The 72089-nt window shown below is 41.1% G+C and overlaps 1 protein-coding gene across 5 annotated transcripts; it reads right to left on the bottom strand.

The window, feature by feature from the left end:
* Nucleotides 1-34294: 34294 nt before the first annotated feature.
* klf4 (Kruppel-like factor 4) lies at nucleotides 34295-50928 on the bottom strand. Of its 5 annotated transcripts, none has more exons than XM_024380985.2 (6): nucleotides 41504-41930; nucleotides 41247-41361; nucleotides 37640-38477; nucleotides 37337-37504; nucleotides 36321-36456; nucleotides 34295-36263 (listed from the first exon to the last, which is right to left on the bottom strand). In XM_024380985.2, the coding sequence occupies exons 1-6, from the start codon at nucleotides 41506-41508 to the stop codon at nucleotides 36224-36226; spliced, it is 1302 nt and encodes a 433-aa protein (XP_024236753.2). In that variant the 5' UTR covers nucleotides 41509-41930; the 3' UTR covers nucleotides 34295-36223. The 5 variants fall into 5 exon arrangements, with proteins under 5 accessions (XP_024236753.2, XP_024236751.1, XP_024236752.1 ...); XM_024380983.2 differs by having other exon boundaries at nucleotides 34295-36275; nucleotides 36333-36456; nucleotides 41504-41929; XM_024380984.2 differs by having other exon boundaries at nucleotides 34295-36206; nucleotides 36264-36456; nucleotides 41504-41923.
* Between the last annotated feature and the right edge of the window lie 21161 nt (nucleotides 50929-72089).

Below are 72089 nucleotides of genomic sequence, written 5' to 3'. Positions count from 1 at the left end.
CGTTACAATTTCTATATATTTTACTTTATAAATACTGAATGCTAAGTTAAAAGGCTAACAAACTTGCAAGGAAAGAACAGACCCGGCTGCAACATTAAGTTTGAAGTGATAGCCCCTGAGCCCAACAATTGCAGCAGGGTTCCTCCCCTACCCAAATGCAGAGGCCTCTTTGGTCCGCTGCTCCATGGCTTCCCACTGTGCAGAGGTCACTACAGTACAGTACCACGTGGATATTAAAAATGACAAGGCACGGGAAGAATACAAAGAGAAGCTCCCCACCGACAATCCAGAGACCTTTTTGCTGACTGCTACAAAAATGGGAACGTAATCAACCGAATCTTCCACATAGACAATCCCTGGGCATGGCAAGAGGGGTGGCCTCCCGAGTTGGGGCAGTGGTCACTGCATCGCCCTTAGAGATTCTGGGTTCGAGTCCAGGCTCTGTCGCAGCCGGCCGCGACTGGAAACCCATGGGGTGGCGCACAATTGGCCCAGCCCTGTCCAGTTTAGAGGATGATTTGGCCGGCAGGAATGTCCCTGTCCCATCTCGCTAGCGACCCCTGTGGCGGGCCGGTCGCAGTGCACGCTGACACGGTCGCCAGGTGTACGGTGTTTCCTCCGACACATTGGTGTGGCTGGCTTCCGGTTTAAGTGGGCACTGTGTCAAGAAGCAGTGCGGTTGTGTTTCGGAGGACGCACGGCTCTCGACCTTTGCCTCTCCCGAGTACATTCAGGAGTTGCAGCAATGAGACAAGACTGTAACTACCAAAAGGGGTAAAAAAAAATAAAGAGGGTATTGGGGGAGGGTGGGAAATCGGAATACTGGAAAATGAGGACACTGAGACACCCTCTGTCAACCTATGGAATGATGGTGCAGGGCCACTTCATACATATCCAAAAGGATTTCCACAGAATCAAAGCGAGACCATGGCAGGAGAAGCTTTTTTTCTTGGTGACGGCCACCCCACCCCGAGCGAGTCTGATCAAACCTCTTCAAACTGTCCTGCAGATGAGGATTGTCACCCCCGCAGGACCGAACACACCCATGCCCCACAACTGCACGGCTCCATCATTGAGAGGGAATTCACAGAGCTGGTGAGAGACATGGTAGAGCTCCGAGAGCTAGTCCACACACTCCAGACAGCACAGACATACCAAACAGACCAGCACAACACGAACCCAGAGGGCTGAAGGTAGAGATAGATGGCTGTCTGAGTGAGCTGGCTGCACTCCGGTCTGAGGTGAGAGAACTTAAGGAAAAGAGAGAGGAACACATGGTACAGCTAACAGAGGAACACACAGCCCAGCTAAGAGCACTGCAAGAGGAGGTGAGAAAGAGCTAGCCATCTCCCTAGAGAAGCCAACCGCCCACTTCAACAGGACAGAGAAGGTAGGATCCACCAACTCAACAGACTCCCCCTCAAGGCACCCCCCCTTTCAGCCCACCGGATAGCTCTGCTGACAGCACCCCCACACCCATTGAGGACACACAAAATCCCTAGATTGTGCTCCTCATTGACTCAAATGGGAAATACATTGATGTTGCAGGAATTTAATTCCTCTGTTTTAATTCCCAATTAAAATTAAACGCTCTGTCAATTCATAAGAATTTGTATGACCCTTATTTTATAGAAATGGACAGAGCCCGGTCTTAAAGTCAAATGGCAGCCTTTATTCACGAGAGTACTGAACACGATACAGTTTACCACAGGTTATAAACTGAAAATGACGTCATTAGTTCCAGTACCAACCCGTCTCTTCTCCCACCCTGGTACAAAGGCAGTATCTCAAAGCCTTCCCACATCGTCTCCCTACTAATTTATGAGCCAAGGTCTTCTTGTGTAGATAAGCATTTTAGCTGAAGATTTAGTTCATTCATTTCTACCAAGGAACAGACCGTCATTGTTCTAATCCTTGATTATATTTACACACATTATATTCAGTACTAGGATTAAGAAAGAAAATTCATACATATACAGTAACATAATAGTATTCTGATTAGTACATACAGTAACATAATAGTATTCTGATTAGTACATCCTGATTGAAATGTATACATAATTAGTCATTATAGATAAAAAAAATTCCCTTAACAATTGATGACATGAAACGTTTTCCAAAACACCAAGTAGCTAAACTCTGGGGTCCGAACACCTGGCTTGCAATGGAGCTGCTGTCAGAGGACCGACTAGAGTCCCACAGCCACATCATAATACACACAGGCACAAATGACCTGACAGCCCAGCAGGAAAGGGTAGCCACAGCACTCAAGGGAGTGATTGAAAAAGTCTCTTCCACTTTCTCCAACTCTCAAGTGGTTATCTCCACCCTGCTACCACAAAAATACTTTCACCCTGCCACCATACAGCGGGTAAATTCAAGCATTTCCCATGACTGCGCCTCAAAACCAAATGTTTACCTGGCCCACCACTCCACCTTGGACTTCAACAGCCTTTATGACCAGGTTCAGCTCTACAAGGCAGCAGGCCCCTCCTTTTCCAGGACCCTGACGAACGTCACCCTCAACCGCAGCCCCAGCACCTCACAAAGACACCCTCCCAGAACTGCGAGACTCCCCCGGAGGACCTGCACCAAGAGGATCCACAACAAGAGGACATATACCCAGACCACAGCACCACCAACCACATCCCCTCCCCAACCAGTCTACCCCTCCCCAAACAAACCCTTCAGCCCCCCCCATGCCCCCCACCCTTGCAGCAAGGACCTCAACATAACATTCACACTTATGACCACTCCGTGAGCAGAGCAATGGGCCCAACCTGTACTAATACACCCACCCAAGCCCCATCCTGCGACCTAAGAGGTATGTATCAGATGCTCAACATGCTCTGCTCACAACTACTGTAAAAGTCTGAGCCTAAACCACATAAAAACAACACTAGACACTATGGGACACAAAGCTTATACTATCTCATCCTGGAATATACAAGGTCTGAGGTCATCTGCCTTTGGCCTAAAGAAAATGTAATCCCTTTTAGACAACTTCAAGAACAAAATGTTTTACTTTAGTAGTGAAGGTGTACATTTGGCTGTAGCAAACCTAAACAGAGTATTTGAAAAACAGACAACCTTAAATTAACAGCAATGACAAATCAAATCAAATCAAATTTTATTTGTCACATACACATGGTTAGCAGATGTTAATGCGAGTGTAGCGAAATGCTTGTGCTTCTAGTTCTGACAATGCAGTAATAACGAACAAGTAATCTAACTAACAATTCCAAAAAAAAACTACTGTCTTATACACAGTGTAAGGGGATAAAGAATATGTACATAAGGATATATGAATGAGTGATGGTACAGAGCAGCATAGGCAAGATACAGTAGATGATATCGAGTACAGTATATACATATGAGATGAGTATGTAAACCAAGTGGCATAGTTAAAGTGGCTAGTGATACATGTATTACATAAGGATGCAGTCGATGATATAGAGTACAGTATCTACGTATGCATATGAGATGAATAATGTAGGGTAAGTAACATTATATAAGGTAGCATTGTTTAAAGTGGTTTAATGGAGAATGCAAAAAAAGTAATTGAGAAACCTATCCAACCAAAAACATAGAGACCCAGAAAATCTGAGCCTACAGAAATGCGCTACGGAAATAGAAGGAACAGCACGTCAGAAATCAGCTCAATGTAATTGAAGAATCCATAGAATCTAATCACTTCTGGGAAATTGGAACACACTAAACAAATAACAACACAAAGAGTTATCTATCCAAAATGGAGATGCATGGCCAAACCACTTCTCCAATATTTTTGGCTCTATAACAAAGAAACTTATACATGACCAAATCTTAGAATCAACTATTAAAGACTACCAGAACCCACTGGATTCTCCAATTACATTGAATGAACTACAGGACAAAATACAAACTCTCCAACCCAAAAAGGCCTGTGATGTTGATGGTATCCTAGATGAAATGATACAATATACAGACAACAAATTTCAATTGGCTATACTTAAACTATTTTACATTATCCTCAGCTCTGGCATCTTCCCCAATATTTGGAACCAAGAACTGATCATCCTACTCCACAAAAGTGGAGACAAATTTGACCCCAATAACTACCGTGGGATATGCCAGAAACCTTGGGAAAATCCTCTCCATTATCATCAACAACAGACTCGTACATTTCTTCAGTAAAAACAATGTACTGAGCAAATGTCAAATTGGCTTTTAATCAAATTACCGTACGACAGACCACCTATTCACCCTGCACACCCTAATTGACAAGCAAACAAGCCAAAACAAAGACAGTCTTCTCATGCTTTGTTGATATAAAAAAATCTTTTGACTCAATTTGGCATGATGGTCTACTATACAAATTGATGGAAAGCGGTGTTGGGGTGAAAACATACAACATTATAAAATGTATGTACACAAACAAGTGTGCGGATAAAATTAGCAAAAAAACCACTCACATTTCTTTCCACAGGGCCGTGGGGTAAGACAGGGATGCAGCTTGAGCCCCACTCTCTTCAACATATCTATCAACGAATTGGCAAGGGCACTAGAATAGTCTGCAGCACCCGGCCTCATCCTACTAGAATCTGAAGTCAAATGTCTACTGTTTGCTGATGATCTGGTGCTTCTGTCCCCAACCAAGGAGGGCCTACAGAAGCAGCTAGATCTTTTGCACAGATTCTGTCAGACCTGGGCCCTGACAGTAAATCTCAAGAAGAAAAAAATTATGGTGTTCCAAAAAAGGTCCAGATGTCAGGACCACAAATACAAATTCCATCTTGACACCTAGAGCACACAAAAAAACTATACATAAACTACCGTTCAAAAGTTTGGGGTCACTTAGAAATGTCCTTGTTTCTTAAAATGTCAGTCTGTTAAAATACCATCAAATTGATCAGAAATACAATGTAGATATTTTTAATGTTGCAAATGACTATTGTAGCTGGAAACAGCTGTTTTTTTAATGGAATATCTACATAATGGGCTTCTGTCCCCCTATCAGCAACCATCACTCCTGTGTTCCAATGGCACTGTCACAACTTCTTCCGAAGTTGGTTCCTCTCCTTGTTTGGGCGGTGTTCAGCGGTCGACGTCACCGGTCTTCTAGCCATCATCGATCTATTTTTCATGTTCCATTTGTTTTGTCTGGTTGTTCCACTCACCTGGTTTCAATTCCCTAATTACATGTTACATATGTTCCCCCTGTTTCCCCCATGTCCTTGACGGGAATTGTTTATTGTAAGTATGTGTGCTTTATGTGACTGGTGCGATACGGGTTTTTGTGCCCATGTGTTTTGTTACTTTTGTATGCCGGTAGTTATGTACATGAAATGGCTCCGGCTATTTTCCAAGTTCTGCTCTCCTGCGTTTGACTTCCATGCCACCAATTACACACCCCTTGACATGCACGTTGTGTTAGCTAATCCAAGTTTATCGTTTTAAAAGGTGAATTGATCATTAAAAAACCCTTTTTACAATGATGTTAGCACAGCTGAAAACTGTTGTTCTGATTAAAGAAGCAATAAAACTGGCCTTCTTTAGTTGAGTATCTGGAGCATCAGCATTTGTGGGTTCGATTACAGACTCAAAACGGCCAGAAACAAATAACTTTCTTCTGAAACTCGTCAGTCTATTCTTGTTCTGAGAAATGTAGGCTATTCCATGCGAGAAATTGCCAAGAAACTGAACACTGTACTACTCCCTTCACAGAACAGAGCAAACTGGCTCAAACCAGAATAGAAAGAGGAGTGGGATGCCCCAGTGCACAACTGAACAAGTAAGTACATTAGAGTGTCTAGTTTGAGAAACAGACACCTCACAAGTCCTCAACTGGCAGCTTCATTAAATAGTACCCGCAAAACACCAGTCTTAACATCAACAGTGAAGAGGCGACTCTGGGATGCTGGCCTTGGCCCTAAACAGAAAGTACACAATGGTAGACTACCTGACCCAAAATTAAGGAAATATTTGACTATGTACAGACTCAGGGAGCATAGCCATGCTATTGCGAGACCTGGCTCTAAAGAGAAGACAGGCTATGTGTACACTGCCCACAAAATTAGGTGAAACCTGAGCTGCATTTCCTAACCTCCTGCCAAATGTATGACCATAGAGATATACATTTTCCTCAGATTACACAAAAAATAAATACAGTTTTGATAAACTCCCATTGGGTGAAATACCACAGTGTTCCATTACACCAGCAACACGTGTGACCTGATGCCACAAGAAAAAGGGCAACCAGTGAAGAACAATCACCATTGTAAATACAACCCATATTTATTTCCCTTTGCACATCGTTGCAACTGTAACAAAGATGCAGGGAGTCAGTTGCGGTTGGTGAGTTTAATAAAAAAATATATTTTTAACATTTAACTAGGGAAGTCAGTTAAGAAAAAAATATTATTTACAATGACAGCGTACCGGGGAACAGTGGGTTAACTGCCTCGTTCAGAACAACACATTTTTAATCTGTCAGCTCAGGGATCCATCAACCTTTCGGTTACTGGCCCAACACTCTAACCGCTAGGCTACCTGCCGCCCACACATAGAGTGAATACACAAATAAGATTAGTGTCTGAACATGAACACAGAAATGATGCTGCCTGATAACAAGGGAGTGCTAGATAAAGGGGGAGTGATAACAAGGGAGTGCTAGATAAAGGGGGAGTAATCAGGGAAGTGATGAAGTCCAGGTTTGCCTAATGATGAGGCGCAGGTGTGCGTAATGAAGGTTGCCAGGTGTGAGAAATTATGGTTTGCCAGGACAGGTGGTTAGTAGACCGGTGGTTAGTAGACCGGCAATGCCAAGCACCGGAGAGGAGGAGTGGGAGCAGATGTGACAGCATCACTGTATATAGACATAATATATTGAAATGTCTCTACTCCTTTGGAACTTTTGTGAGTGTAGTGTTTACTGTTAATTTTTTATTGTTTATTTCACTTTTGTTTATTATCTATTTCACTTACTTTGGCAATGTAAACATATGTTTCCCATGCCAATAAAGCCAATGAAACTCACACCTAATTTCAGACATAATGTGCACTCCATCCCCTCGGGCATCATACACACAATCAAACAAATAAGACCAGAAAAGCACAGTGCCAGTCGATCTTCAGTCACTTGTATGACAGTTGTGTCATTGTTGGTGTTGTGGTTTTTGTTGTTTTCTGTCAAATTCTACCTGAAAGAGAGATAATGTGAGAGAGAGAGAGAGAGAGCGAGACAGAGAAAGAAAGAAAGAGTTCGAGAGAGAGAGAAATTGCCCTCCATCTCCTCTACTCTCTGTGGACAGACTCCTACACAATCTTCCCTCAGCTCTGTCAGATCTGAGACAGTCTGTCTGTACTGTTGCATTATTTATCCAGACACTCCTGTCTTTGGGCCTGGTCTCATACAAATTCAGCACCTTGAAATCCAATACTACTACATGTAAAAGCGAAAGTCACCCAGTAAAATGCTACTTGAGTAAAAGTCTAAAAGTATTTGGTTTTAAATCTACTTAAGTATCAAAAGTGAATGTAATTGCTAAAATATGTTTAACTATCAAAAGTAAAAGTATAAATCATTTTTAATTCCTTATGTTAAGCAAACCAGACAGCACCATTTGATTATGGATAGCCAGGGGCACACTCCAACACTCAGACATCATTTACAAACTAAGCACGTGTGTTTAGTGATCAGAGGCAGTACGAGGTGTTCTCTTGATAAGTGCATGAATTGGACCATTTTCCTGTACTGCTAAGCATTCAAAATGTAACGAGTACTTTTGGGTATCAGGGAAAATGTATGGAGTAAAAAGTACATTATTTTCTTTAGGGAATATAGTGACGCAAAAGTAAAAGTTGTCCAAAATATAAATAGTAAAGTAAAATACATATACCCTAAATAACTACTTAAGTAGTACTTTAAAGTATTTTTACTTAGGTACTTTACACCACTGCCTTTAACTGCAGTGTGTGTGTGTTTGTGCCTTTGAGTGTGTGTGTTTGTATGTGTTTGTGTATGATTTTGTCTTTCCCGGTCCGGGACATTGTGTGTGTACGCGCATTCTCGTGCGTGTGTGTTTGTGTGTGTGTGTGTGTGTGTGACTTTCATCTGTTGTTTTCCCCAAAAATGTTTTACGGCTAATTGGAGACCTTTCTCAGGCTCTGTGACGTGTTTTTCATCAAGGAATGTGTTTTGAAGTGGGCAGTGTGTGATGTCACCACGTATGAATTATTCTGAAGCAGACTCTGGACTTGGAGGTGTGCTGCAAGATTGTTAACGTTATTGACAATTTTATTGATTTATTTCACCTTTATTTAACCAGGTTAGGCTAGTTGAGAACAAGTTCTCATCTACAACTGCGACCAGGCCAAGATAAAGCGTAGCAATTCGACACATACAACAACACAGAGTTACACATGGAATAAACAAAACATAGTCAATAATACAGTAGAACAAAAGAAAACAAAAAGTATATATACAGTGAGTGCAAATGAGGTAAGTTAAGGAAATAAATAGGTCATGGTGGCGAAGTAATTACAATATAACAATTAAACACTGGAATGGTAGATCGGCAGAAGATGAATGTGCAGGTAGAGATACTGGGGTGCAAAGGAGCAAAATAAATAAATAAATAGATACCATTATGGGGGTGAGGTAGGTAGATAGATGGGCTATGTACAGGTGCAGTGATCTGTAAGCTGCTCTGACAGCTGGTGCTTAAAGCTAGTGAGGGAGATGTGAGTCTCCAGCTTCAGAGATTTTTGCAATTCGTTCCAGTCATGGGCAGCAGCGAACTGGAAGGAAAGACGACCAAAGGAGGAATTGGCTTTGGGGGTGACCAGTGAGATATACCTGCTGGAGCGCGTGCTACGAGTGGGTGCTGCTATGGTGATCAGTGAGCTGAGATAAGGCGTGGCTTTACCTAGCAGAGACTTGTAGATAACCTGTAGCCAGTGAGTTTGGCGACGAGTATGAAGCGAGGGACAACCAACGAGAGTGTACAGGTCGCAATGGTGGGTAGTGTATGGGGCTTTGGTGACAAAACGGATGGCACTGTGATAGACTTCATCCAGTTTGCTGAGTAGAGTGTTGGAGGCTATTTTATAGATGACATCACCAAAGTCGAGGATCGGTAGGATGGTCAGTTTTACGAGGGTATGTTTGGCAGCATGAGTGAAGGATGCTTTGTTGCGATATAGGAAGCCGTTTCTAGATTTAATTTTGGACTGGAGATGCTTAATGTGAGTCTGGAAGGAGAGTTTACAGTCTAACCAGACACCCAGGTATTTGTAGTTGTCCACGTATTCTAAGTCAGAGCCGTCCAGAGTAGTGATGCTGGACTGGCAAGCAGGTGCGGGCAGTGATCGATTGAATAGCACTTAGTTTTACTTGCGTTTAAGAGCAGTTGGAGGCCACGGAAGGAGAGTTGTATGGCATTGAAGGTCATCTGGAGGTTAGTTAACACAGTGTCCAAGGAGGGGCCAGAAGTATACAGAATGGTGTCGTCTGCATAGAGGTGGATCAGAGAATCACCAGCATCAACATCATTGATGTATACAGAAAAGAGAGTCGGCCCGAGAATTGAACCCTGTGGCACACCCATAGAGACTGTCAGAGGTCCGGACAACAGGCCATCCGATTTGACACACTGAACTCTATCAGAGAAGTAGTTGGTAAACCAGGCAAGGCAATCATTTGAGAAACCAAGGCTGTCGAGTCTGCCAATAAGAATGTTGTGATTGACAGAGCCGAAAGCCTTGGCCAGGTCGATGAATACGGCTGCACAGTAATGTCTCTTATCGATGGCGGTTATGATGTCGTTTAGAACCTTGAGTGTGGCTGAGGTGCACCCATGACCAGCTCTGAAACCAGATTGCATAGCGGAGAAGGTATGGTGGGATTCGAAGTGGTCAGTAATCTGTTTGTTAACTTGGCTTTCGAAGACCTTAGAAAGACAGGGTAGGATAGATATAGGTCTGTAGCAGTTTGGGTCTAGAGTGTCACCCCCTTTGAAGAGGGGGATGACCGCGGCAGCTTTCCAATCTTCGGGAATCTCAGATGATACGAAAGAGAGGTTGAACAGGCTATTAATAGGAGTTCCAACAATTTTGGTAGATAATTTTAGAAAGAGAGGGTCCAGATTGTCTAGCCCGGCTGATTTGTAGGGGTCCAGATTTTGCAGCTCTTTCAGAACATCAGCTATCTGGATTTGGGTAAAGGAGAAATGGTGGGGGCTTTGGCGGGTTTCTGTGGAGGGTGCCGGGCAGTTGACCGGGGTAGGGGTAGCCATGTGGAAAGCATGGCCAGCTGTAGAGAAATGCTTATTGAAATTCTCAATTATAGTGGATTTATCCATAGTGGCGACAATGTTTTCTAGCCTCAGAGCAGTGGGCAGCTGGGAGGAGGTGCTCTTATTCTCCATGGACTTTACAGTGTCCCAGAACATTTTTGAGTTAGTACTACAGGATGCAAATTTCTTTTTGAAAAGCTTGCCTTAGCTTTTCTAACTGCCTGTGTATATTTGTTCCTAACTTCCCTGAAAAGTTGCATGTCACAGGGGCTATTCGATGCTAATGCAGAATGCCACAGGATGTTTTTGTGCTGGTCAAGGGCAGACAGGTCTGGAGTGAGCCAAGGACTATATCTATTCCTAGTTCTACATTTTTTGAGAGGGGCATGCTTATTTAAGATGGTGAGGAAGGCACTTTTAAAGAATAGCCAGGCATCATCTACTGACGGGATGAGGTCAATGTCATTCCAGGATACCCCGGCCAGGTCGATTAGAAAGGCCTGCTCGCAGAAGTGTTTCAGGGAGCGTTTGACAGTGATGAGGGTGGTCGTTTGGTCGCAGACCCATTACGGATGCAGGCAATGAGGCAGTGATCGCTAAGATGATTGATTGAAAACAGCAGAGGTGTATTTGGAGGGCGAATTAGTTAGGATGACATCTATGAGGGTGCCCATGTTTATTGATTTGGGGTTGTACCTGGTAGGTTCATTGATAATTTGTGTGAGATTGAGGGCATCAAGCTTAGTTTGTAGGATGGCCGGGGTGTTAAGCATGTCCCAGTTTAGGTCACCTAGTAGCATGAGCTCAGAAGATAGATGGGGGGCAATCAATTCACATATGGTATCGATGGCACGGCTGGGGGCAGAGGGAGGTCTATAGCAAGCGGCAACAGTGAGAGACTTGTTTCTGGAAAGGTGAATTTTTAGAAGTAGAAGCTCATATTGTTTGGGTACAGACCTGGATAGTAGGACAGAACTCAGCAGGCTATCTTTGCAGTAGATTGCAACACCGCCCCATTTGGCAGTTCTATCTTGGCGGAAAACGTTATAGTTAGCAATGGAGATTTCAGGGTTTTTGGTGGTTTTCCTAAGCCAGGATTCAGACACGGCTAAGACATCTGGGTTGGCAGAGTGTATTAAAGCAGTGAGTAAAACAAACTTAGGGAGTAGGCTTCTAATGTTAACATGCATGAAACCAAGGCTTTTACGTTTACAGAAGTCAACAAATGAGAGCGCCTGTGGGGTGGGAGTGGAGCTAGGCACTGCAGGACCTGGATTAACCTCCACATCACCAGAGGAACAGAGGAGAAGTAGGATAAGGGTACGGCTAAAGACTATACGAACTGGCTGTCTAGCACGTTCACAACAGAGAGTGAAAGGAGCAGGTTTCTGGGCACGATAGCATAGATTCAAGGCATAGTGTACAGACAAAGGTAAGATAGGATGTGAGTACATTGGAGGTAAACCTAGGCATTGAGTAATGAAGAGAGAGATATAGTCTCTAGAGATGATTAAACCAGGTGATGTCATCACATATGTAGGAGGTGGAACAACATGGTTGGTTAAGGCATATTGAGCAGGGCTCTACAGTGAAATAAGACAGTAATCACTAACCAGGACAGTAATGGACAAGGCATATTGATATGTGAGTGGTTGGGCTAGCTGGGGACACGGCGATTCAGACAGTTAGCAGGCTAACAAGCTAACAGTTAGTAGGCCGGGGCTAAACAAGCTAGCAGCTAGTAGACCGGGGCAAGCTAGCAGTTAGCAGGCCGGGTTAGCAAGCAAGCAGTTAGCATGGGCTAGCAGTTACAGACCGGGCAGGTAAGCTAGCAGTTAGCAGGCCGGAGCCGGCAGCTAGCAGTTTGTAGACCAGGGCAAGCTAGCAGTTAGCAGGCTGGGTTAGCAAGCAGTTAGCAGACCGGGTTAGCAAGCAAGCAGATAGCAAGGGCTAGAAAGTTAGCCTTTGGGGGACGTCGCGATGGGGGTGAGTCTGTTTTTGCCTCTTCGTGCGGTGACGTCGATAGACCAGTCGTGGAATTAGTAGGGTTCCAAGTAGCTCTAGGTAGCTAGCAGGCCTAGCTGGTTAGCATAATGGGCCTTCAGTGGGCGTCGCGCCCGAGGGGCCTGTTTGAGTCCTCGGGCAGATTATGTCGGTATTCCAGTTTTAGGCCCCGTACCGGCTGTAGAAGGGGCCCGGATATTGTAGCCCAGGAGTATGCTTCGGTGGTAGCACAGGAGCCCTGGCCGGGCTAGCTTCTAGCTAATTGGTGCTTGCTCTGGGATGGAAACGCTAGCCAGGAGTAGTCATCTGGGATTGCGGTTAGCTAGTTGTGAAGATCCAGATGAAAATGTTCAGTTTGCGGTAGGAATCCGGGGATAAAAATAACAGGTCCCTGGTTAGAGTTACGTTGTTCGAACTGACGAGAGCTTTCCGAGCTGAAGGTTAGCTGATGACCGCTGGCAATGGTTTGCTGACTGATAGCTGGTAGTTAGCTGGCTAGCTTTAGTTGAGGGATTCCGGATCCGAAGTAAATATAAATACTTTAGGAAAAAAAGCAGATCCACGCTACATTGGGTGAGGCGGGTTGCAGGAGAGTATTTATTCAAAATATTTGAAAGGATATAAGGATATAGACGAAAAAGATGTAAAACGATATATACAAGGGACACCACAGGACAAAGACGTCTGACTGCTAAGCCATCTTGGATCACTAATGTGTTATAAGTAGTCTGTCTAAAGTGCAAGGAAGAAGTATCTGTTTATTCAACAATCGTTTTTAGCTTTGTCATTGTTGAGGAGAATTATGCCTATATCCCCAACCAATTTTAAAGCTTGAATCCTTGGTTGCTACATCCATTTGTGAACTTCTAAATTAATGACATAACCCCATTGTTTCTTGAAAAATATAACTTATAAATGCCTCATGAGCAACTATTACACCTCATCTGAACCAACTGGTCAGTCCTTGTATCCACAGCTCTGCCTATGAATTTGAGTGGTTACATTTCTCCAGGTCCATCCCTCAGCTTTTTTACCAAAACAGAGGTGGGTTGAGGCTTTGTTATTGTTTCAATCAAGGATTCTAACTTTAAAGGGACAGCCTGTAATTGTTTTATTTTTCAGGCAAAGGGCAACCCACCTCTTTTTTTGTTATAAAGCTGAGGGGTGGGACAAGAGGAATGTAACCACTCTCAAATTCATAGGAGTTATTGATGCAAGGACTACTGCCCAAACTTGGTATTGGACAATAAAGAACCAGAGAAAGTCTAATACTTGTTGTTCATATTACACCAGAGTGTCTATCAGTCTCAAAACAATTCAGACTTGCAAATGTACTTCCATAAAATATATAATTAGCAATATCATGAAAATAGGTCATAGGAAGAAATAAAACTTGAAAAAAGAACATTTAGAGAAAACTTGCAGTTAGTGAAGCACACAGAAGCATACGGAACAAGTCATTATAGATGGAGAGACATTAAACATGATATGACAGTGTGCTGTTGCAAACACACTCACATACACACACACACACACACACACACACACACACACACACACACACACACACACACGCACACACACACACACACACACACACACACACACACACACACACACACACACACACACACACACACACACACACACACACACAGGGTGTCTCTCTCTGTTGTCTTCAGAAGACAGACTCAGTAATTGGTATGTGAAGCGAGGGAAAATCAGGTAGGAGAGGGAAGATGAAAACCTTTCTTCAGTGAAACTCCACAGCCCTTCTCTTCTGTCTGGCTGGTTCTCCTAAAAAATAAGTGACTTCATATTGGAGGACAAAGCAGAGGGGGGTTAGATCTAACGTTAAGTTAACACTTACAGTTTTTGGGGGACAAAATGGCGCCGTAGAGAGAACACGGTGTTTCAGCGAGCTCTCGTGGCATTCGTAAATTTATATTCTTACATTAATCTCCTAGCTTGAAAAAGTGGTAGAATTGGCTAAATAAGTTACCATATAATGAGTCTTGACGACTATTTCGCAAAAATCTCCGACAACATGCCCAATAGAACTACTAAGAAGTCGACCAAAACCACCACCCCGTGGATGTGCATGAGGAGCTAGCTAACGTTAGCGAAGCTAACACCATTGCGGATCCAGGCACAATGGACCTGGTGATTCAAAAGATGACTGATAACATTACTAAAGTGATCGATGCTAAGATAAGAACGGTCTTGCAAGCAATAGCAGGCCATTCAGCTGAAATACAGAGCGTTGTGAAACGTGTTGTTGAGGCGGAAGGAAGAATTGCTGCAGTGGAAACTTCAACTACATCTATGGACGCTAAGATAAAAGCACTTGAGAAACAGGTGCGCGAAATGGCAGAGCACATTGACGACTTGGATAATCGAGGACGCAGATGCAATATTCGTGTTGTGGGACTCCCGGAAAATTCTGAAGGGAAACGTTCAGTAAAATTCTTTGAGGAATGGATCCCTGGCTACCTACAAATGGACACTAAGGCTGGTCGTGTGAAGCTGGACAGAGCCCATCGCTCTCAAGCACCGATACCCGGTCCCAATCAGCGCCCACGGCCGGTGGTTATAAAGTTCCACAACTTCACCGACAAGCAGCGCGTCATGGATGCGGCTAGAAACATCGGCTCTGATGGTAGTCAACATAAAGGTCCAAAGGTCTCATTCTTCAATGATTATTCCACAGCGGTCGTACGAAGACGCAAAGCGTTTGATGAGGCGAAGGCTCGACTCAGGAGAATGAAGATGGACTACGCACTGTTGTAGATTATGATTCAACGGATCACCTAAAAAGCTCTACACACCTGAAGAGGCTGCTGCGTTTATTGACTCTCTCAGGTAAATAACTTTAAGCTGCACCTCAACAGCATTGAATAACTTTGTTTATTTTTGGTTGAATCTGATCATGAAACAGTGGTGTGAGTCCTCACGTACTCCGGCTCAGTAATATTCGTATCTTTATTATTTTTCTTGCTAAAGTAATAGCCGCTATAGCTCAGGCTGAGATATGTGTGAATCCATATTGGTGCCCAGGCTTGGTTTTAGGTGGAAGAGCCTCAATCTTCTTCTATTGATTTTCTTTTCCATATATGTAAAGGATGAGGCTATTGAGCGGCAATGCGGACTTAAGAGTCTACATTGGAGAGTTGAAATCCCCTGCATGTTAGCTAGTGGGAAAACCCCTTTTGGATCTTTACATGTTTAATTTTTGGGTTTAGTATAGTTCGAGTTCAGGGTTCATATTTTTTGTTTATGCTCAGTGAGACAGAGGAGAGTTCAACACATGGAAAAAGGTACCACCCCACTTTTACAGTAGGTTCCAGTCTGGATATTGAATGGTCAAGATACAATGGCAGATAACAGACTGCGTGTATGTACGTGGAACATTAGAAGGAGCCATAACCCCATTAAAAGGAAGAAAGTACTGTCTTTTTTGAAAAAAGAAAATATTGATATTGCCCTGTTGCAAGAAACTCATTTGGATGATAAGGAGCACCTGAAATTACAACAAGGAGGGTTTGGTCAAGTGTTTTTCTCATCATTTACATCCAGAAGTAGAGCTGTAGCAATTCTGGTGAAAAAGAACTTACCACTTAAGGTCTTGAATTGTGTGAAAGATAAATTTGGTCGCTTTGTTATAATTAATGGTACTTTACAAGGGCAGAACATTTCCATAATGAATATTTACTTCCCCCCCTGTTCACCCTCCTGATTTCCTCACCAAGGCATTTCTAGACTTTTCAGAATTAAACTCAGACACTGCAGTGGTTGGAGGAGATTTTAACTGCTTGTTGAACCCCCTTATTGATAGGTTTCCCAGCGGTATAGCTTCACTCTCTCCTCAAGCTAAGTCACTTAAAGTTATTTGTGATGATATGGGGTATGCGGATGTCTGGAGAGCTTTTCATCCCTCCAACAGAGAGTTCACTTTTTTCTCTGCACCTCATGGATGTCAGACTAGAATAGATTATTTTTTTATGCCCAAGACGTCTTTGCAGTCTGTTTTATCCGCTAGGATAGGAAGCATAGTCATATCTGATCATGCTGAGGTGATCCTGGACATAAATTCAACGGGGCATTCAATCGGTCAAGACATTGGAGGTTGAACACAACCATTCTTAAGGACCATACATTCACATCATATTTTATAACAGAGTTTAAAGCATTTTTCTCTATTAACTCTCAATCAACAGATAACCCCTCGCTCCTTTGGGAGACCTGTAAAGCGTATGCCAGGGGTCTGATTATGTCGTACACAGCTACTAAGAGATGGAAAAAGCGGGAAAAGCAAAAAATGTTAGAGGGTGAATTAGGAACTAAAGAGAAGGACTACATTAAAACGCCCACTCCTGCCCTATTAAAGGAAATATCAGTCATTAGATCAACGTTAGACTCTCTCCTAACACAGGACGCTGAAAAGAAAATGAGATTTGTCAGGCAAAAGCTATATGAACATGGCGATAAGCCAGGAAAGTACTTGGCATACCTAGCTAAAAAGAGGGCTGACTCTCAGTCAATTGCTACTATTACTGATTCTGATGGTAATCATTTATATGAAAATAAATTGATAAGTGACTCATTTAAGAAATTTTATACAAACCTTTATGCCTCAGAACTGCCAAAGGATGCACCCAAATTAATGGAGAACTTCTTTTGTAAGATTGAGCTCCCTACTATCTCCGAAGAGCAGAGGTCCCTCCTTAATGCCCCTATTACCAAGGAAGAGATAATGTTCGCAATTAAGAATCTGCAAAATGGTAAGGCCCCAGGACCAGATGGGTTTTGTAGTGAGTTCTATAAAGAGTTCCATGGCCTGATCCTTGAGCCATTGCGTGATATGTTTAACCACTCATTTTCAAATGACCAACTCCCTCAAACGCTGAGAGAAGCCAACATTTCACTTATTCTCAAAAAGGGAAAATGTCCAGAGTCTTGTTCCTCGTACAGACCAATTTCCCTTCTGAATGTGGATAGAAAATTGCTTTCTAAAATTCTAGCCACAAGATTAGAGGACTCACTGCCACTAATTGTGAAAGGAGACCAAACTGGCTTCATTAGGGGCCGTAAGTCATGCAACAATGTCAGGCGGCTTCTTAATGTAATTCAAGCCTACCAACAAAGTGCTGTGGATGGTCTTGTGCTCTCCCTAGATGCTGAGAAAGCATTTGATCGTGTGGAGTGGTCTTACCTATTATTTGCTCTAAATAAATTTGGTCTGGGGGACAACTTTATAAAATGGGTGAAAGTTTTATATGATGATCCTCAGGCTGCTGTCCTTACTAATGGGCTACGGTCAAATAGCTTCTCTATACACAGAGGTACCAGACAGGGCTGTCCTTTATCCCCCCTCCTCTTTGCACTCGTTATGGAACCACTGGCCGAGGCCATCAGGGTAACGCCTGCTATACAGGGGCTGCTCATTTGGTGATGTTCACCATAAAATAAGCTTGTATGCTGATGATGTCCTGATATTCATCTCTAGTCCCGAGACTTCAATTACATCTCTTATTAATATTATTGAATTATTCAGCGAATTCTCAGGCTACAAGATTAACCTTACTAAGTCAGAGGCTATGCCACTTGGTAGCCTACACTCTGTACCTAATACTTCTCCCCCCTTCCCTTTTAAATGGTCTCCCTCAGGTTTCATGTATCTGGGTATATTTGTAACTCCTAAATTCCAGCTAATGTACAAAGCCAATTTTGTTCCCTTGTTTGATACAATAAGACAGGATCTGGAGCGCTGGAACTCTCTCCCGATTTCTCGGTTGGGTAGAATATCCCTCTTGAAAATGAACATTTTACCTAGACTACTTTACCCAATCCAAATGATCCCAGTATTACTCTCCAATAAGGTAATAAAGGATGTAAATGGATGGCTAAGTTCCTTTATATGGAGTAAACGCAAGCCAAGACTTAAGATGGCAATATTGCAGCTGCCAAGTTCTATGGGCGGCTTGGACCTGCCCAATATTAGGTTCTATCAATGGTGTGCCCACCTTTGTTATATTTCTGACTGGATCACAAATGATGACTCCTCTATTTGGTTAGACATTGAGACTTCTCTTTCAAAATACCCCTTACAGGATCTTTTATTTTTCAGAAGTTTCAAGTCTGTAGAAGATCACTGCAATAATCCCGTTACACTTAACACACTCAAAGTATGGAGGTCAGTTCAACGCTTCCTGGGAAGGTCCAAACTAACCTCTGCTCTTACCCCAATTCTTAACAACCCAGATTTCAGTCCAGGATTGCTGGATGCTGGCTTTAACTTATGGCTTAATAAGGGCATACGCAGGCTAAATGACTTATTTGCTGATAAGATTTTGTTGTCATTTGAGCAGATGGTCGAGAAATATCGACTCCCAAAGCAGGACTTTTTCCGCTTCCTACAAGTAAGACATTATATTCTGAAGAGCACCACCTTAATTGGTAACCCTAATGTGTCTGTCATTGAAAGAATGCTTTTTTTCCCACAAAGGAAAATGTCTGTAAGTCTGTTTTATGATACTTTAAGGTCCTTTTCTGCTGTCAACACACAGAGGGTGAAACAAGTGTGGGAGAAAGAATTGTCTGTTACTATTGACGAAGAGATGTGGGAGGACATTTGGAGATATGCAAAAACAATATCTATATGTAACCGTACTAGAGCAATCCAATTAAGAATAATACACAGATTGCATATATCCCCAAATCGCAGACATGCTTTTAGCCCCACTTCCTCTTCCCCTCAGTGTCTTAAATGCAAAACTGATACAGGCACCCTAACACATTGTTTATGGTCATGTACCAAAATACAAAGATACTGGTCTGGTGTTCTGCAAGAAATTGAAAAGATCCTAGGGGTTGATCTAGAATTGGACCCAGTTTCTTTACTGTTAGGTCTCCCTAGTAGGCATGTTACTTCTGTCGGTAAAAGGAGGCTTTACAACATCCTTACCTTCGCAGCGAGGAAAAACATCCTTTTACAGTGGATTAGTGATAAGGTTCCTTCTATTAAAGATTGGCATAAGATACTATTTGAATGGGTGCCTCTGGAATATCTGACATGTACATTGCATTCTAAAACAGACCAGTTCTACAAAGTATGGGAACCTTATCTAAATTACCTAGAACCTGAGGTATCAGCTGCAAGGATTCTCTTAGAATGGCGGGGATCTATGTATTTCAGAACTACACTGTACGGTCCATGTGTGGAACCTAACCTCTTGGTTTAAACTGAGCTTTTTTGCTTAATTTCTGTTTGTAAGTTTGTTTAAAATGTATGTATTGAGAGACGCAATGATGGTGATGGGGTGAGAGAAGCACCGAGCGGGAAGAGGAAAATGGTGTACGTATGTATGGGTGTGTATATGTGTGTGTGTGCGTGCGTGTATGTATGCGTATGTATATGCATGGGTATATGTATGTGTGTGTATGTATGTGTATATACTGTATATGCACGTAGATATGTGTAAGTGGGTGCTGTTTTTCTTGTTTTTGTTCTGTGTGCTTTGTCTCTGTTGTTGTATCTCTTAATATGGGTGAAAATTGTGAAATTCCAATAAAAATACTGTTACAAAAACACTTACAGTTTTTTACAATCACTTTGGAACAAATTTTTCAAAACTCTAACACTTTTTCCAATTGCTTGGACACAATACACATAAAGCTAGGATCATTTGTTCATTGAACTAAAATCACCTGTTCAAAATGACACAACTTAACATCAAAGTATTACCATTTAAAAATGCAATTCACACATTACATCTGAGATGAGTGTCTATTCATTTCATTACAATGATCTAACTATCAATTGATACAACTGCTCAAAATGATAAGTAACTGTTGTGTTACTCTTAATGCATACGGAAACTGATGAACAATATTCAATGTTTAGATCATGAAAGTTTCAAGATAACGAGATCCATTGATGCCAATTATCGTGGAATTTTTCTATGTGGGGTTCTAGTTTATTATTTCTATGTTGGTGATTTGTATGATTCCCAATAAGAGGCAGCTGGTAATCGTTGTTTCTAATTGGGGAACATATTTAAGTAGTTATTGTTCCCACCTGTGTTTGTGGGATATTATTTTGTGTTTTGTGCACCACGTAGTCACGTTTCGTTGTTAGTTTATTGATTTAAAAAATAAATAAATAAAGTTTCACTTTATAGTAAATATGTGGAACTCTACATCCGCTGCGCCTTGGTCTGTCTCTCCTCACGTGCGTGACAGGTATCTTGTGTGTGGGTGATCTAAATGAATGGTCCTATGGTATTTCATGATAAATTAGTTATTTGAACCAATGATTCTGCAAGCTCAATGGTTTCTTTTAATGATATGAATACACATTGCAATGTTTTGAACATTGGACAGCCTGTGTTACAAGTGATGACCGTTTTGTGTCTAGAGTTTTGAAAAACGGCCAAGGTTCTGAAATTAGTGCCAAAGTGATTGTTAAACTGTAAATGGTTTGGGAGGCCAAACACTACAAAGACTCCGTTACCTTTTTACCAGCACACAAGACCCCCTAGTGGTATGAAGAGGTAAAATTATTTTGTTGATTTTATTCTCCAGAGAAGATTTTTGCAGTTTATATCAGTGGCTGTGCATCTAACACTAATAGTGTACATTTAAAATGTACATAATAAATAAATAAATAAATACTGTGAAACGCATACGTTTGCTTTTATTTTGTATGTTAGGATGTTGAGGGATACACATTTTTGCCATGCACATTTACCTACTATCATTATGGCTATATTCTTAGTTGAGGAGCCCTGGTGATGTTCTTGTCTGGGAATGCAGTGCCACCTATTGTACTGTCATGTAGCTGCTCTGTTCTCTGGAGGAGAACCCAGAGGGTTCTCAAACGATAGAACCACAAGGCTCTCCTGAGTCATGTTCATTAGGGCCAACAAAAACACTATTTGAACTTGTCCAATAGGAAAAGCGTATCTCCCTGTTTCATACCCTTTTCTTCCATTTGGTGCCTCCTGAACACAACCCTGGTTGGAGTGATTTAGTCCACCTGCACAGTTTGTGATCTGACATAGACATGTTACGCAGGCTGTACAGAGTTCAGTCAAAGGTGTGGTTTGGAAAGGGAGTCCTATACTGTAATAATAGCATATTATAAGCCACATGCACATAACTGTTAGTCTGCTGTCACCAGCTCTCAAAATTATCCTGTGTAGTCACGTGGATCGTTCGTCAGCCAGGTAATAAAATAACTGTCTGCTATTCTTAGCAATGTTGTAGCCCACCAGCTCTTCTGAGTGACCAGAATCATACAGATTGACCTTTTTAAGTACATTTCCAAAACATTTTTTTTATGGATTACCATTCCGTGAGTCACTTCCTTATGATCAGCCATGCCTACCTCCACTGGCAACCTCTCCTCTGCTTGGTTACCATCCCATCCGGCTGGGCGACTTCCATATGAATCATCAGTTGGCTCTAAGGAGTGCGGGACAGTTAGTCATTGCTAGGGCGTTGGTTCGTGCACTTTAATAATCTACCAGCGGATGTGTGCAGCTGGACTGGAAACACTACTGAGAGATTTGAGATTTGTGTGAGGTGTAAGTGGGGGACAGGTAGGCTGTTCTGTCCAAAAATCATAATTCAAAAAGCAGCAAAGAACCGAAATGAAGAACCGTTTACAAGAGATGAAGAAAGAACCCACTGGGCTCACCATGTCATTTCAACGTGGAAATATGGGTCATTTTTGGTTGAGACTTGAGACGTTGATAAATGTGATTTCAACCTTTATTCAACCACTCAAAAAGACAACCAGAAGTTTGTTGAATTCCCAATGTGGTATCACTATGCTTTCAAGCATCTAAAAGCAGAACCAATGGAAAAACAATGTCAGCTTTTTGGTTTAGTGTTCATCTAAATGTTTTATCACTGCACTTTCAATCATTTTAAAAGCACAACAAAGTTCAAATGGGATACAATGTCATATTTTATATTTATACAACAACTTAATGTTTTATCACTATGCTTCATCTATCAGCACAAGTAAATGACCTGGATTGTGGTTGAGATTACATTAAAAGTAAGTAGCGCAAGTGATCAATGACGTTCAAGATTTGTATTTCTTTTTGTAACTCTCTTTTTATTGGTATTTTCTTTCAGTTACAGTAAACAATGGTTGAAATACAGTAATTTGCCCGTGTTTTTACACATTCGATATACCATGGGAACATGCTTTTTGAATGAGGTAGGAATGTATACGCCCATACGAAAATATGAAATACTTAAGTAATACTTTCATTATGAAACATACATTAGGAACAAAGTGCACAAAAAAACATGGCTAGTCTTCAAAAAGAAGAGAAACTATAATAAGACAGGCTAATATTAAACACTCTCAAAGGTGGATCAATTAAATACAAAGTTTAGGTAGGCAGTTTACTGTAGAGGGAAATTGCAGTGTCTCTGCATAGGTAAAGAAAGGTTGCCACATTCGGTAGAATTTGTCAGAACCCCGTAGGGTATATTTTATCTTCTCCAATTTACTAGTGTAAGACATCTTTAATCCACACACAATGAGAGGGATGAGTGTGCGTCTCCCACAGAAGTAAAATCAATCTTCTTGCCAACAAACCCAAAAAGGCTGCAAAGTCAGATGTGTATTTTGGTGATGTTATGGTACCAGAGATTACCTCAAATAATGATGTTATGGCAGTAGGAGCAAAAGGCACTTGTAATACTTTAGATATGGTATCAAAGATGGCAGACCAACAGTTACAGTATGTACAACAGGAGGACCTTAACATATGTATTTAATGAAGCAGAAGCTTGCCGACACCTGTCGCAAACAGAGTCGAAATCAGGATAGATCTTAGAAAGACTGAATCTTGTCCAGTGAGTGCGGTGTAGGATTTAGCATTGGATCAAACCATGTTTGGCATAAATAGAAGAGTGGGCACGGTGCAGAATATCTTCCCATGTGTCACCAGTAAACTCATCACCTAGGCCATTTAATAGCTGAGAATGAAGGATTGAGAGTAAATTTGATCATAGCTTTAAGAAATAATACCTTTTACTTTTGGGGATGCTGTGAAAAATGCATCAGAGGGCCCACAGGAAGAGTGGGGAAGTGTGATAGACACGGGAGAAAATTAATATTCCCTACTAGTTGGATTGAAAAAAAAACCGCCAGGGGTCTGTAACGGCAAACTCTTCAAGAAAAGTTTGGGTAGCCTTAGCAGACTTAGAAGGTGTGCTGATTTTGTTGGAGGAACAATCCAAAGTAGGATTAAGCAAGCAATTAAAATCTCCTCCCAAGATTAATAAGTGTTAGTCATATGGACGTGGACGTGAAGACAGAAAGACAAAACATTTTTTTTCTTCATCCCAATTTGACGCATAGACATTGGCAAGGACAATAATATTGGCAAGTGACAATAATATATCTGCCATTGGCATCTGAAATAATATTGGAAGAAACAAAAGGGCACTGATTTGTGTATCAGAATTGCTGCTCCCTTCGATTTATTCTTAAAAGTGGAGTGATAAAGTTGGCCTACCCAGCCTTTTCGCAATCTAAAGTGATCTGAAACTCTCAGATGGTTCTCTTGTAAACAACCAATCTACTGTACGTTCCCAGATGTTGAAGACGATGAAGTACTTTACTTACTATGTTTGACTGGCTGATTCAAACCTTTACAGTTCCAACTAGACAATTTAAGTATACTCCCAGTCGACTGCACTATTAAATTAGGTTGTTGAGTTATCCTTTGGAGAAAAATAAAATTAGTGTAGCCTTTTAAATGTAAGCGGAAGACCAGTGGTGTAAATTACTTAAGTAAAAATACTTGAAAGTATTTTACTTTACTTTTTTGACAACTTGTACTTTTACTTCACTACATTCCAAAAGAAAATAATATACTTTTTACTCCGTACATTTTCTCTGACACCCAAAGTGCTCGTTACATTTTGAATAGTAGGAAAATGGTCAAATTCATGCACTTATCAAGAGAACATCCCTGGTCATCCCTATTGATCTGGCAGACTCGCTAAACACAAACGCTTTGTTTGTAAATGATGTCTGAGCAGTGGCGGTTCTAGCTTGTATGCCTCCCTGGGCGAACCCCCCCACTAATTGCATTAGTACTGTACAAAGTTAGAGGTGCGCTATTTATTAGATTCCCCCGCTCCCCCTACCCCGGGCTTCCAGTGGAGAGACCTGAGGTCAACCTACCTCCGCCCCCCTTCCCATCTCGTACTTCTGAGTGGGAGACCTTCCCAGGCAGTATCCTGCCTAGCTCACAAACTAGAATCAGGGCGCCCTCTCCAACAAGGTTAATTGACCCACAGTCCCACACGGTGACATGAAATTGACGTGATGTGCAAATGAGCGATAGAAAACCGATCACGCAAATGTCACCATTCCGTTTGTTTGGTGCGGGTGCCCCGTGCCACCCCCCGGCATGATGCCGCCCATATTGCCTATACCTGAATCCGCCACTGTGTCTGTTTGGTGGAACTTGCCCCAGGCTATCCGTAAATTCTTAAAAAAAGAAAAAGAAAATGGTGCTGTCTGGTTTGCTTAATATAGGGAATTTTAAATGATTTATACTTTTACTATCAATACTTAAGTATATTTTAATAATCACATTTACGTTTGATACTTAAGTATATTTAAAACCAAATACTTTTAGACTTTTACTCAAGTAGTATTTTACTGGGTGACTTACACTTTTACTTGAGTCATTTTCTATTAAGGTGTCTTTACTTTTACTCAATCATGACAATTGGGTACTTTTTCCACCTTGGTGGAAGACTGAACCTGACATATGAGAAAAAAATTAAACAAAAAAAACTGTTGAACTTCCGCCCACCCGCTGAAGCATCTTCCCAAACAAGATGCGCGCATCCCTCCTAGTATACAAGCGCCTAAATACTCTCCAGGAAACATAGTGGTTCAAGCAACTAGGCTAAACGCTTACCAAGTGGAGCGCTGTGACAATTATATTACAAAAGATATATATATATATATATATATATATATATATAAGAAACAAAATGATTGAAAGTACAGTTTATCAATAGTGCCAAGTAAAGTGACAACAGGGTGTTAAATCAAATAACATAGACAGCTTATGGCCTCGACAAAATCAAAGGGAACCTGTTCCACAAGCCAACATAGAAAACAATGACGAAATAGCAAAAAATTATATATATACAGTGGGGCAAAAAAATATTTAGTCAGCCACCAATTGTGCAAGTTCTCCCACTTAAAAAGATGACAGAGGCCTGTACTTTTCATCATATGTACACTTCAACTATGACAGACAAAATTAGCATTTTTTTTCTCCAGAAAATCACATTGTAGGATTTTTTAATGAATTTATTGGCAGATTATGGTGGAAAATAAGTCTTTGGTCAATAACAAATGTTTCTCAATACTTTGTTTTCACCCTTTGTTGGCAATGACAGAGGTCAAACGTTTTCTGTAAGTCTTCACAAGGTTTTCACACACTGTTGCTGGTATTTTGGCCCATTCCTCCATGCAGATGGACAACACGGAATTTCATCTCCCTCAAAAGATTTTCTATGGGGTTGAGATCTGGAGACTGGCTAGGCCACTCCAGGACCTTGAAATGCTTCTTACGAAGCCACTCCTTCGTTGCCCGGGCGGTGTGTTTGGGATCATTGTCATGCTGAAAGACCCAGCCACGTTTCAGCTTCAATGCCATTGCTGATGGAAGGAGGTTTTCACACAAAATCTCACGATACATGGCCCCATTCATTCTTTCCTTTACACACATCTGTCGTCCTGGTCCCTTTGCAGAAAAACAGCCCCAAAGCATGATGTTTCCACCCCCATGCTTCACAGTAGGTATGGTGTTCTTTGGATGCAACTCAGCATTCTTTGTACTCCAAACACGACGAGTTGAGTTTTTACCAAAAAGTTATATTTTGGTGTCATCTGACCATATGACATTCTCCCAATCTTCTTCTGGATCATCCAAATGCTCTCTAGCAAACTTCAGATGGGCCTGGACATGTACTGGCTTAAGCAGGGGGACACGTCTGGCACTGCAGGATTTGAGTCCCTGGCGGCGTAGTGTGTTACTGATGGTAGGCTTTGTTACTTTGGTCCCAGATCTCTGCAGGTCATTCACTAGGTCTCCCCCGTGTGGTTCTGGGATTTTTGCTCACCGTTCTTGTGATCATTTTGACCCCACGGGGTGAGATCTTGCGTGGAGCCCCAGATCGAGGGAGATTATCAGTGGTCTTGTATGTCTCCAAGCTGCTTACCTATAGCAGATTCAGTCTTCCCAGGCTGGTGTAGGTCTACAATTTTGTTTCTGGTGTCCTTTGACAGCTCTTTGGTCTTGGCCATAGTGGAGTTTGGAGTGTGACTGTTTGAGGTTGAGGACAGGTGTCTTTTATACTGATAACAAGTTCAAACATGTGCCATTAATACAGGTAACGAGTGGAGGACAGAGAAGCCTCTTAAAGAAGATATTACAGGTCTGTGAGAGCCAGAAATCTTGCTTGTTTGTAGGTGACCAAATATTTATTTTCCACCATAATTTGCAAATAAATTCATTAAAAAACCTACAATGTGATTTTCTGGATTTTTTTTTCATTTTGTCTGTCATAGTGTACCTATGATGAAAATTACAGGCCTCTCTCATCTTTTTAAGTGGGAGAACTTGCACAATTGGTGGCTGACTAAATACTTTTTTGCCCCACTGTATATTATAAGAATAAACGCTTACTATTTCAACCAACAATGAGGAAAATGTACATATAATGATAAAATAAAAAAACAGGAGGCACTGCAGATAGGCTACATGTGTCGGGCCTTACCTATCAAACACTGCACTGCAGATAGGCTACATGTGTCAGGCCTTACCTATCAAACACTGCACTGGACGTGGTAGTAAGGCACTCTAATGATGAAGGGCCATGGGGGGTCACGCTCTCTGGGTCTATCTCGCAGTGACCTATAGGCACGGTCTGAGTGGTTTTTCTTCAAGGTTAAGCATGTCCTGCAATAGTTGGGAAACAAAGTCTGTTGGGCCAGACCTTCAGCGATGCCCGCTAGGCGTATGTTGTGGTGGCATTGACGTCCTTCTAGGTCCTCGCATTTTTACTAAGAGCGAATTCACTGTGGCCTGGAGGGTGGTTAGGTCATCCCTGTAAGACACAGCAGAGCGCTTTAGTTAACGTATGGTAGTCACTGTTACCTGTAGAGCAGCTACAAATGATTTCAGTTCATTAATTAAGGACGAGGGAGAGTTGTGGAGGGGATGTCGATGTAATATACATGTAATATACAGTGCCAGTCAAAAGTTCAGACAACTACTCATTCAAGGGTTTTTCTTTTATGTTCACTATTTTCTACATTGTAGAATAATAGTGAAGACATCCAAACTATAAAATAACACATGGAATCATGTAGTAATCAAAAAAGTGTTAAACAAATCAAAATATATTTTAAATTATTCAAATTAGCCATCCTTTATCTTGACAGCTTTGCACACTCTTGGCATTCTCTCAACTGGATTCATGAGGTAGTCACCTGGAATGCATTTCAATTAACAGGTGTGCCTTGTTAAAAGTTCATTTGTGGAATTTCTTTCCTTCTTAATGTGTTTGAGCTAATCAGTTGTGTTGTGACAAGGTAGGGATGGTATACAGATGATAGCCCTATTTGATAAAATACCAAGTCCATATTATGTCAAGAACAGCTCAAATAAGCACAGAGAAATATCAGTCCATCATTACTTTATGGCATGAAGGCCAGTCAATCCGGAAAATTTCAAGAACTTTTAATTTTTATTCTAGTGCAATCACAAAAACCATCAAGCACTACAATGAAACTGGCTCTCATGAGGACCACCACAGGAAAGGAAGACCCAGAGTTATGTCTGTGACATAGTGTTACCAGACTCAGAAATTGCAACCAAAAAAATGCTTCACAGACACAATTCAACATCCACTGTTCAGAGGAGACTGTGTGAATCAGGCCTTCATGGTCGAATTTCTGCAAAGAAACCACTACTAAAGGACACCAATAAGAAGACACTTGCTTGGGCCAGGAAACACGAGCAATGGATATTAGACTGGTGGAAATCTGTCCTTTGGACTGACAAGTCCAAATTTGAGCTTTCTGGTTCTAACCGCTGTGTCTTTGTGAGATGCAGAGTAGGGGAATGGATGTGTGGTTCCCACCGTGAAGCATGGAGGAGGAGGTGTGATGGTGTGTGGGTGCTTTGCTGGTGACACTGTCAGTGATTTATTTAGAATTCAAGGCATACTTAACCAGCATGGCTACCAAAACATTATGCAGCGATACGCCATCCCATCTGGTTTGCGCTTAGTGGGACTATCATTTGTTTTTCAACAGGCCTATGACTCAACACACCTCCAGGCTATTTGACCAAAAAGGAGAGTGATGGAGTGCTGCATCAGATGACCTGGCCTCCACAATCACCTGACCTCAACCCAATTGAGATGGTTTGGGATTAATTGGACCGCAGAGTGAAGGAAAAGCAGCCAACAAGTGCTCAGCATATGTGGGAACTTCTTCAAGATTGTTGGAAAAGCATTCCATGTGAAGCTGGCTGAGAGAATGCCAGGAGTGTGCAAAACTGTAAACAAGGCAAAGGGTGGCTACTTTGAAGAATTTAAAATATAAATATATAAATATGTCTTTGATGTCTTCACTATTATTCTACAATGTGGAAAATTGTTTAAAATAAAGAAAAACCCTTGAAGGTGTAGGTGTGTCCAAACTTTTGACTGGTACTGTATGTCTCTTTTGATCCGATCCACAGCTTCTGTGAACTTCCTAAAACTAAGGGCACGTCCATCGCTGTCCTCCTCCCACCCTGGCGAGTTGCTTGGTGGGGATGCTCGCCTAGGCAAGCCTGGGGCTTTAATGGGACTTCCTTTGGGAGGGTCTCTTTTAGACTGAGTGTCTCTTTTATCGGCCATTTTTGGGATTTGTGGAACAGCGGAGAGTAAGATTATGTTTTGGAAATGAACCTCAGCAATAGAAGTCAAGTTCTAGACTAGACTGTTTTAAATAACAGAAATATGACCGTTTGCTCAATTTGTGGATGTGCTAGCTTGCTGACAAGTTCGGTAACTGAATGCGGGCTTCTTATGTCAGTCACGTTTACATCGTGACTGACATAACTGTTATGAAGAGAAAATAAACTGTGTCAGGAGCAGACAAATAGCCCTCCTCTGCTGCGGCCTACTTCAGAGATCCTCCATTCAGCAATTCACTGACATTATTGCCGTTCGGAAGAGCTCTGAGACGTGGAACTATATCAACAATACTTAGTAAACCGAAATTAATAAAACAATAAATAAAACTGTGCTCTAAATTAACAAAACTTTGTCACAACTTGGCGGAGCTCCGTGAAATGTGTGTTACATCATTCATGCCCCCGGAAATCCGCTGTTCAAGATTCTGATATTTATATTGTGAAAATATATTGTGAACATGCTAACTTTCTATGATTACATAATAAGAGTTTTATAGTTACAGTAACCTCAAAATGTGGCCATGGACGAGTTGCTAATTTTAACGTTGAATAAAAATTGCTATGTTGGTTTGTAAGATAGCCTTAACTTTAGGCTATTTACTGTATCACAAAAGTCATGTAGAATTGTGTCAGGTCGACAACGCAACCACACAAAGGAGTGGAAGGCGTGAATGTATATTTTGTGCCACTGACTTAGTCTGACGTTAATTCCAGATTGTCTACAAATTAATCATGTTGGATTCACGTTAAAGAATAGGACTAAATCAAATAAATAATTAAATATACTTGAATTAAAGTTGAATTTGATTTGATAATAAATATGTTGGATTCATGTCTCAATTTCAACCAAAAATCTAAATGAAAGAATAAGACTTTATTCATAGTGCTTTATAGGCCTAAATAGTGTAATTGATTGACTGTGGTCAAATTGAATTAGCTTTGTTAAAACTTCCCTTTGGAATGACTTCAATAGCAACAGTGAATCAATTTAGTCAGTTATTAAGAGATCTCTCAATAATCATTCTCAAGTTAACACATTGCTATGCAGGGCTTGGTTAAAACCCTGGATGGGAGACCACGTGGATAAATGTAGATAGATCAACTCTCCAGTTGATATAGCATTGAAGAAATGACGTTGTTTCAAAGGTACAAATTCAAAATGTTTTATACAAGGTTTATGTTGAAAATTGGTTACCATAATGACAACTCTCAACTCTCATTTCACCCTCAAGACAACAGTTGATTATTTTTTTGCAAATCCAATGCATTTTCCACGTAGATCTCACGTCACAATACGTTGACAAATTACATCGAAACAACATTAGTTCATCCAGTTTGTGCCCAGTGGGAAGGCAGGATACATCTGGAATTGTGTTAAGAAAGCTGCCCCGAAAAGGGTTAATTGTTGAGGCCCTTTGCTCCACTAGGAGCCATAAGTAATGTGGTTAATTATTTGTTATTTTATTAGCTGTTGCAAAAGCAACAGCTACTGTTACTGGGTTCCACACAAAACATAAAATATTACATAATACGGTACATTAATAGATGAGAACAGTTCAAGTAAATCAAGACATTACAGTCCGTTATCACTATCTAGTCCATACATACCCTACAGTTTAACTGACAAGCTAGGGTACACACTAATGTAATCAAGCTGACTGTATACCTGAGTAGGTGTAAAGATGGCCAGGCGAGATTGTACTGTTTTCCACTAGAGGGCAGCCAAAGACCCTAAAATCCCCAGCCTGTTTCAACCCGAACTATGAGACAGGTATTTCACCGGGATGTATAAATGTGAAGCATCTGCTTGGCGTTTCCACTCCCAATCAAATATGGTAGTGAGAGGAAGTCCAGGGGCCGGCAGTGGGAGAAGATGGAAGGAGATGGATGTTGGCCGACATTCTGCACATTTTCTCATTGATGAAACATTTGATCTTATTACAGTTTTCTGTTCCCAAAACTAGAATCTGTTATGAACAGAGTGGCCTAGACTTTAACCTAAAAAATCGCTCTGTTAGAAGGAGTGCAAAGGCGAATTGAGTTATTGCACAAGCGCACTTCACAGAGTGATGAACGGGCTAATAGGATACGTGCTAGCTGGTGCTTGGCACTGCCCACCTTTTTGCTTGTTTTGCCCACTATGACGTATCTGTTCCCATTGGAAACTATGGGCTGTTGTCTATCTTGGTTTAGTTATAAAAATCATTAGTGCTGTGCTGTACATGAATAGTTGGGATACGGTTTCAGGTATTGGGATTTTACTACATCACAACATGAACCACACCACAAAGTGTCCAGTTCACAGCTCAAAATCAAGTATATTCTGGGACAGAAAGTGGGCTTGATTTACAGGAATTCATTTGATTAATGAAAAAAATCTGAAACACTAGAGATTAGGTCTACACCTGTCTAGGTATGTTGGATTATGTGCCACGGCAATACCTGTAAAACACTGTGTCTACATACCTCGTGCTGAGTCATATCCTACAGCTGCAGTGGTCTATGCGCACACGTGACAACGGATGAGGCCGTGGGGTGAGGGGGTGGAGGGGTGGGGTGGATTTGAGGAAGGGGTAGGGAGGATTTGGGGAAGGGGCAGGGAGGGTTTGAGGAAGGGGATGGGTGGGGTGGGGTGAGGGAAGGGTGGGGTGGGTTTGGGCCCCCCTGTCTGGTCTGGTCAGCAGGTGTTTATTATGGGGACGTTCCCTGAGTGTGAAATCAGGGCCTGGGTCTTCATAAAATGGGTCTGAAATCAGTGTCTCATAGTACTGCTGACCAGGTTGGAGTGTATAGTATAGGTTAGTAAAGAATTTAATTAACCTCCCTGGTATGTAGGTCAAGCATTGACTAACTAACTGACAATAACAAAGAGGGGTGTGGAGGTACAGAAACATAATTATCAGAGGAGGGAGACACGGATGAGTCACCAACCACTCCTATATAGTAACGTACAGTATGTACTGTATCTTTAAAACACAGGTACCTTCACTCATAACTGATTTATAAGATAGGTAGGATCTATAATACAGTACCACTCAAAATTTTGGACACACCAACTCAATTCAAGGTTTTTTCTTTATTTGTACTGTTTTCTACATTGTAGAATAATAGTGAAGACATCAACACTATGAAATAACACATATGGAATTATGTAGTAACCAAAAAAGTGTTAAACAAATCTAAATATATTTTTGATTTGAGATTCTTCAAAGTAGCCACCCTTTGCCTTGATGACAGCTTTGCAGACTCGTAATATCAATTACAGTCCCATTCTCATTTGCTTTTAACAGTACCAATGAATTAGAACAGGTCACGGTAGAAATAGTTTTAGTTACTCAGCTCCGTGGTCCTGGAATTCTCTCCTGAACATTTAAAATCTAGTCTCATTGGTGGAGTTTAAACACTTGATCAATGTAAATATCAGAGAAAGGTATAATTGTCTTTAGGACAGCTGTTTTTTAGTTAAGACATTCATGTTTGTTTTTTAACGTAATATGTAATTGTTGTACTGTATGTGTGTCTATTGTTTTGTTTAATGTTGTTTTAGTGTATGCAAGTTTTTTTGTCTGAAACTTTGTTCCCCCTGCTGCTATTGCACCAGGTCTCTCTTTTAATCTCAATGAGAAAAGCCTGTATAAATAAAAGTTAAATAAATAAATACAACTTTTTTCACTTAATTTACATTTTTTATACTGAGTATAAACAAATCTATGAAATAGGTTATCTTGGGTTTTGCCTACACTCTTAAATCTATAAAATAGGTTATCTTGGGTTTTGCCTACACTCTTAAATCTATGAAATAGGTTATCTTGGGTTTTGCCTACACTCTTATATAAAAAAGGGTTCCAAAAAGGTTCTTCAGCTGTCCCCATAGGAGAACCCTTTTTGGTTCCTGGTAAAATCTTTTTGGTTCCTGGTAGAACCATTTTGGGTTTCATGTAGAACCCTCTGTGGAAAGGGTTCTACATGGAACCCAAAACAGTTCTACATGGAACCAAAAGGGTTCAACCTGGAACCAACAAAGGGTTCTTCAAAGGGTTATCCTATGGGGACAGCTGAAGAACCCTTTTAGGTTGTAGGTACCACCTTGTGTGTAGGGGGTTCCCCACTTAGGTCAGTAATGACTGTTTGAGTAAAAGTACCAGTAAAACAAACTGGGAGCTAAAATGTTGAGTGATAATAACCTAAAGAACAGCCTAACAGCAATATAACCGATAGAACATGTCATGTATAAGTTCAGATCCATTTAAAAAATATAAAAATAAAACCATGTAATTGGAAAATGAAAGATGTAGTGGAAATGATACGATTATGATCCATAATGAATTCATGTTAGCCGGCCTACACATGACTTATAAATACAAACTTGTTGTCGAACATATCTCCTCCTGGGCCCGTATTCATAAAGCGTCTCAGAGTAGGAGTGCTGATCTAGGATCAGGTCCCCTAGTGACAGGTAGGAGTTTGGAAACCACAGACAATAACAATGTTAAAGGGATTGTATGAATTCATTTAAAATTCATTTGACTAGGTAAATGGGGACACCTACCTTTGATAACTATTTATGTATAACTAGTTTAATAACTATTTTATGTAAGATATTTATGCTACACTACGCTACTTCAAAGAGTTTGTTGAAATTGCTAGTGAACAGAAACTCCACAACTTGGACGTTTGCAATGATTATGAAGTGTGTACACTTTCCTTGTATTATATAGCTTTAGAAAAGGAGATGAGCATTATTAAGCATCTTAAGTAAGATTTTAAGCATTCATATTATTTTAAATGTGCTATGACTTACGTAAATAGATAGTCAAACCTTATAGTTTAATAAAACTAGATACGGATGTTGCTTCATTTTGATTTACATGGTTGAGGTACATTTACCAAATACATTCATCAAAACATGTTACAGGTTAATACGAGTATGGGAGAATTTACATAACAGTGCTATCAAAACAGCAGTGATCAGTACATACAAAGTGAATTTTAAATACATTTTATTCTTTATGTTGTACAAAACATTTTAAGCAGTTTTTAAAAAGCATTTTCTTTACAAATGTACAAAACTTCAGATTATATTACATGCTTTGACTCTGAACAAAAAAAAAAACATTGTTCAGAGTTTTTAAAGATGATATGAATGTCTCATGTAACATTATTGCATTTTGCAACCACAGTGCATTGAAAGATTGCCATCGCCATTGAGGAGCAAAGTTTTCACCTGATTAAAGTTAAATTGCGGAAGAAGAAAAACTCACAGACAAGAAACTCACAGACAAGAAACTCACGGACAAGAAACTCACGGACAACCATGTGATACTTGATACTCTTTTTTTTATCTGTTTTCTTTAAAAAAAAATCTTTGGTACCTTTTAATACACTTCATTATCTTTGAGCAGTTTTCTGTAACATATCAATTAATTTGTACCTGTAATCAATGGCTTGGAAGAGTAATATAAATGTCTAACACAGTATGAATTTGACAAACAATGTTTCTGATAGAATGGATATAAGGCCTCTTAGGATGTGTTATGTTGTTTCTGTGTTCTGTCTGTCTGAGTCTTGTTTCCCTGATAACTAATACATTTCCAGTCATACGTTGGCACCTGGTCCTCCAAGTTTTGTCGATAAATAGCCTAGATGGTAAATTCCAGTTTTGTCCCACAAAGGAGGTTGTTCCGAGGGCTCTTGTCAAACGTCATATCACGATCCCATTTATGGTAGTGCTGAGCAATTAGTGCTTTTTGAGGTCAGTTCGGTTTCGGTTCAATCATTTAAAAAAATATATAATTAGGGTTTTCGATTTTGGTTTTGATTATTTATTTTTGATGTTATGAATTATGTGGGTTGAATGCTGTAACAACACAGAATAAAACTATTAAAAAAGTCTCATGATAGCAGTGATTGTCCATTACTTCTTATCACTTATTAACCATAATTTGTTCACTTCACTTTAATAAAATCTTTTAGTTGCTGTGGATATTCAATTTTTTTATTTGATGACTTTATTATTTCATTCCAAGTGATGATCTCATCTCTATAGAGCTGCTGCCTATTCTGTCTGTCAAAATCACTATTGTTATAGTTATTTAAACTAAATAAGGCATTGTTTTATGACTGCTGAATACCAACTATCAGTTACATAGATCACGTGTCAAACTCATTCTCCTGAGGGCAGAGTGTCTGCGAGTTTTCGCTCCTCCCTTGTATGTGATTGATGAATTAAGGCCACTAATTAGTAAGGAACCCCTCACCTAGTTGTTTAGGTCTTAAGTGAAAGGCAAAACCAAAAATCAGCAGACACTACCCTCCATGGAATGAGTTTGATACCCCTGACTTAGATTATGTATTTTCAGGTAGAGATACATTGCGAAGCAATTGCTCTCTATCCCTCTCGATCGCATTTTCTTCTCTCTTCTTTCTCTTTCCGTGTCTGCCCCCCACACCAAAGTAGGCGTGCAATAGATTAGTATCATTATAGTTAATGACCACGTTTACTGCGCTAAACTATGCAGAATATTGTCCTGTCGGAAACTACAACTCCCTACTACATCACATAGTTTGGGCTTGATACTGTGCAATGTGTGCATTGAGCAATTAGTTATTTAAAAAACGAAAAATAACCACCATTTCGGTTATTCGCTTATCACTAATACATGGACAAAGAACAGTCTTTAGTCATAGGGTTTGAACCTAGGGAGTGTAACACTCTTTGTCGTCAATCACACAACTTGTCTTGATGCTTTGACAATGGCTAGAAGGCAATGTTTGGTTTTTAAAGCTACAAGTTCAGATCGGTCTTTGCAATAATATCTTTAGTCTTTAAGTCTTGGTCTATGGCGTCCAGTGAGTCCATAGGTGTCTCTTCATGTGTAGTGCCAAGTGGTCAGACCTTGAGAAGGCCCTGTCTCATAGGTGTCTCTTCATGTGTAGTGCCAGGTGGTCAGACCTTGAGAAGGCCCTGTCTCATAGGTGTCTCTTCATGTGTAGTGCCAGGTGGTCAGACCTTGAGAAGGCCCTGTCACACTTGGCACACTGGAACGGGCGATGCCCGGTGTGTTTCCTGTAGTGCCGTGTGAGCTCATCCGAACGGGCAAACTTCCAGCCGCAGCCCACCCAGTCACAGTGATAAGGCTTCTCTCCTAGTAATGACACAACACACACATACACGCGTGCACAAAGGCACACGCACACACACACACAGAGAGAGAGCGAGAGAGACACAAACACAAACAAGGCCGTTAGAATTTTGTTTGTTGACCCTGGAGTTAAAACAGACCAAACTCTCCTCTCCTCAACACAGAGGTTGTTCCTGTCCTGCAGTGCATGAAGGTTAAACAAATCAGCCTACAGTTGTATTTGAAAAGTGATCAGTATAAACCTGCTGTTGCTGTTTAAATGCCCGTTCATGACACCTGCCAACTGGGCTGCTGTTCTCTCTTTTTAGCTATTTTACCATGATGACGCAGTAGAGTCATTTACTGCTAGCATTACAACAGCCGTTATGCCAGGGCCAAGCAGCATGGGGTAGGTAGCAGGGAGGTAACAGTTATAGGTGAACATATAGTGTACTGCTGAGGGACATTAACTGGCATTACTGAATAAAAAATTCATGAACGCATGAATAAGTAAAATCATCCTGTCATATAGTAGCTCTATAGTGCAGTTAACACACAAGGGTCACATTGCTGCCTCTAACAAATTGTTCCATTTCAACAAATTAAATGGATTATTCCAGCCATTAAATGTGTCTCCATTCTACAGACTGTCTCTATACCAAATCATTACCAAATTAATAAAAAATGTAAAGTAAAGTTAATATTAATCCGGTTTTAAACTTAATGTTAAAGCTTCCTGCTGTGAATCATTAAAGGCCGACCATTTCATAAACCATAAACTACAGTAATGAAACTCATAACCAAGCGATGCAATAAGAATTAAAAAGTGCCTTCTAAAAATCCTCCTGACATCAAAAAACCTTTTGAATTTTTTTCCAATGAGAAATCCAACATGTGTACCAACCTGTGTGCGTTCGGTGATGTGCCTTGAGGTGAGAGCTCTTGGTATAGGTTTTTCCACAGCCGGCATAGTCACACGTGTGTGTGGCAATTCTCTTCCTAGGCCATGAGCGCCGGCCGCGTTTGGGTTTGGGCTCCTCTGGTAGACTATCGCCACCGGGGGACAAAAGCTCTAGGAGGAGAGAAGAGGGTGAAGTGATGAGCTCATCACCTCAATGTTTTCCTCAGAGTCAGGCACCAGAAAATGTTAATGTTGTGTAAAAAAAAGGCTCTTGGTCAAAAACACTTAGATTGAAGTTGAATTTACCTTGGTACTGTAGAGACCCACGATGCTGTGGGAGTAGAGAGTAGCCTGTCGGAGAGGTGTGGTGGTAGCCCGGACCGGGCAGCGGGATTTGGGGGTGGGTTAACACCTGGCTGGAGGGGTGGTGGTCCCTGGCCAGTGTGTGGTCCGGAGACAGAGATGAGGCTGATCGGCTGGCAGTCATAGGGCGACCCCCTGGGGGGAAGCCGTGGGGGTCGAGGTGGGGCCTCTGACCAGCCCTGGGCTGGGAGTGTGAGTTCACCACCCCTAGTTGGAGGTCCACGGGCCGGGTGATGGTGCACGTGCTGGGGTTCTCCTGCTTTATCCTATGGCAAATAAAGGGCAACGAAGAGGAGGAGGGGTCCGTGGCAGCACCAACACCAACACCAGCTTTACTACTCACATTAATGCTGTGGCTAACCTCTGCCATATCCATGGTGGACTTCACCACAAACTTGCCATGCAGGCTGGTGGGATGGAGGTACGCCGTGTCCAGTTCAGGCCTCATCAGCTCCGCCACGAACCCCCCAGAGGGGGACACGTCGCTGATGTCAGGGATAGTGTACAGCATGTCACTGTGAGCAGAGTCCTGGGGAGATGGGAGCTGGTAGGAGGAGTAGGAGCCCGGGGAAGGGGACAGGTGCTGGGACCCGCCCGTTGCCATAGCCTCAGCCTGCTGCTGTTGTTGTTCCTGCTGTTGCTGTTGTAGCATAGTGTTGGACAGGATAAAGTCATAGTCCAGTAGGTCCAGATCTTCAGGTTCTTTCTTGGCCATTCCAGTGGAGATGTCCTGGTCAGAACAGCTGCTCCTCTTCAGGTGGGACAGCTCCTCCTTCCATCTCTAGGGAAGACGAGAAACACACATTCAAATCAGTATGAGTACAGAAAGAGAGCCGAGATAATAGGTAATCCATCAACATAATGCTGAAGACTGCCTGATATTCTGGTGCTAAACCATTGAGAGACTGGCTGAGGTGAATCTGCTCACCCAGACTGTGTGTCCTTGGTCAAAACATTTCATTGCCAAATGTAAGTACCTGTAAATGTCTTGTTCTGTCTAACTGAAATGGGAAAGTGATTCTTGGTCATATCTATCGTTGTGTCTCAAATACGCTTGTGTAATCCCAGGCATGTACAATAATCCCAGACATGTACGATAATCCCAGACATGTACGATAATCCCAGACATGTATGGATTAGTTCCAGTTTATTAGGATGCTATAACACAAGAGATCTGGATAAGCTTTTCCTGAGAACAACTCACATTTTGTAGGCTATTCTATTCACATTATTGGCAATAGATAAACCAACAGCGTAAATCAATTCAAATCAAATCATAGTTCATTGGTCGTGTACACAGATTCGCAGATGTTATCGCAGGTGCAGAAAAATGCTTGTGTTTCTAGCTCCAACAGCGCAGTAATACCTAGCAGTAAATAAAACGTAAAAAAACACAATCCACACATAATCCCACAAAAATAATAATTAAGAAATAAAGAAATTAAGAATTTACAGAACAAGCAATGTCAGTGACCGGAATATATATATATCCAATGGAGACTCCTCAGAGGAGGAAGAGGAAGACCATACTCCACAGTAAAAAAATTTTTTTATAGTGCAACATTAAAAAACGTTATAATTTTTAGATAAAACTTTACTAAATATATTCACGTCACCAAATAATTTATTAAAACGCATTGTTCTGCAATGAAGGTCTACAGTAGCCTCAGCAGAACCATGATGTAGCCGGAGGACAGCTAGCTTTTGTCCTCCTCTGGGTACATTGATTTCAATGCAAAACCTAGGAGGCTCATGGTTCTCACCCACTTCCATAGATTTACACAGTAATTATGACAAATTCATAATTCCCCCAACCTATCAAAGCTCTAGCAGCATGAAATTACTTAAGCATAAACTACAGCTAGCTAGCACTGAAGTGCATAAAATATGGTGAGTAGTTTACTCAAAGAGAGAGAAAGACAATAGTTGAACAGTTTTGAACAAATTAATATCTTACAAAATTAAGGAGAAGCATGAGAGAGATTTTTAAACTTTCACTTTCACTTAGCTAATAAATGCAGCTAGCTTGTTTAGTCTACTCAAACACCCGGCTCAAACAGAAAGGGATGCTATGTTAGCTAGCTGGCTCTGTCCATCCAGCACTAGAACTTTTCCAAGTCAAGGTTAGCTTTCGTTTTATTCATGTATTGCCACTGGGGCCCGCCGGTGTAACTGCTAAACTGCTTTCTGGCTGTACACAGTACTGCATGACTGTAGCGGGTTTACTAACGCGTTAGGCCTAGTAGCTATGTTGACTATGACATGACAACAATGTAGGCTGTGTGTAGCAGTTAGCAGTCATGATATGAAGGTTTTTCTTGGAAAGTTTTTTTGCCTGGTCACAGACAGCTGATGTGTTGTGCACTGAAGTCCACAAGCGAAAGGAAAAGGTGAGAGGAGGAGAGAGTGTAGATAGTTGCGAGAAGGAATTATACTCTACAACGAGCAAAGTGATCACGCTGTTTTTATGTGGCTGCTATGAAAGTTAACTGTGTTTGTGTGTGATCAGGGATGTATTCATTCCGACGATTCTGTTGAAAACATTTTCTTAAACAGAAGCAAATGGTACAAAACGGGGAGAAAGATATCTGAATTTGTCCAATAGAAACTCTAATTTGCAACTTTTGGGCTAATGATTACACCCTAGATCAGCTAGATGCAGGCAAGAGTGTGCATGTCGGTATTGAATGTGTCACTGTCTGTCTCTTGACGTGTGCCCCTACGTTGTAAACTTTCATTCATAGGCTAGGTTGTAGCAACCTCATGATGGGTACAGGGAAAATTTGAGTATTATGTAGTAGCCTAAACCTATCGATGTTACGGTGAGCTGGGCGAATGGAATATGAATGACTGTCATCCAATATGCTGTAATAGAAATAAGGCTCATAAAAAATGAATGATAATCCTCCCTCATCTTAAACTGCACCAACCGCCACTGATATATACATATAATGTATGTAACTATATATAGCCTACATACTATATAATGGTGTGTAAAGACAGTATGCAAAGTATATGAATAGAAAAGGTGTGTACAGCTGTAGTTTATGTAGGATGAGCCTTGACTAGAATACAGTATATACATATAAAGTGAGTAAACACTATGTAAACATAATTAAAGTGACCAGTATTCAATGACTCTATGTAGCCGACATAGGGCAGCAGTCTCTAAGGTGCAGGGTATAGTACCAGGTAATAGCCGGCTAGAATAGTGACTAAGGTTCAGGGCACAGTAAAGCAATACAGGATGCCACTGCTGGGTATATGCTGTAAATTATAGCTAAATCCTTATAGTAGACTACCATCCATTCAGTCAGTGACCACGCTGAAAATTCTACTGTTATCCCGGCTGGTGCACGCCCCTACTAGAGTGCGGCAATGATACAACGTAGCAACACGAATAACTACGAGCAATGACATAATGTCAAGAAATTAAACAAATGTCCATAGAAATACACAAATAAAACCGATTATGACCTGACCTACCATTAAATATGCCTATAGCCCAGACCGTTGAGATAAAAAAAAAAATTGCTATGACCATACTCACCAAATTCGCATGTCCCGTGGATTTATTCTTGACAGTCGGGCCGCTTGCAAATGTGGATATGGATGGCAAAAGCGTCCCGCTCAATGCCATAGTATCGAAGTCACTTGGTGGTTGCCTGCATAAACAAAAAAAAGATGTAAATGTAAATCCTTATCGTTTTCTTCCAAAATAAGGAACAGCCTATTAGGATCCAAGCGCACTTTATAATGGCATTGGCCATCCAAAATGCTGCTTTGTCAAACTAAAAAAGCCCGCACCTCATCAATGAAAATATACGTGGTTCTTCTGATGAATTTATTCTGTAAAATACACTGGTTGTTCCAGCATGGGTTACGTAGCCTATTTTACACCGGTTGACAATCCGAGATGATGTTGCGCTACACTTCACTCCAAGCCATGCTTGTGGGCGCAGCGAATGGAACAGGCAGACTGAGACGGACAACCAGGCATGGAACCGCTGATGCAAATTGATCAGGAGTGAGGCGACACCCGGGGATTCCCTCGTCTCCCTAGCAATCCCGCTGCCATGCAGGGACCGGAGTACAGACTGAACCGACAAAAAGTGACAGCGAGAGAAGGGTTTCCTACTTCTTAAATCATCGCCGGTGGACACGCCTTCGTGTTGCTGAGCAACAGACAGGCAGGACAGAAACAACACTTCTCGCTGGTTAGGTAGAAAAAATAAGGTGCAGTTCATGACGACAGCACAAGCTTGCAGGGCTGAAAAAGACAGAAAAAAACGAACTCCGCGCTGTCTCCTGTTTATATCCATGCAAACAGAGCGATGGCAACAGGGAGGCCCTTACACAGCCGTTAGCTTTTTATCCAGAGCTAATGTGGGGGAACCGGATCAACTCAGTTCTAAGGGATAGCCTATAGGTTTCACAGTAGGCTAGTATGGGAATAATGACTTGTAGTTGCACTAATTGACGAGATATTGTAGCTCCTCTATAGAAAACACAAGTGTTCAAGGGGCCTCATTTATCAACCAAGTATAAATGTCTTACTAAATTCTGGCATACCTGGAGATTCTAGGTTTTGCGTGTGCCAAAAATGTTCATTGATAAATCAAAAACATATTGTAGGCCTATTATACAATCCTGCCTGGAAAACGCCCTCCATTCACCTTTTATGGTAACAAAAACACCCTCATTTGCAGTATAATTTGGAAATGTTGGAACTGGGCCATGTCCATTTCTGAAAGAAAGCACAATAGCAAATGTGATCTCATTTCTGTAGAGGTGTGGGCAGAATGTTTTAATATTTTGCAGAACACTAACTTCACATTTTACACGATTGATTGTATTTTCAAACAATTTAAAAGTAAACGCTGCAGCCCACATACAAAATACGAATTCTTGTTCAATATTGTATTTTTTAATAGATGATTGTGTTTCTTTCACCTGTCTTGGTATAGGCTCTGAGATTAAATGGGCTATGATGTTTTATTTATTTCACCTTTATTTAACCAGGTAGGCAAGTTGAGAACAAGTTCTCGTTTACAATTGCGACCTGGCCAAGATAAAGCAAAGCGGTTCGACACATACAACAACACGCCTCTATCTCAGTCACAGCAATACTGCAAGCCTACTCAAACTGTCTAGGCTACCGGTCTATTTACATTTGAGCATACTTAGCTAATGAATGAGCAATGGATAAATAGTATTTGTTGTGTTGCTGGAATACACAACGAAAAAACATATGATTATAAAACTCAAAGTAACATTTTAGGCTACATGCTGCTATGCAATCTCTTTACCAATGGCGTTTCAATATTGTTATTAGCCTACCATTGTTATAATTCCTGTGCGTCAAACTAGTTCAATAAATAGCCTACCAACCTTTGCAGGAAAAGTGTCGCAAGAGTATTTTTTATCAGGTAGCACCTTTGATAATGAGGCCCCAGGACTGGGGACTCCCCACTCTAGGCTACTGTATAGGCATTCCCTTGTCTGTCACTCTAGCCTATGCGTCCTTGTGATAGTAGCCTATACAGTAAGTACCCTTATAGCCTTATAGATTTCCAATATGATCGCTCCAACAGTTCTTACATTTCAAACATTTCTGATTATTCTCTAACAATTATTCAGCACCTATTACCTTAAGTGAATAATAACAACGTAACAAATAAGGAACAGAATGCAGCTATTTCTTTGATTAGTAAATGTATAAGTTACAATATTCTTTATGCTTATCACATAATATTTGTAGAGTTACCTACTATTGTAGCATATGGGTAAGTTATTATTAGCTTAATGTGTGTCGCTTATGAGCTGAGTGTGAATTGTGTAACCTCATTGTGTACTTTGCCTGTGCAATGCAATGGCGTTTAACAATTACACTGGCCTACTACAGGTGTGTCACTGATTGTGAATGACAAGGTACAATTGGCAATGATGGCTGGTAAAATAGACAAAGTACGTACATTCCAAAATGCATATCAGACGAGACTTTGCAATAAATGTTTTTGTGGGAGTATCTCAGTATTGCAGACAGACATCTGCAATGCACCTGCCTTAGGTGAGTTTTGCATTTTGCATATTGAACTCCATGTCTGTGATCAGCTCATACATAAAGCAAACATAAAATTAGAATAGTTTTGGATCACTTCGTGTTTCATTTTAACTATGTATCTGTACTTTTTCAAACCCTTCGGGTTTAATTGCTGATCTCACACCATGTCTTGTTATCGGTGAAGGAGTATGAAAAGAACATTATTAATCTACTTCTGAGCCTCACATGAGATCAGCATTACAACATGCTTTTTCTGCATAGCTTTTTCTGAATGTCCTTTCATAGAATAAACAAGTTAACTTTCCATAAAATAAGCAGTTAACTTTCCTTAGAATAGGCAGTTGGAGTTACAATTATGTCTAAACACTCACTATACTGGCATATGACTATATACGGTACATCTAGTTATACTACTTATAAACTTGTAGGATCTCTGAATACATTCTCATGTTGTTTTTGAAGTGGGCTGAGGCTGTGTAGTGTTTGCTTTGAGCTGGAAGCCAACATAAATGCTGTGTCCCATGGAGGTCTATCAGCTTAGAGTTCTGTGTCGAGAGCAAACACTACTGGCTCACCAATCCTGTTGCATCAGGATCTTGTCGGTTGGGCCATGTCAACAAATGTCCAATTGGTTGTCTTCGTTACTCCATTTACATGACATCTACATTTCACTGTAGTGTAGAGACGTGATATGATACTTGTAAAACAATTGTTAACAGTGGAATAATAATAAAACAATTGTTAACAGTGGAATAATAATAAAACAATTGCTTTACAAGTATCATATCACGTCTCTACACTACAGTGAAATGTAGATGTCATGTATCGACGTACTGTCACAAGCTATATACATACATAGTCACCTTACCCCTGCCTACATGTACAAATGACCTCAACTAACTAACATCCGTTGTATTTGGCGCACGTGTCAAATAAAGTTTGATTTGATTTGATGTCTATTTTAAAGACTAAACCTCCTGGCTTTGTTTGGTGAGAATATACTTGCTGTTAAGTGTTAAATGGATTATTTTTTTTTTAAAGACCTGTTTCCTGCAGCAAGTTTCAGAAACACAAAAGGCCTATCTCAATATGGCCATATTCTTTATGATAGAGGACAATGGCTTTGTGTAGAGGTCTCAAAAGACAGGATTCACTTTCAACTCTTTCTGAAGTTGTTGGCCTCGAGAGAAAGAGATACAGAAAAAAAGGGAACGATAAAAAATAAAGAAGGAAGGTAAGAGAAAGAGAGCGATAACATGTATTGTGTAAATCGATCAATTCATGGATCTATTTACAGTTGAACTGTAAAACTGTTCCCAGTAAATGTACAGCATTATACTGGCAGCAGAGTTGCCAGCTAAATACAGTTTTTTGCTTTACAGCAGGGAAGCTGTAAAAGGTTTTACAGTAAGAAAAAGGGTAGTGTATTGTACAATACATAAGTATACTGTAAATGAGCTTATTGTAATCATTACAGCATCACAGCTGTATTATATAATTACAGTTAATTGCTGGCAACTCTGCTGCAAGTATAATGTTGTAAATGTACAGTACACCATGTTACTGTAATCAGATTTATGGTACCAATAATCTTACTGTAATCTTTTTATTGTAATTGGAATGAATTAATGGATGAATGCATTAATTCATTGAGAGGAGGCAGGGTTTGTATTTTACAATATTTTACTGTAATTACATGGTTGACTGCTAGGTAATGTGCTTTAATATTATAGCATATCAAAGTGTTATCAGAAAATATTTAGACCCCTTTCCTTTTTCCACATTTTGTTATGTTACAGCCTTATTTTAAAATGGATTAAGTTAATATTTTCCTCATCAATGTACACACAATACCACATAATGACAAAGCGAAAACAGGTTCTACATTTTTTTGCATATGTATTAAAAATGGTAAAAATTAAGATAATTTACATAAGTATTCAGAACCTTTGCTATGAGACTCGAAATTGAGCTCGGGTGCATCCTGTTTCCATTGATCATCCTTGAGATGTTTCTACAACTTGATAGAACTTCTACAACTTCTTGATTTTATTAATATCTTTGGCGGAAAAGGCCGGCACGATTTCTTTATACATCCGCTTCACGTGATTGGCCATCAGAATTGTCCTGGATATGATTTGAAAAGGCACACACCTGTCTACGTAAGGTCCCACAGTTGACAGTGCATGTCAGAGCAAAAACCAAGCCATGAGGTTGAAGGAATTGTCCATAGAGCTCCGAGACAGGATTGTGTCGAGGCACAGATATAGGGAAGGGTTCCCAAAAATTTCTGCAGCATTAAAGGTCCCCCAAAACACAATGGCCTCATTCTAATCATTCTAAAATGGAAGAAGTTTGGAACCACAAAGACTCTTCTTAGAGCTGGCCGCCCGGCCAAACTGAGCTTTCGGGGGATCAGGCCTTTATTGTAAAGTGGCCAGACGGAAGCAACTCCTGAGTAAAAGGCACATGACAGCCTGCTTGGAGTTTGCCAAAAGGCACCTAAAGGTCTCTCAGACCAGAGTTACCTCTGCTGCAGAGGATAAGTTCATTAGAGTTGCCAGCCTCAGAAATTGCAGCCCAAATAAATGCTTCACAGAGTTTAAGAAACATACACATCTCAACATCAGCTGTTCAGAGGAGACTGTGTGAATCAGGCTTTCATGGTTGTATTGCTGCAAAGAAACCACTACTAAAGAACACCAGTAAGAAGAAGAGACTTGATTGGGCAAATAAACACGAGCAATGGACATTAGATTGGAGTCCAAATTTGAGATGTTTGGTTCCAACTGTTGTGTCTTTGTGAGATGCAGAGTAGGTGAACGGAGGATCTCCACATGGAGGAGGAGGTGTGACGGTGTGGGGGTGCTTTGCTGGTGACAATGTCAGTGATTTATTTAGAATTCAAGGCATACTTAACCAGCATGGATACCAGAGCGTTTTGCAGCGATACGCCATCCCATCTGGTTTGTGCTTAGTGGGACTATCATTTGTTTTTCAACAGGACAATGACCCAACACATCTCCAGGCTGTGTAAGGGCCATTTGACCAAGAAAGAGAGGAATGGAGTGCTGCATCAGATAACCTGGCCTCCACAATCACCCGACCTCAACCCAATTGAGATGGTTTTGCAGAGTAAAGGAAAAGCAGTCAACAAGTGCTCAGCATATGTGGGTACTCCTTCAAGACTGTTGGAATGTCATTTCAGGTGAAGCTGAACAGTTTTTGCTTCGTCATTATGGGGTATTGTATGTAGATTGATGAGGGTGAAAAATGATGAAAAATCTATTTAATCAATTTTATAATAAGGATGTAATGTAACAAAATGTGGAAAAAGTCAACATGTCTGAAAACTTTCCGAATGCACTATATATAGAGCAAAACTGAACAAGGACATGGCAAATACTCAACCATTACAGGTTTGAGGTTTCCTTCACTCATGCTGCCAAACATACCCTCATAAAAATGACTATCCTACCGATCCTTGACTTTGGCGATGTCATTTTTGCAAAAATCACTGATGCTGGAGACTTATATCTCCCTCACTAACTTTAAGCATCAGCTGTCTGAGCACCTGTACACAGCCCATCTGTAAATAGCCCAACTACCTCATCCCCATATTGTTATTTTTTGTTGTTGTTGCTCTTTTGCACCCCAGTATCTCTAATTGCACATCATCGTCTGTACATCTATCACTCCAGTGTTAATGCTGAATTGTAATTATTTCGCCACTATGGCCTATTTATTGCCTTGCCTCCCTAATCTTACTACATTTGCATACACTGTACATATATTTTACTTTGTGTTTTTGTCTGTACATTTGTTTATCCCATGTGTAACTCTGTGTTGTTGTTTTTGTCACACTGTTTTGCTTTATCTTGGCCAGGTCGCAGTTGTAAATGAGAACTTGTTCTCAACTGGCCTACCTAGTTAAAGAAAGGTGAAATAAATCAAAATAAATACATTAAAATTGTTGGGGCACTACTACATTACCATATATCAGTTATTAAATTGGTACAGTGTTCTCACATATGGATACAACAAATATATCCTCATACAAGGCAAGCCTCAAAATGTGTTAATGAGTCAGAAACAATAGTGCCATGCACCCAATTGTGGTCAAAAGGGTTTTTGGCACACCAAAAATAAGGCAGGGTACTGTATTCTGTGGGGTGTCATTACAGTACATTTTCAAATACTGTACCTCTTTCATGTAATGTACTGTTAAACCAACGTTTCATTAGAATTTACGTTATACTTTAACAGTTATGCCTAAAATCACCCGGAGTGCATTGTACATCTTTGTGAATAACTAATACTGTAACGGTTTTCTAGTGGTGATGAAAATCACCCAGAGTGCATTGTACATCTTTGACAAACACACCACAATGAATAAAATACATAAAGATAAACACAAAATACTTTGACCAGGGCGTGACAAATACGGTACGTTGTTGTTCGTTTTATTGTGTAATACTGTAAAAAACAGTGTCACTATAGAAAGCAAAAAATCCAGTATTATGGGTCATATCTTTCAAACTGTTTGGGCTAGAAACAATACCGTTTCTCTGTAGTAATGGTGCAAACATAATCATCACTAACATGCAGTCGCTAGTGCGACAGGAACTTCCCTGCCTGCCAAACCTTCCCCTAACCTGGACAACGCTGGGCCAATTGTGCACCGCCCCATGGGTCTTCCGGTCACAGCCGGCTGCGACATAACCTGGACTCAAACCCAGAATCTCTAGTGGCACAGCTATCGCTGCGATGCAGTGTCTTAGACCACTGCGCCACTCGGGAGGCTGTCTTTTTCTTTTTAAACTAAAATATTCGGAGCTTTCTGCGTCTCACCCGACAGCTTGTTTTGTCCCACTACGAGTCATTGTTAACAGATGGCTCGTTGCGGAAACTTCCGTAGCCTGCCGTCCTTGATCAACTAAACCTAAACTATTACCAAAATATTATTTCCCATCAAGAGATGCATATCTATAGGAACAATACTTACGATCTGTGGGGTTGAATGTACCCTTCGCTATCAAAGATGCACATTTTTATCCAGGGTCTCCCATTTTCGGCCTGTAGAAGTGGGCAGCCCACAGGTTGAAAATAGGAGACCCTGTATAAAAACGTGTTTTAAGTAAGTATGAACACCATGGGACCACGCAGCCGTCATACCGCTCCGGAAGGAGACGCGTTCTGTCTCCTAGAGATGAACGTACTTTGGTGCGAAAAGTGAAAATCAATCCCAAAACAATAGCAAAGGACCTCGTGAAGATGCTGGAGGAAACATGTACAAAAGTATCTATATCCACAGTAAAAATGAGTCCTATATCGACATAACCTGAAAGGCCGCTCAGAAAGGAAGAAGCCACTGCTCCAAAACTGCCATAAAAAAAGCCAGACTATCTTTTGCAACTGCACATGGGGACAAAGATTGTACTTTTTGGAGAAATGTCCTCTGGTCTGATGAAAGAAAAATATAACTATTTGGCCATAATGACCATTGTTATGTTTGGAGGAAAAAGGGGGAAGCTAGCAAGAAGAAAAACACCATCCCAACCGTGAAACACGAGGGTGGCAGCATCATGTTGTGGGGGTGCTTTGCTGCAGGAGGGTCTGGGGCACTTCACAAAATAGATGGCGTCATGAGGAAGGAAAATTATGTGGATATATTGAAGCAACATCTCAAGACATCTTCCAAATGGACAATGGGTCTTCCAAATGGACAATGACCACAAGCAATGACCACAAGCATACTTCCAAAGTTGTGGCAAAATGGCTTAAAGACAACAAAGTCAATGTATTGGAGTGGCCCTCTCACAAAGCCCTGACCTCAAGCCTATAGAACATTTGTGGGCAGAACTGAAAAAGCATGTGTGAGCAAGGAGGCCTACAAACCTGACTCAGTTCCACCATCTCTGTCAGGAGGAATGGGCCAAGAATCAACCAATTTATTGTGGGAAGCTTGTGAAAGGCTACCTGAAACATTTGACCCAAGTTAAACAATTCAAAGGCAATGCTACCAAATTCTAATTGAGTGTATGTAAACTTCTGACCCACTGGGAATGTGATGAAAGAAATAAAAGCTGAAATAAATCATTCTCTCTCCTCTTATTCTGACATTTCACATTCTTAAAATATAGTGGCGATCCTAACTGACCTATGACAGATAATTTTTACTCGGATTAAATGTCAGGATTTAAAAAAATATATGTTTTTGGATAAGGTGTATGTAAACTTCCAACTTAAACTGTAGTTCTCATTATCCAAGCATCATAGCAACCATACCAACCTCATGTAAGGACATCATCAGTGACATCAAAAATGGAGGCAATGATATTGTACATCAACGCTAATCATGTACGCCCTAACTCAATGCTGTCAAGGTGTCATGTTCTCCATAATTCACTCAAGTGACACATTGGTGTGGGATGCTAGTGAAAAAATGTCCTCATGTTAAATTGCCATTATGATTGGTCCAATCAATGAATGGATTTGATGAAGTATGCTCTCAGTCTCTTACTTGCAGCAGCTCCAAAGTCTTTGGAAAGTACCTCCTGTAACGATTTTCCTTGGCTCTCCGTAGACACTTTTCCAATGAGGAGACTAACCACTCTGTTATCACAACTATTGCTACAACTGTAAGAGGCCCCTACATGCTAGGCTCCTACACTATTGGATGATAAGGTCTCCAACAGAAATGGTCTTTATGACTAGTCATCCATACCCCCTGTTGCGTTATTGGGATTGGGCCGTTAAATTGCTGACAAACAGAAACCCCCAACGATTCTTCAAGGTTCCTGGATGACTTGTCAGAGGAACGTTTCCAACAGGATTGGTCACTATAACATAAAAAATGCGATACTCATCACAATTGTACCTAATGTCAAATGCATTGACATGTTTTTCAACAAACATATGGATATAAAGATGGGTAAATAAAACTACAGACCTTCTTGCACAACTCTCTGGGCACTTGGCTGTTGTCTCCAGTCAGATTAACTTGTTTTGCCTGACATGGTTTCCAGCAGCATTCCATCCCTAGTTCAGTCCCCCAGGAAAGCATTCAAGTCAATACGATGACTAACGGAAAATACTCCAGATATTGAGGTTATTGCTGCTCTCTTCCAGATGCTTTACAGTAATTAAAAAATAGCATTCATTTTTTCCCTGAACTCTTAGCTTGGTCTAGCTTTGTTAATTCACGCTGCTAACAAAAAAAACACAGCACTAATGATATTATATTTGCCATGTCCCTCTGTCGGTCTGTTTTGTCATCTGATGCTCAGTGCCTTTGTTTGTTTGTTTGTTTCAACTGTATATTTTTAACTGTCTGTAGATTATATTGTGATGACATTCAACCTGGACTCAGGGGTAGACGTAACATGCTGTAGTAAATGAAAATCCGAGACACTCCAATGAGTATGATGTGTTACATTTGATATGGTATGTATTCATTAGGGGATGTCCATCATCGTATGATATGATATGAATTATAATTCGTATGTTACGCAACATGCACCAATTTCAAAGATTTTGCTGAGTTACATTTCGTAGAAAGTAAATTAGTCAATTGAAATAAATTAATTTGGCCCTAATCTATGGATTTCACATGACTAGCTAAATAAGCTCATTTGCTAGACGTTCGCGTTATACCATACCAAACGTAACATGTCGAATTCATTTCAGTGTCCTGGATTTTCATTTACTATGTTGCATCTAGTCTATGAGACCAGCCCGTGACATTCCATGTTGTTGTGTGTAATTACAAGAGTAAACTGGTTAATCCAGTGAGGGACACTCAAAACTCATCCCACAAACTAAGACATTCTTTACTTTTCTTTCTTTCTTTTATTTTCCCACATGGCACTAAAAGTGAAAATTCATTAATAAAGAAGACACAATATAGTAAAACATTTTTGAATTCCTGTTCTCTATTAATTCAACCTAGATAGTGAAGTCAGGTGAAAAGAGAAGGTCAAAGACAGGTCCTCTCCAGTAAAAGTTATTGTCGGGGTAGTTAAGGGATTAAAAAGGATTCATCAAAACATATCATGCTTTCTTGTCAGTTAGTCTGGTCCACCAGTAAGATAGCAATTAGCCTGGGGATGAGATGACTTGTCAGTTAACTTGCTGTGTTATATATCTGTTCAATACTTCCTGAAAGGACATTTTGTATCAACATTTAGGATCAATAGACATACACCTTATGGACTAAAGATATTGTAGGCCAAGAAAAGCTTAACATTTAGGTACATTTTAGCTGGAACTGATGCTCAGGAATGAGCTGTGTAAAACAAGAGGTGCTCCACTCACAGAAGTTAGCAGACTAATTTGAGTGTGCCTATTTAATCCACAAAACAATTTGTCTGTTTATGAAATAAAAACAATTCAGCACTTGTTTGAAAGCTTCTGTTCATTAAAATAAAATAAATGCTGTACTTGTTGGCTACAGTTTCTGTTCATTAAAATTAAAAAAACAACAACAGTGGGCAGGCTTGAAAGCATGCCGTGTCAGTCAGTGTGGTGGCGTGCATTGGGCTGTATGAGGGGGCTGTGTGTTGACAAGGCCCAAGCCAAGCTTCCACAGGCAGGGCCCCGGTCCTGACCGGCCTGCTGCTTGCATCACACCATCCGATCTGGTGGGCTTCTGCGCTTAGGCTAGGGAGAGAGAGAGAGAGAGAGAGAGTGAGAGAGAGAGAGAGAGAGAGAGAGAGAGAGAGAGAGAGAGAGAGAGAGAGAGAGAGAGAGAGAGAGAGAGAGAGAGAGAGAGAGAGAGAGAGAGAGAGAGAGAGAGAGAGAGAGAGAGAGAGAGAGAGAGAGAGAGAGAGAGAGAGAGAGAGAGCTCCTGCTGGGCTGCAGGCTGTCCACCCTCTGGCTGCACTGGGATACCACTGCTGCCTTAAATATGCCAGTTATTTTTAACCCGTTACGTAATAGAGCCCAGAGCCGTCCCACTCTGTTACAATGTTTCCCTTCAGTCGGAGGGGAAATGGATGGGAGCCACACTTCCTGGTCACATCGTGCTATAACAGAGCACAGGAGGGCTGCCGAGTCAGAGAAATAGCTGAAACAGGGGAAGGAGTGGGAGAGGACGGGGGAGGAGGGGAATGGGTGTGAGCTTGGCATACTGCCTCGCTGCTGCTGTACTCTCTCCCAAAACGTAACCCCCTCCTCAGCAGCTAGAGAGGGGCTGGTCGTGCTGTCTGGGCCTCTAGACATGGCAGGCTGTTTTAATCAGCTGCTTGGACGTCAGGAACAAAACAAACAGTGCGGGCAGCAGAGATTGGGGTTTGTGAGTCGTGGAGGAAATGAGAGCGTGGGTACGACACATCGGCAGACGAGAGGCGGCGTGACGTCAGCAGGCTGCGCCAGGATTAGAAACCTCTATAAAGGAATTGGGATTGCTCGCTAGTTCCCTCACACACACACAGAGAGCAGAGCATTTACACTGAGTGTATACTGACACACCACTGCCAACTGCCGCCCTTAGTACCCGTAGCCTTATCACATCTTTTCTTATATGTAGTACGTATGCTCTGTAAAGCCTTTATTAGTTATCTTTCATTTAAAGTGGAACCATTATCTTTAGCGCAAATGTACAGAGTTGGATAGATTTGACACAATTCCTAAACAAAGTGATGAAATCTTCATTTTTTTAACCTCTGAAACTTCTATTGAATAGCTGACGTAGTAACACTGTGGGAAATCAGGCATGGCAAAATAGGTCTGGTGTAGTGTAGAAGAAGTATCTGTTTTGGGGAGATAACATTTCAGTTATCTCAGTACTGTAGGAACATCTATTCTACAGCCTGCATACACATACAGTATATGCATTATTAATATTGTCATGTTCTGTCCTTTTATCAATTCATAAATATGTATTTAGATAGTCCTATGCCATTTGTATGCTCATGGATTTCAGATTGTATTGACTGCTTTGCAGGCATAATAAAACTTATACTATACACTGTGGTATAGCAGACATAGCCACATATTTTAGCCAGACATCCATTGGCAGGCACTCATTTTGTCGTCATTCAACATTATGTTTGGTCTTTAGGAAGCGTCATCAGTGTGTGGTACCATCAGACCATTGGTCAGGCCAGGCAGACTACAGGCACAGACAGGAGATGGGGGTTTCTTACGCTTGGCAGCATTTTTGGGGTTTGGGGTATGAGGGCTCCTTTTATCATGCTATGGTTGGGGACATAGGAGTACGTTTGGAAGGCCGAGGGATAATATCGCCATACACACATGTGAACCAAATGATTTAAGATACTATTATTATTATTATTTTTACTTTCATTATTTGAATATGTTACATTAAGAAATATATGTAGTATGTAGGTGATTTCCACGAGTAGGAACAATGATGATTTAGTGGGGGATAATTGCAGAATTGTGTGAAGTCATGGTTCAATGGGAAGGGGCTAGTTCAGATCCACATCTCTCTGGTCTACATGATGGGCTGAATGATGAAATAATGTGAAACTTCAAGAAATTATCAAGGAAAATGAGTCGTTTTGGGACCCAATGAACACAAATATAACACAATCTCCTCTTAAAGTATCAGAGTACTCCATTGAGTATGTTTTTTGGTCCGGGACTAGGATTAAGTCCGGGAAAGGATGGGGAGAAACGGCCCTTAATCTTTTAGTTTGTGATTAATAAAATATGTGTGTCCAATATGGTTTCCTAAAACCACCTTTTACAGTGGCTAACTTAATATTGTATAATACACTAGACGAACACCATCCTTTCCTGACACTAGTATTTTTAACAGCAACATAATCTTTTCATCACAGTGTCAAAGATTGCTGACTATTTTTCTACCCTCTTACAAAATACCATAAGTGTATGACCCCATTCTATTCTGTCCATTCAAAATGTGTAACTTTATACAGTATGACCTTCATGTGTAAGTCTTAATTAACGGTAAAACATGAATAAACAATGATCATTGAAAATGACAAGGCTTTATTCAGACAATGTGAAGACATTGTGCTGTTTGTAGTGTGTTTCAAGTTGGAAAATACTATAATTATTTGTTACAACTTACATCCATACAGCAACACTGATTAAAAACCATTTCACTCACGGTTTTACCATAAAGAGTTTGCCTGTCCAGCTTATACAGTACACTACTACAGTGCTGCGGAGAATATTGCTCTATGGATCTGTCGGCTACCACATCTTTACAATGTAAGCATGCGTTCCTATACAAACAGATGAAGAAGTAACGTTTTTATTTTCCTTTGAAAATTTAATTGGAAGTTTTGGAACTCCGGATCCAGAAAACAGGCCTCAGTAAGTACAGCAATTGGACGTTTTGAAACGTTCCAGCAGCGTCTTCATCTTGGCCTCGTCCGCCAGTTAATAGGTCATTTTATTCTCAGCGTTCAACAGCACCATTAAGCATCACCAAAGATTTTTAGAACTAAACCAAGATAGACCACAGCTTATAATTTCCAATGGGAACAAATTAGTCATATTGGGCAGAACAGGCAAGGTGGTGGACAGAGCCAAGCATGCGCTAGCGATATCCTATTGTCGCGTTCTAGTGTACATCTGAATATTTCCATTAGGAATCGCCTACTCTGTGAAATGTGCATGTGCAATAACACAATTTACTTTTGCACTCCTTCTAAACAGTGCGATTTTTAAAAACTTTTGCAAAGGGTAAAGCCTACTGAACTTAGTCCACTCTGTTCATAACAAATTCTAGTTTTGGGAACAGAACACTGTATTGAGATCAAATGTTTAATTGATGAGAAAATGTGCAAAATGTTGTCCAAAATCCATTATTCCACTGCCCGCTAGTGGGCTTCCTCTCACTACCATATTTGGTATTGAGTGGAAACGCCAACCGGATGCTTCACATTTATACATCTGTCTCATTGTTCTATCTGTGCCATCACCATCCCATCTTCACAACAATCAACAATTAAATCACTGAAGTTTTGTTTATTTAAATACAATTGAAATGGGAATGGGATATCGTGATTGACTGCCTATGTGGTTGTCTGACAAGCTTGTGTGTAGGCCTATATGTTTCCAATCACTTTGGTTGTGTCCTTGTGAAAAGTTCCTCTTTATTAGAGCACAAAATATCTCTGTCGTGCAGCACTAGTGAGAAGGATTTTCCCAGATAGAGTTTGGCATAATGAGTTGTTGAATTTCATGCCAGCTGAATTATCTAGAGGATGATTAAAATCACGCTACAGAATGTTTTATTGATTTGCTCACTGAGGAAATGGACCATCATGCCCCTATAAGAAAGCGTGCAGTTGGTGCTTGTCCATCTCCATGGATTGATGATGAACTGGGTGAGGCTTTTTCTCAAAGAAATATGGCAAAAGTCTTTAGCAGCCAAGTCAAAATTAGAAATTGATGAACAGAATTATAGAACATTATGTAATTATGCAGTTAAATTGAATCGAAAGAAAAAATAGTTATTTTTACAACAATGCTTTTATTGATTGTAAAAATTATTCTAAAAAGGTATGGAACACAGTTAAGGGCTGTCTCATCATGCCCATCTAGTGTGGAGGTTGACGGGAGAATGATAACAAAACCAATAAATAATAATTTTGACAAAATTAATGCATTATGGTTTTAAGGTGGTAGCATTGAATTGGGTACAGTAATATCTAACTGACAGGAAACAGTCCACCTATATCAATGGTTCATTTTCTTCCCCTCATGTGTTAAACTGTGGAATACCGCAGGGCAGCTGCCTTGGGACACTTCTTTATTTAATATATACCCTCCCCATGCCTTACCTGAAACTCAAGCTACTATATTTGCTACTATATTTGAAGATGATACTACAATTTATGCAGCAAGACAATCGGTTCAACAGGTACAGCAAGCTTTACAAGGAGATTTGGAGAATATCAGGGAGTGGGTTTGCTAAAACAAACTTGTTTTACCACCAAGAAAACCAAAGTTATGTTGGTCTGTTCCACTAGAAAAAGGCCAAAACAGCATGGGATACAATTAAGTATGGGAGGAGTACAAATTGAAGAAGTGGCAGAAACTATTGGGAGTGCAGCTAGACAACTGCTTATCATGGTCATCTCAAATAACTAATCTATGTAAAAAAAAATTAAAAAAATAAACAGCATGCATAATCAGAAGGATAATACAAGCATTAATTGAGAGTCAGGTGAACTACTGTTCTGTGGTCTGGGGAAATGCATCATCAAGTGAAGTTAGGAGGCTGCAGAATGCATAGAACAAAGCAGCAAGGATTGTTTTAAGGTGGAGATATGGTTCTTCTGTTGCAGTCATGCGCAATGTTCTTGGTTGGTCATCAATCAACAAGATAATTGAAAAAACATGCTTGTTTTATTTCATAATATACATCATTAAAAACGGCCAAGTTCTATTCACAACGGTATTCAGTTGGTTAGAGACAGACATTCCGTAAATACTTTCCGTAAATTCCGTAAATGATTGTCCACCATCTATGCATTATCCAGACAGAAAAGAGAAATAGGCAAAAGAACATTTCGATTTATAGCAATAAAGAAATTGAATAAATTAACTGAGCAAACCAGAAACCTTTCAATATATAAATGTAAACATAATTTTAAAACAATTTAAATATAATACATAGAAATGTTGTGGGACTATAGTAGATGAAGAATCAATATTTTTTAGATTGAGTATTTATTGGGTCATTATGTTAGTATATTATGTATGTTTGTAATAGTGTGTTATATGTGAAAGTGTGTTTGTATTATAAATTGTATTTTAATGTTAAAGGACTCTTGGAAGATTAGTCCAAATGGGGACAAAAAGAGATCCAAATCAAATCAAATCAAAATGCCATAATTGTTGTTGTCACGGATCCCTTTGGAACTTTCATTACGCGCACCTGTCCCCTATTCCCACTGATTAGTACTTGTGTAACTGTGCCCTTTGGTTTCCATTGGGCTGTCCATTATTGTTCCCATGTTCGTTGGTGGTGTGAGTACCTATGCATTGGTGCAGCTGTTATGCTGGGTGCTATATATATTGTGTATTACGGGTATCGTCTTGTGTCGTCCAATGAGGTTTAACCTCACTCTTTTGTTAGTGTACAACCCAGTGTTTTTGTATACGTGTATGTTTTGGGTGTATTAATAACCCCTAATGTGTATTACGGGTATCGTCTTGTGTCGTCCAATGAGGTTTAACCTCACTCTTTTGTTAGTGTACAACCCAGTGTTTTTGTATACGTGTATGTTTTGGGTGTATTAATAACCCCTAATGTGTATTACGGGTATCGTCTTGTGTCGTCCAATGAGGTTTAACCTCACTCTTTTGTTAGTGTACAACCCAGTGTTTTTGTATACGTGTATGTTTTGGGTGTATTAATAACCCCTAATGTGTATTCCTGTGCCTGTCCACAAAATCCTTTATACCAGTGTGACAGTTGTCAGATTTTAGATGCAAACTATACGTGTTCCTGTGAAAGCGTGGACTCCTTTTCCCTCTTCAGGGAACATCATGCAATGTGTGACCTATTCCTTAGTTCGTCGGATTCAGTACCCTGTTGGGACTGTTGGAAAGTAGCCTGGATTAGGTGAACTCAGCCAAGAAATGGAAATATTAATGATAATAATAATAATAATAACAATAATACATTTTGTTTTAAGAGCTTTTCACAACACCCAAAGTCCCTTTACATATGTAAGAAAGTCAGCAGGATAAAAAGCAATACAATCACATTCAAAACAGTATATAAAAGTACACTAAACATGATGACAGACTAACCATGGAGAACACTAAACATGATGACAGACTAACCATGGAGAACACTAAACATGATGACAGACTAACCATGGAGAACACTAAACATGATGACAGACTAACCATGGAGAACACTAAACATGATGACAGACTAACCATGGAGAACACTAAACATGATGACAGACTAACCATGGAGAACACTAAACATGATGACAGACTAACCATGGAGAACACTAAACATAAGGACAGACACTAACCATGGAGAACACTAAACATGATGACAGACTAACCATGGAGAACACTAAACATAAGGACAGACTAACCATGGAGAACACTAAACATGATGACAGACTAACCATGGAGAACACTAAACATGATGACAGACTAACCATGAGAACACTAAACATGATGACAGAAACATGGAGAACACTAAACATGATGACAGACTAACCATGGAGAACACTAAACATGATGACAGACTAACCATGGAGAACACTAAACATGATGACAGACTAACCATGGAGAACACTAAACATGATGACAGACTAACCATGGAGAACACTAAACATGATGACAGACTAACCATGGAGAACACTAAACATGATGACAGACTAACCATGGAGAACACTAAACATGATGACAGACTAACCATGGAGAACACTAAACATGATGACAGACTAACCATGGAGAACACTAAACATGATGACAGACTAACCATGGAGAACACTAAACATGATGACAGACTAACCATGGAGAACACTAAACATATGACAGACTAACCATGGAAACACTAAACATGATGACAGACAAACCAGGGAGAACACTAAACATGACAGACTAACCATGGGGAACACTAACCATGATGACAGACTAACAAGGGAGAACACTAACCATGATGACAGACTAACCATGGAAACACTAAACATGATGACAGACTAACCATGGGGAACACTAAACATGATGACAGACTAACCATGGAAACACTAAACATGATGACAGACAAACCAGGGAGAACACTAAACATGACAGACTAACCATGGAGAACACTAAACATGATGACAGACTAACCATGGAAACACTAAACATGATGACAGACTAACCATGGAGAACACTAAACATGATGACAGACTAACCATGGAGAACACTAAACATGATGACAGACTAACCATGGAGAACACTAAACATAAGGACAGACTAACCATGGAGAACACTAAACATGATGACAGACTAACCATGGAGAACACTAAACATGATGACAGACTAACCATGGAGAACACTAAACATAAGGACAGACTAACCATGGAGAACAAACATGATAAACTATGGAGAACACTAAACATGACAGACTAACCATGGAGAACACTAAACATAAGGACAGACTAACCATGGAGAACACTAAACATGATGACAGACTAACCATGGAGAACACTAAACATGATGACAGACTAACCATGGAGAACACTAAACATGATGACAGACTAACCAAGGAGGAGAACACTAAACATAAGGACAGACTAACCATGGAGAACACTAAACATAAGGACAGACTAACCATGGAGAACACTAAACATGATGACAGACTAACCATGGAGAACACTAAACATGATGACAGACTAACCATGGAGAACACTAAACATAAGGACAGACTAACCATGGAGAACACTAAACATGATGACAGACTAACCATGGAGAACAGACTAAACATGATGACAGACTAACCATGGAGAACACTAAACATGATGACAGACTAACCATGGAGAACACTAAACATGATGACAGACAGACTAAACATGATGACAGACTACCATGGAGAACACTAAACATGATGACAGACTAACCATGGAGAACACTAAACATGATGACAGACTAACCATGGAGAACACTAAACATGATGACAGACTAAGGACACTAAACATGATGACAGACTAACCATGGAGAACACTAAACATAAGGACAGACTAACCATGGAGAACACTAAACATGATGACAGACTAACCATGGAGAACACTAAACATGATGACAGACTAACCATGGAGAACACTAAACATGATGACAGACTAACCATGGAGAACACTAAACATGATGACAGACTAACCATGGAGAACACTAAACATGATGACAGACTAACCATGGAGAACACTAAACATGATGACAGACTAACCATGGAGAACACTAAACATGATGACAGACTAACCATGGAGAACACTAAACATAAGGACAGACTAACCATGGAGAACACTAAACATGATGACAGACTAACCATGGAGAACACTAAACATGATGACAGACTAACCATGGAGAACACTAAACATGATGACAGACTAACCATGATGACAGACTAACCAGGGAGGACACTAAACATGATGACAGACTAACCATGATGACAGACTAACCAGGGAGGACACTAAACATGATGACAGACTAACCATGGAGGACACTAAACATGATGACAGACTAACCATGATGACAGACTAACCATGATGACAGACTAACCATGGAGAACACTAAACATGATGACACTAACCATGGAGAACACTAAACATGATGACAGACTAACCATGGAGACAGACTAACCATGATGACAGACTAACCATGGAGAACACTAAACATGATGACAGACTAACCATGGAGAACACTAAACATGATGACAGACTAACCATGGAGAACACTAAACATGATGACAGACTAACCATGGAGAACACTAAACATGAGGACAGACTAACCATGGAGAACACTAAACATGATGACAGACTAACCATGGAGAACACTAAACATGATGACAGACTAACCATGGAGAACACTAAACATGATGACAGACTAACCATGGAGAACACTAAACATGATGACAGACTAACCATGGAGAACACTAAACATAAGGACAGACTAACCATGGAGAACACTAAACATGATGACAGACTAACCATGGAGAACACTAAACATGATGACAGACTAACCATGGAGAACACTAAACATGATGACAGACTAACCATGGAGAACACTAAACATAAGGACAGACTAACCAAGGAGAACACTAAACATAAGGACAGACTAACCATGGAGCACACTAAACATAAGGACAGACTAACCATGGAGAACACTAAACATGATGACAGACTAACCATGGAGAACACTAAACATGATGACAGACTAACCATGGAGAACACTAAACATAAGGACAGACTAACCAAGGAGAACACTAAACATAAGGACAGACTAACCAAGGAGAACACTAAACATAAGGACAGACTAACCATGGAGCACACTAAACATGATGACAGACTAACCATGGAGAACACTAAACATGATGACAGACTAACCATGGAGAACACTAAACATGATGACAGACTAACCATGGAGAACACTAAACATAAGGACAGACTAACCATGGAGAACACTAAACATAAGGACAGATTAACCATGGAGAACACTAAACATGATGACAGACTAACCAAGGATGTGAACTAGACAGAGGATAAAAGCTAAGGTAAGTCTGTGTGAAGAGATCTGTCTTTAGTGTGGACTTGAATACAGTATGTGTATTGATTGTGACGTTTTGGCACGGAGAGGGAGCTCCAGAGTTGGGGAGCTGCATTGCTAAAAGCCCGGTCTCCCATGGTGCAGAGCCTGGTGCAAGGAATGGTGAGGAGGCCAGTGTCAGAGGAGCGCAGTGAAAAGGTATAGGGGAGCAGGAGGTCAGTAAGGTATGTAGGCACCAGTCCATTGAGTGCTTTGTAGGTGAGCATGAGCAATTTAAATGGGGTATTCAAATATTGGTCCCATACACATGGTTAGCAGATGTTAATGCGAGTGTAGCAAAATGCTTGTGCTTCTAGTTCCGACAGTGCAGTAATATCTAACAAGTAATCTAACAATTCCCCAACAACTACCTAATACATGCAAATCTAAAGGGATGGAATAAGAATATGTACTGTGGCAGACGGCAGGGGAGTTGTGATTAAAGGGAGATATCTTGCAGCCTTCTGGCTCACCCCCCGAGCCTTATATGGACTTCCTTTCCCAACGAGGCAAGCCGGTGGATCAAGCCACAGAGTGCTTGGGGATGAAAGAGGAAGCGGGCTGCACAAAAACAGAGAGTACTGAGAGGGAAACCTGTGTTATGGAGAGTGCGAAAAGAGAGACAATTATCTATGTGATTACCCATTGTGACATGGACTGTCTGATTACCCCAACTGTGTACCAAACTGGTTGACTGAGGACCCGAGTTTTAGGATTACCCCTGAAGAACGGAACAGACAACAATAATGGATTCTGGACTGTGAACTGGTTGACTGAGGACCTGAGTTTTAGGATTACCCCTGAAGAACGGAACAGACAACAATAATGGATTCTGGACTGTGAACTGGTTGACTGAGGACCTGAGTTTTAGGATTACCCCTGAAGAACGGAACAGACAACAATAATGGATTCTGGACTGTGAACTGGTTGACTGAGGACCTGAGTTTTAGGATTACCCCTGAAGAACGGAACAGACAACAATAATGGATTCTGGACTGTGAACTGGTTGCTGTATTCCCCCTTTTCCCCAGACTTCACATCTCCCTAATAAATTCCCCATTTGTATTGTAGTTGTGCTTTGTGAGCGTGTTTGGCTATTGAACTTGGTGACGTGAAAACCCCACCCCCTTGAGCCTGCTACAGTACATATAAATATATGGATGAGAGATGGCCGAGCGGCATAGGCAAGGTGCAATAGATGGTATAAGGTACAGTATATATATATATATATATGAGATGAGTAATGTAAGATATGTTACCATTATTAAAGTGGCATTGTTTATTAAAGTGACAAGTGATCCATTTATTAAAGTGGCCAGTGATATGAGTCTCTGTGTAGGCAGCAGCCTCTCTGAGTTATTGATTGGTGTTTAGCAGTCTGATGGCCTTGAGATAGAAGCTTTGATGCACCTGTACTGACCTCGTCTTCTGAATTGTATTTGGGTGAACAGGCAGTGGCTCGTGTGGTTGTTGTCCGTGATGGTCTTTCTGGCCTTCCTGTGACATCGGGTGCGCTAGGTGTCTTGGAGGGCAGGTAGTTTGCCCCCAGTGATGCATTGTGCAAACCGCACCACCATCTGGAGAGCCTTGCGGTTGAGGGCGGTGCAGTTGCCGTACCAGGTAGTGATACAGCCTGACAGGATGCTCTCGATTGTGCATCTGTAAAAGTTTGTCAAGGTTTTAGGTTTTAGGTTTTACACCACACTGTATTTGTGGGTGGACCATTTCAGTTTGTCTGTGATGTGTACTTTTCACCTTCTCCACTACCCTCACATTGATGTGGATAGGGTGTGCTCCCTCTGTGGTTTCCTGAAGTCCACGATCATTTCCTTTGTTTTGCTGATGTTGAGTGAAAGGTTGTTGCAAATTGAAGTGGGTCTAGGGTGGTAGGTAAGGTGGAGTTGATATTGCCTTCTTGGGTGTAGGTGGCCATCTTGAAGCATGTGAGGACAGCAGACTGGGATAGGGAGTGATTGAATATGTCCGAAAAACACACCAGCCAGCTGGTCTGCGCATGCTCTCAGGGATGCCGTCTGGGCAAAGAGCCTTGCGAGGTTTAACAAGTTTAAATCACGAAGAAGCAGAGAGGGGGGGGTCTAAGTCCTTGTTAGTGGGCCGCAATGATGGCACTGTATTATCCTCAAAGCGGGCAAAAAAGGTCTTTAGGTTGTCTGGAAGCGAGACATCAGTGTCTGTGACGTGGCTGGTTTTCTTTTTGTAGTCTGTGAAGTCCTGTAGACCCTGCTACATACGTCTCGTGTCTGAGCCGTTGAATTGCGATTCCACTTTGTCCCTCTACCGACATTTTGCTTGTTTGATTGCTTTGCGGAGGGAATAACTACACTGTTTATATTCGGCCATATTCCCAGTCCTCTTTCCATGGTTAACTGCGGTGGTTCACGCTTTCAGTTTTGCGCGAATGTTGCCATCCATTCTGGTTAGGGTAGGTTTTAATAGTCACAGTGGGTACAACATCTCCAATGCACTTCCTTATAAACTCCCTCACCGAGTCAGCGTATAGATCAATGTTATTCTCTGAGGCTGCCCGGAACATTTACCAGTCCCCGCATGATCAAAACTATCTTTGAACTGTGAGCCAGTGGAGTTTGGTGAGGGTGGGGGTGATGTGATCCCAAGGTCTGGTGTGTGAGAACTCGTATGTGAGTACTTGTGCTGCTGAATTTTTAAGTGGGTTACTCAAATTCAGCATTCACAAGTTTACGGAACAGACATGAAAAGGGTTTGGAATATTTATTGAGGAAATGAAATGGATGTGAGGATGAGGATTCAGTGGGGATATAAGAATGGTCTGGAAGAAGCCAAGGGGCTGCAAATGAAATGGACTCTGTAGGACTTGGCTTGGAGTCACAGGCAGACATCACCGTCAGGCCGTGGTAGTTAGGCTGCTGTTGTGAAGGCAATCCCCCCCAAAGTTAATCAGACCCTGGAGAGGAAGTGAGCTGTTCTGGACTGCTGGTGCAAAATGGTTGGCGATATAGTTGGGGTAGTACAGGCATTCGGACGAGATGCCAGCAGAGTGAACCAACCTTAGACCCAAGGAGGGCAAGCAGAAGCGATGGTGGGAAAAACTCCCTTGAAGGAAGAAAACCTTGAGGATCAGCAGGGGAGCCAATCCTCTTTTGACTGGTTGGGTAGGATATTGTGTGTGAGGTAGATGGTATCCGTGAAACAAGTCAGAGGTTCTGAGAAATGAGCATGTTCAAATCAAAAAACAAATAAGAAATCTCAAATGCGCCGAATACAACAGGTGTGGTAACGCTTACCGTGAAATACTTACTTACAAGCCCTTAACCATCAATGCAGTTATAAGAAGAATAAGAGTAAAAAAAGATTTACTAAATAAACTAAAGTAAAAAAAAGTAACACAATAAGATAACAATAACAGTTGAAGTCGGAAGTTAACATACACTTAGGTTGGAGTCATTAAAACTCGTTTTTCAACCACTCCACAAATTTCTTCTTTACAAACTATAGTTTTGGCAAGTCGGTTACTTTTGGCAAGTCGGTGTACTTTGTGCATGACACAAGTAATTTTTCCAACAATTGTTTACAGACTTATTTTACTTACAGATTATTTCCCTTATAATTCAATGTATGACAATTCCAGTGGATCAGAAGTTTACATACACAAAGTTGACTGTGCCTTTAAACAGCTTGAAAAATTCCAGAAAAAGATGTCATGGCTTTAGAAGCTGCTGATAGGCTAATTGACATAATTTGAGTCAATTGGAGGTGTACCTGTGGATGGCCTACCTTCACTCAGTGCTTCTTTGCTTGACATCATGGGAAAATCAAAAGAAATTAGCCAAGACCTCAGAAAAAAATTGTAGACCTCCACAAGTCTGGTTCATCGTTGGGAGCAATTTCCAAACGCCTGAAGGTACCACATTCATCTGTACAAGCAATAGTACGCAAGTATAAACACCATGGGACCGCTCAAGAAAGAGAAGTGATCTGTCTCCTAGAAATGAACGTACTTTGGTGCTAAAAGATCAACTCAATCCCAGATCAACAGCAAATCACCTTGTAAAGATGTTGGAGGAAACAGGTACAAAAGTATATACAGTATATCCACAGTAAAGTGAGTCCTATATCGACATAACCTGAAGGGCGGCTTAGCAAGGAAGAAGCCACTGCTCCAAAACCACCGCTCTAAAACCACCATAAAAAAGCCAGACTATGGTTTGCAACTGCACATGGGGACAAATATCATACTTTTTAAAATAGAACTGTTTGGCCTTAGCGACCATTGTCTTGTTTTAAGGAAAAAGGGGGAGTCTTGCAGGCCGTAGAACACCATCCCAACCATTAAGCACGGGGTGGCAGCATCATGTTGTGTGGGTGCTTTGCTGCAGGAGGGACTGATGAACTTCACAAAATAAATGGCATCATGAAGCAGGAAAATTGTGTGGATTTATTGAAGCAACATCTCAATCCTATGGAAAATTTGTGGGCAGAACTGAAAAATCACAAAGCCCTGACCTCAATCCTATGGAAAATTTGCAGAACTGCAAAGGAGGCCTACAAATCTCTGTCAGGAGGAATGGGCCAAAATTCACCCAACTTATTGTGGGAAGCTTGTGGAAGGCTACCCAAAACATTTGACCCAAGTTAAAAAATTTAAAGGCAATGCTACCAAATACTAATTGAGTGTATGTAAACTTCTGACCCACTGGGAATGTGATGAAAGAAATAAAAGCAGAATTGTTTTTTCTCTCTACTATTATTCTGACATTTCACATTCTTAAAATATAGTGGTGATCCTAACTGACCTAAAACAGGGAATCTGTACTTGGATTAAATGTCAGGAATTGTGAAAAACTGAGTTTAAATGTATTTGGCTGAAGTGTATGTAAACCTCCAACTTCAACTGTACAAGGGGTACCGGTACCGAGTCAATGTGCGGGTTTACAGGTTAGTCGAGGTAATTGAGGTAATATATACATGTAGGTAGGGGTAAAGTGACTATACATACATAATAAACAGAGAGTAGCAGCAGCTTAAAAAGGGGGGGGGGGCCTGGGTCAATGCAAATAGTCCAGGTAGACCATTTGATTAGCTGTTCAGCAGTTTTATGGCTTGGGGGTAGTAGCTGTTAAGAAGCCATTTGGACCCAATCTTGGCGCTCTGGTACCGCTTGTCTTACGGTAACAGAGATATCAGTCAAGACCTAGGGTGGCTGGAGTCTTCGGCAATTTTTAGGGCCTTCCTCTGACACCGCCTGGTATTAAGTTCCTGAATGGCAGTAAGCTTGGTCCCAGTGATGTACTGGGCCATATGCACTACTCTCTGTAGCTCCTTGTGGTCAGATGCCGAGCAGTTGCCATTCAACCAGTCAGGACGCTCTTGATGGTTCAGCTGTAGAACTTTTTAAAGATCTGAGTACCCATGACAAATCTTTTCAGTCTCCTGAAGTGGAAGAGGTGTTGTCGTGCCCTCTTCACGGCTGACTGGGTGTGTTTGGACCATGATAGTTTGTTGGTGATGTGGACACCAAGGAATTTGAAGCTCTCGACCTGCTCCAGTATAGCCCGTTGATGAGAATGGTGGCTTGCTCAGCCCTCCTTTTCCTGTAGTCTATGATCATCTACTTTGTCTTGATAACATTGAGGGTGCGGTTGTTGTCCTGGCACCACACTGCCAGGCCTCTGACCTCCTCCCTATGTCTCATCGTTGTCGGTGATCAGGCCTTCCACCGTTGTGTTGTCGACAAACTTAATGATGGTGTTGGAGTTGTACTTGACTATGCAGTTATAGGTGAACAGGGATTACAGGAGGGGACTAAGTACGCACCACTGAGAGGCCCCCGTGTGAAGGAGCAGCGTGGCAGATGTGTTTAGTGCCTACTCTTACCACCTGGGGGCTGCCGGTCAGGAAGTCCAGGATCCAGTTGCAGAGGGAGGTGTTTATAGTCCCAGTGTTCTTAGTTTAGTGATGAGCTTTGTGTGTACTATGGTGTTGAATGCTCAATGAACAACATTCTCACATAGGTGTTCCTTTTGTACAGGTGGTAAAGGGCAGTGTATAGTGCAATAGAGATGGTCTCATCTGTGGATCTGTTGGGGCAGAATGCGATTTGGAGTTTGTCTAGGGTTTGTGGGATGATGGTGTTGATGTGCGTCATGATCAGCCGTTCAAAGTACTTCATGGCTACAGACGTGAGTGCTACGGGTCAGTAGTCATTTAGGCAGGTTACCTTGGTGTTCTTGGGCACAGGGACTATGGTGGTTTGCTTCATACATATAGATATTACAGAGTCGGTCAGGGACAGGATGAAGATGTTAGTGAAGACACTTGCAAGTTGGTCAACACATGCTCTGAGTACACATCCTGGTAACCTGTCTGGCCCTGCGGCCTTGTGAATGTTGACCTGTTTAATGGTCTTACTCTCATCGGCTACGGAGAGCGTGATCACACAGTTTTCCGGAACAGCTGGTGCTGTAACTTGCCTTGAAGCATGCACAGAAGGTATTTAGATCTGTAAGAACCGTCGCTGGTGTAGAGAAGCAGGTACGGAGAGTGATTTTGTTTTTGCACAGACATGGAATAGGACAGGAACAACATTAGAACTGGGTAACACAACGACATACGGCAATTAATGCAGAAGTGGGGAACAGAGCTGGGGAACAGACAGATATAGGGGTGGTAATAACACAGGTGATTGAGTCCAGGTGAGTCCAATGAATCGCTGATGCGCGTGACAAGGGAAGCTGGTGTGTGTAATGATGGTGGCAGGAGTGCATAATGCTGGGCAAAGGAGAGGTCAGGGTGAAGGGGTGGGGTGGCAAGTTTGGCCAGCAGTCATTTATCAGCAGAAGGAGGAGTGGGTTTCTGAGGGCAGGACATGTATGTGTGGGCACCACTACAAAATGTGCATATGTGGAGGAGCTTGCATGAGGAGACGCTGCAGCCGTAGTTCTTGAACGTGTTGCAGATCATGAGACCTCTAGAGTAGATCACAGAATGACCACGGCGGTCCGTCCTTCCAGAGGAGGCGGGGAAGACAGAATGTCTAGAAGGAGGAAGAGGGTAGGGCGGAACAGTGAGCCGAGGCATGGCAGAGGAAGCTTCAGGGGTTGCTGAGCGTGGGGCAGACTTAATTCACCTTAAAACATGCAGACACTCTGCCCTCGTTGGAATGAGTTTGACACATGCGTAACACCATTATTGAGGCGTTCATTCTTACATGAACTTGGAATTCAGAGAATCTAGGGTCATTGCCTCCCAGTTGTCATCAGTGTGTCATTTTGTCTAAATCTATTGGGCTAGGTTCCCATTGGCCAAATCAATGGCACATATTGCGGTTAACCTCAATCAAACAACACATAATTTCCAACGGATCAAGATGTCTGGAATGTGTCACTGTAAGAACAATGCATGATAGTCTGAAATTCTGTGATTCTAAGGTTATGGAATGGGACATTTCATTGAAATCATGCTGATTCTAATTGTAGAGGGGGGCGCAATAACTCCAACCAGAAAGGCCACCAAATCATCAGTTAACAAGTCTCTCTCTCTTTCTTCTCTCTCTCTCTCTCTCCCTCTCCCTCTCCCTCCCTCCCCTTAGTTTCACTCACTCTCTCTCCCCCTCTCTTATTCTCCTCCCCCTCTTCCAAGAAAACATCATAACTATGCATAGCTAAAATCATCGCTCATCATCACTTACAGTACGTAGTATATACAGTGCCTTCAGAAAGTAGTCTGACCCCTTGTCTTTTTCCAAAAAAGTCAAGCCTTATTAAAAAAAAGTAAAATCCTCAGGAATCTACACAAAATACCCCATAATGACAAAGCTAAAACAGGTTTATTAAAAATAAAAAACAGAAATACCTGATTTACATAAGTTTTCAGTCCCTTTTGCTATGAGACTCGAAATGGAGCTCAGGTGCATCCTGTTTCCATTGATCACCCTTGAGATGTATCTACAGCTTGATTGGAGTCCACCTGTGGTAAATTCAATGGATTGGACATGATTTGGAAAGGTACACACCTGTCTATATAAGGTCCCAAAGTTGACAGGGCATGTCAGAGCAAAAACCAAGCAATAAGATCAAAGGAATTGTCCGTAGAGCTCTGAGACAGGATTGTTTCGAGGTGCAGATTTAGGGAAGGGTACCAAAACATTTCTGCAGCATTGATGGTCCCCAAGAACACAGTGGCCTCCATCATTCTTAAATGGACTAAGTTTGGAACCACCAAGACTCTTCCTAGAGCTGGCTGCCCAGGCCAAACTGCGCATTCGGAGGAGAAGGGCCTTGGTCAGGGAGGTGACCAAAAACCCAATGGTGACTCTGACAGAGCTCTAGAGTTCCTCTGTGGAGATGGGAAAACCTTTCAGAAGGACAACCATCTCTGCAGCACTCCACCAACCAGCCCTTTATGTTAGAGTGGCCAGAAAAAAAGCCACTCCTCAGTAAAAGGCACATGACAACCTGCTTGGAGTTTGCCAAAAGGCACCTAAAGACTCTCAGATCATGAGAAACAAAATTCTCTGGTCTGATGAAACCAAGATTGAACTCTATTGGCCTGAATGCCAACCATCACTGCTGGTGGAAACCTGGCACCATCCCTACGGTGAAGCATGGTGGTGGCAGCATCATTCTGTGGGGATGTTTTTCAGCGGCAGGGACTGGGAGACTAGTCAGGATCGAGGGAAAGATGAACGGAGCGAAGTACAGAGAGATCCTTGATGGAAACCTGCTCAAAGCCACTCAGGACAGACTGGGGAGAAGGTTCACCTTCCAACAGGACAACAACCACAACCACACAGCCAAGACAAGGCAGGAGTGGCTTCAGGACAAGTCTCTGAATGTCCTTGAGTGGCCTAGCCAGAGCCCGGACTTGAACCTGATCAAACATCTCTGTAGAGACCTGAAAATAGCAGTGCAGCAACGCTTCCCATCCAACCTGACAGCGCCTGAGAGGATCTGCAGAGTAGAATGGGAGAAACTCCCCAAATGCAGGTGTGCCAAGCTTGAGCGTCATACCCAAGAGACTCGAGGCAGTAATTGCTTCCAAAGGTGCTTCAACAAAGTACTGAATTTCTGAATATCTGAATGGTCTGAATATTTACATGAATGTAAAATGTATAAATTAGCAAACATTTCTAAAATCTTGTTTTTGCTTTGTCAATATGGGGTATTGTGTGTAGATTGATGAGGGGAAAAAACAATTGAATCAATTTTAGAATACGGGTATAACCTAACAAAATGTGGAAAAAAGTCCAGTGGTGTAAAGTACTGAAGTAAAAGTACTTTAAAGTACTACGCTCGTAGCTTTTTTGAGTATCTGTACTTTACTATTTATATTTTGGACAACTTTTAAAAACAATGTTCTTTTTACTCCATACATTTTCCCTGACAACTTAAAGTACTCGTAACATTGTTGATGCTTAGCAGGACAGGAAAATGGTTCAATTCATGCACTTATGAAGAGAACATCCCTACTGCCTCTGGTCCATCCTTACTGCTTCTGATCTGGCGGACTCACTAAACACACATGCTTTGTTTGTAAATGATGTCTGAGTGTTGGAGTATGCCCCTGGCTAAAAAACAAGAACATGGTGAAGTATGGTTTGCTTTATGTAAGGAATTTGAAATGATTTATACTTTTACTTTTGATACTTAAGTATATTTTAGCATTTACATTTGATACTAAAGTATATTTATAACCAAATCCATTTAGACTTTTACTCAAGTAGTATTTTACTGGGTGACTTTCTCTTTTACTTGAGTCATTTTCTATTAAGGTATCTTTACTTCTACTCAAGTATGACAATTGGGTACTTTTTCCACCACTGAAAAAGTTATTAGTTATCTTATTACTTTCCGAAGGCACTTTGTACACTAAAGTTAGAAGTATCCAGAACACAACACCGGATTAGTTGACTGAGCTCAAAAAAACGTGATTTATGGGTAGTTGGGGTTGTTGGGACTTCCCTGGAGAATAGTGTGGCTGTCAGCAATGTGAAGCTAGAAACCCACAAGGGTGTTTTGACACAGGGGTGTTAGAAATGACAGTGAAAAGACAGGACAAAAAACATGAGCGCAT

This window comes from Oncorhynchus tshawytscha, linkage group LG20, assembly GCF_018296145.1.
Source record: "Oncorhynchus tshawytscha isolate Ot180627B linkage group LG20, Otsh_v2.0, whole genome shotgun sequence".
Taxonomy (NCBI): domain Eukaryota; kingdom Metazoa; phylum Chordata; class Actinopteri; order Salmoniformes; family Salmonidae; genus Oncorhynchus; species Oncorhynchus tshawytscha.
The sequence above is the reverse complement of the archived record's forward strand: the minus strand, read 5'-3'. Positions and strand labels throughout refer to the sequence as shown.

Excerpts from the sequence above, each read along its gene's own strand:
- klf4 (XM_024380985.2), bottom strand. Across the intron at positions 37,505-37,639 it reads TGGGTCTCTACAGTACCAAG|AGCTTTTGTCCCCCGGTGGC; the intron begins GTAAATTCAACT and ends CTCTCCTCCTAG. Across the intron at positions 36,264-36,320 it reads TGTGACAGGGCCTTCTCAAG|GTCTGACCACCTGGCACTAC; the intron begins GTCTGACCACCT and ends GGCCTTCTCAAG.